The sequence below is a fragment of the Lagenorhynchus albirostris genome, chromosome 15 (assembly GCF_949774975.1).
Source record: "Lagenorhynchus albirostris chromosome 15, mLagAlb1.1, whole genome shotgun sequence".
Classification (NCBI taxonomy): domain Eukaryota; kingdom Metazoa; phylum Chordata; class Mammalia; order Artiodactyla; family Delphinidae; genus Lagenorhynchus; species Lagenorhynchus albirostris.
Window position 1 is genome coordinate 71599543 of NC_083109.1, and position 65053 is coordinate 71664595.

General features: G+C 54.2%; 8 protein-coding genes across 20 annotated transcripts in view; 3 read left to right on the forward strand and 5 right to left on the reverse strand.

The window, feature by feature from the left end:
* Positions 1-509: 509 nt before the first annotated feature.
* Positions 510-4879, forward strand: TBX6 (T-box transcription factor 6). 2 transcript variants are annotated; one of them, XM_060123666.1, is made up of 8 exons: positions 510-795; positions 878-1112; positions 2027-2294; positions 2376-2522; positions 2600-2670; positions 3839-3912; positions 3995-4178; positions 4261-4879. In XM_060123666.1, the coding sequence occupies exons 1-8, from the start codon at positions 678-680 to the stop codon at positions 4472-4474; spliced, it is 1311 nt and encodes a 436-aa protein (XP_059979649.1). In that variant the 5' UTR covers positions 510-677; the 3' UTR covers positions 4475-4879. The 2 variants fall into 2 exon arrangements, with proteins under 2 accessions (XP_059979649.1, XP_059979648.1); XM_060123665.1 differs by having other exon boundaries at positions 2027-2522.
* Positions 4880-5311: 432 nt separating this feature from the next.
* Positions 5312-13162, reverse strand: PPP4C (protein phosphatase 4 catalytic subunit). 5 transcript variants are annotated; one of them, XM_060123673.1, is made up of 9 exons: positions 13138-13162; positions 12281-12442; positions 8734-8785; positions 8153-8203; positions 7828-7929; positions 7040-7213; positions 6821-6947; positions 5840-6029; positions 5312-5754 (listed from the first exon to the last, which is right to left on the reverse strand). In XM_060123673.1, exons 2-9 carry the CDS (start codon positions 12376-12378, stop codon positions 5625-5627), a joined length of 924 nt encoding a protein of 307 aa, XP_059979656.1. In that variant the 5' UTR covers positions 12379-12442; positions 13138-13162; the 3' UTR covers positions 5312-5624. The 5 variants fall into 5 exon arrangements, with proteins under 5 accessions (XP_059979656.1, XP_059979654.1, XP_059979653.1 ...); XM_060123671.1 differs by lacking the exon at positions 13138-13162 and adding an exon at positions 12674-12830; XM_060123670.1 differs by lacking the exon at positions 13138-13162 and having other exon boundaries at positions 7632-7929; positions 8529-8785; positions 12281-12378.
* A 1993-nt stretch (positions 13163-15155) lies between these two features.
* On the reverse strand, positions 15156-20404 carry ALDOA (aldolase, fructose-bisphosphate A). 2 transcript variants are annotated; one of them, XM_060123667.1, is made up of 10 exons: positions 20274-20340; positions 19174-19237; positions 17747-17873; positions 17450-17661; positions 16924-16978; positions 16633-16793; positions 16202-16285; positions 15910-16084; positions 15548-15747; positions 15156-15459 (listed from the first exon to the last, which is right to left on the reverse strand). In XM_060123667.1, the coding sequence occupies exons 3-10, from the start codon at positions 17856-17858 to the stop codon at positions 15364-15366; spliced, it is 1095 nt and encodes a 364-aa protein (XP_059979650.1). In that variant the 5' UTR covers positions 17859-17873; positions 19174-19237; positions 20274-20340; the 3' UTR covers positions 15156-15363. The 2 variants fall into 2 exon arrangements, with proteins under 2 accessions (XP_059979650.1, XP_059979651.1); XM_060123668.1 differs by lacking the exon at positions 19174-19237 and having other exon boundaries at positions 20274-20404.
* Positions 20405-20522: 118 nt separating this feature from the next.
* Positions 20523-27298, reverse strand: LOC132505556 (late cornified envelope-like proline-rich protein 1). Of its 2 annotated transcripts, XM_060123675.1 has the most exons (6): positions 27216-27298; positions 26942-26977; positions 25978-26121; positions 25569-25724; positions 20966-21327; positions 20623-20758 (listed from the first exon to the last, which is right to left on the reverse strand). In XM_060123675.1, the coding sequence occupies exons 2-5, from the start codon at positions 26945-26947 to the stop codon at positions 21214-21216; spliced, it is 420 nt and encodes a 139-aa protein (XP_059979658.1). In that variant the 5' UTR covers positions 26948-26977; positions 27216-27298; the 3' UTR covers positions 20623-20758; positions 20966-21213. The 2 variants fall into 2 exon arrangements, with proteins under 2 accessions (XP_059979659.1, XP_059979658.1); XM_060123676.1 differs by lacking the exon at positions 25978-26121 and having other exon boundaries at positions 20523-20647; positions 27216-27279.
* Positions 27299-44096: 16798 nt separating this feature from the next.
* TLCD3B (TLC domain containing 3B) lies at positions 44097-49150 on the forward strand. Its single transcript, XM_060123967.1, has 5 exons — positions 44097-44221; positions 45072-45155; positions 47795-48029; positions 48461-48556; positions 48863-49150. The coding sequence occupies exons 1-5, from the start codon at positions 44097-44099 to the stop codon at positions 49148-49150; spliced, it is 828 nt and encodes a 275-aa protein (XP_059979950.1).
* A 1052-nt stretch (positions 49151-50202) lies between these two features.
* C15H16orf92 (chromosome 15 C16orf92 homolog) lies at positions 50203-51088 on the reverse strand. The gene is made up of 4 exons (XM_060123968.1): positions 51025-51088; positions 50554-50712; positions 50349-50436; positions 50203-50224 (listed from the first exon to the last, which is right to left on the reverse strand). Exons 1-4 carry the CDS (start codon positions 51086-51088, stop codon positions 50203-50205), a joined length of 333 nt encoding a protein of 110 aa, XP_059979951.1.
* Positions 51089-58525: 7437 nt separating this feature from the next.
* Positions 58526-63844, forward strand: DOC2A (double C2 domain alpha). Of its 3 annotated transcripts, XM_060123294.1 has the most exons (11): positions 58526-58653; positions 59335-59612; positions 59970-60049; positions 60268-60342; positions 60473-60582; positions 61847-61973; positions 62055-62114; positions 62189-62352; positions 62485-62566; positions 62656-62752; positions 62841-63138. In XM_060123294.1, exons 2-11 carry the CDS (start codon positions 59348-59350, stop codon positions 62984-62986), a joined length of 1206 nt encoding a protein of 401 aa, XP_059979277.1. In that variant the 5' UTR covers positions 58526-58653; positions 59335-59347; the 3' UTR covers positions 62987-63138. The 3 variants fall into 3 exon arrangements, with proteins under 3 accessions (XP_059979277.1, XP_059979275.1, XP_059979276.1); XM_060123292.1 differs by having other exon boundaries at positions 62656-63844; XM_060123293.1 differs by having other exon boundaries at positions 61847-62114.
* Positions 63393-65053, reverse strand: part of INO80E (INO80 complex subunit E) — a 9760-nt gene continuing 8099 nt past the window's right edge. For 3 of the 4 annotated variants that reach the window (XM_060123302.1, XM_060123301.1, XM_060123300.1), the window contains one exon: positions 63393-63977. In XM_060123302.1, coding sequence (XP_059979285.1) covers positions 63756-63977 — 222 coding nt within the window. In that variant the 3' untranslated portion in view covers positions 63393-63755. Of the gene's footprint in view, positions 63978-64550; positions 64619-65053 lie in introns of all 4 variants that reach the window. The other variant, XM_060123303.1, reaches the window with a different exon arrangement.

A 65053-nucleotide genomic window follows, 5' to 3' on the forward strand; every position in this document is an offset into this window, starting at 1 on the left:
CAGATCGTCGAGCTGTCGGCGTCTCTAAACTTTTGAGACTTGGCCGAGGCTGGAGGTTTTTCAGAATGGGAACCGGGAAGGACTCCAGAGTTCAGGCCTCGTCTGCGGACTCCTCGAGGTCCCCGGTGCCCCGCATTAACAACAAGCTCTGGTCGCGTCCCTCCAGCCCTGCTCCTTCCCTCCAGTCATGCTTCGTCCCTCCAAGTCTCATCCTCCAAGTGAAGGGGGGGGGTCACCTGCCAGAAAAGTCTGGGGCGCCAGGGTCTGCCCCAGGACTCCAGGCTCCATCCCAGGGTCCAGGCCCCGCCCCTCAGTAGCTTATCCCTAGCCGGGGCTCCCCCCGTGGGAACGGGGACCAGCTGGCCGGAAGCGCCAAACTGCGTCCCTGTCGAGCCCCGGGGATCAATCAGGCCGAGGAGTTAATTATGTAATGAGGGGGCAGGGGGTCGGGGCTAATGAAGCCTGGGGGGGAGGGGAGGGTACCCAGGTATCCGGCCCGCTCTCGGACCCCTTCCAGGCCCCAGGGGTCTCCACCCCAGCCTAACTCCAGGGCCCCAAAGAGGGGAGGGGCTGTGATCCTGGGTCTGGAAGGGGCTGAGCTGTGAGCTATAAAGGGGGCATCTCTCAGCACTGGGGCACTCTAGGCAGCGTGACCTGAGGCCAGACAGAACTACTCCATGTACCATCCACGAGAGTTGTACCCCTCCCTGGGGACCGGCTACCGCCTAGGGGCCCCCCAGCCCGGAGCAGATTCCAGCTTCCCGCCTGCCCTGGCAGAGGGCTACTGCTACCCCGGTGAGCAGTGGGAGCAGCTCCTGGGTAGGAACTGGGGTGGAGGCTGTGGCCCTCGGCTGGCTCATTCTCCTCCCATCTCCAGATCTGGACGCTCCCAAACTGGATTGCTTCCTCTCCGGGATTGAGGCTGCTCCCCGAACTCTGGCCGCTCCCCCACCTCTACCCCCGCTGCCCCCAACCCTGGGCACTGAGGCGCCCCCTCCAGCCCCAGAGAGCCTACATCCACTCCCCGGAGTCAGCCTGAGCCTGGACAACCGGGAGTTGTGGAAAGAGTTCAACTCCGTGGGAACAGAGATGATCATCACCAAAGCTGGGAGGTGAGGGGTCTGGGCCAGGGTCCGAAGACCCAGTATGTTCCTGGTGGGGGTCTCTTGGGAAAGGCAGAGTCCCCGGTGATGGGGCTACGTGTGGGGATTCCTAGGGAGGCTAGAGCTCTGCCTGAGTTCAGAGTGTGACTGTGGCCTGGGTCAGGGGTTCTTCTGTGGCTGGACCAGGGGTCATTCTGTGGCAAGTGTCAAGGGTCAGTCTGTGGAGTCTGTGGCTGGTTTGGGGACTAACCTATGGCAAGGGTCCTAGGTCAGTCTGGGCTGGGGGCAGAAGGTCGGGCTGGGTTATGAGTTAGTACGTGGCCTAGATCAGGGGTCAGTCTGTGCCTAGAGTCAGCATTCAGACTATGACTGGGGTCAAGGGCCAGCCACTGACCAGCATCAGGGAAGTCTGGCCAGGATCTGGGGTCACCTTGGAGGCAGGGATATGGTCAGTGTGCAGTCTTTATCTAGGCCAGGAGCTCAGGCACTAGCGTGGTGAGTCCCCTTTTTATTTTCTCTGAAGCAAGTTTGTCCAGCAGCTGTAGATTCTGGTGCTGGAGATCAAGTGAGGAGACCAGGGTGGGGAGCAGAAGGCTCCTGGCAAGATTTCCAGAAGAAAAGTGTGTCACTCCTGCTTCTGCAAATGGAGTTTGAAGGGCCAGGGGTCAGGAGTCCGGACTCTGCTCCTAACCTGCTGTGTGACTCTGGTCAGATCACCTGACCCCGTTGGTCCTGTTTCTCGTCTGTAAAATGGGATGAGACAAGCTTATAGCTCTAAGATCCTGCCCTCTAAGTTCTGATTCCGCATCCCTCGATTTTCCGTGACAACTGCGTGAGCCAGTGGCTATGCCTTCTTGCGAGTGCTGTGCCCACCGCCGGCCACTGAGTAGCTCCAGGCCTCTCCCGTCCCTTCCCCTGTGCAGGCGCATGTTCCCTGCTTGCCGAGTATCAGTCACTGGCCTGGACCCCGAGGCCCGCTACCTGTTTCTTCTGGATGTGGTTCCGGTGGACGGGGCTCGCTACCGCTGGCAGGGCCGGCGCTGGGAGCCCAGCGGCAAGGCAGAGCCCCGCCTGCCTGACCGCGTTTACATTCATCCTGACTCTCCTGCCACCGGTGCCCACTGGATGCGGCAGCCTGTGTCTTTCCATCGTGTCAAGCTCACCAACAGCACACTGGACCCCCATGGCCACGTGAGGCCCAGGCTGGGACCCCCGGATAAGGGTTGGGGGTGGGACCAGGGTAGGGGGTCACGCCTGTTTCTTCCCTCCCAGCTGATCTTGCACTCCATGCATAAGTATCAGCCCCGCATACACCTGGTGCGGGCCGCCCAGCTTTGCAGCCAACACTGGGGGGGCGTTGCCTCCTTCCGCTTCCCCGAGACCATGTTCATCTCCGTGACAGCCTACCAGAACCCACGGGTGAGTGACCCTGCTTGAGGGGGTGGCCGTGCCCTGCCCAGGCTGTGGGAGTTTTGACTCTGGATGTGCACCCCCAGATCACACAACTGAAGATCGCAGCCAACCCCTTTGCCAAGGGCTTCCGGGAGAATGGCAGAAACTGTAAGAGGTGGGCATCATTCATTCATTCATTCACTCGTTCATTCATCAAATGTTTATTAATCGTCCACTGTGTGCCAGGCACTGTGCTGGATGCCAGGAACACAATGTAAGTAAAAGCATGTATTCACTCACTGATTTGACAAATACTTATTTAGCACCAGCTTATGTGCCAGGCACAGTTCTAGGCAGTGAGGATACAACAGTGAACAAACCAAAGCCCCTGCCCTCATGGAACTGGTGATACTCTAGTGGGCAGAGTAGACAAGAGAAATAAATATATAATATGTTAGGGGTAAGTTCTAAGGAGAAAAGAAAGCAAGCGAGGATCAGAAGGAATGGAGAGAGGTATTTATTAGATAAGAGGCCTGGAAATGCCTCACTAAGCGGACATTTGAGAAAAGACTCGGAGGAAGTATGGGAGGGAGCCAGGTGGATATCTGGGAACATGCCAGGGCCCTGAGGTGGGAGCATGCCTGCGGTATGGCGGGTGTGGAGTGAGAGAGGTGATGGGTAGCCAGGTTATGGTGGGCTGTAAAGGTTTCATTCGTTAGCACACTGGCTTCTAACTAACCCCTTCAGAGCTGGCCCTTGCCCTCAAGACACTTAGAGTCAGGCAGAAGAGATAGATATTCATTCAAGGATCACCCTAACTAATGTAACAGTATCACTCTCGACAAAGGTTATCAGGGAGGGCGTGTGGTGCTGTGGGAAGTCAGGAGGCCTCCTTTGAGGAAGTTATGCTTGAACTGAGACAAGAAGGAGGAGTAAAGCAGGTGAAGAGGGGACAGACGGGGATTCCAGAGTGTGGCTGAAAGGCAGCTGGTGGAGATGGGCAGAGTGAACAAGGTGGCATGAGCTGGGACCAGACCACGCCCTGGCCTTGTTGCTTGGGAAGGAGTCTCCACGGATTCTAAATGCAATAGGAAACCATTAGAAAGTTGTTAAGTGGAGAATAAATCCCAGCTCTGCTATTTCCTAGTCATTTAATTCTCTGGCCTTCCATTTCTTCTTCTGTAAAATGGGTATAAAGTGGCACCTACCTGATAGGGTCCCTGGGTGAAATGCCTGGCACCTGGTAAGTGCTCTTATTACCATCATCACCATCACCATTATCATCATCGTCATCATCATCATCATCAATCATCATCATCAGCATCATCATCACTGTTCCCCAGGGAGCGAGACGCCCGTGTGAAGAGGAAACTGCGGGGCCCAGAGCCAGTAGCCACAGCGACCTATGGGAGTGGAGGTGAGTGTAGGCCCAGTGGTGATGGGGCCAGGCCTGAGATGCTGATCCTCCTTAGCCCACACTGTCCCTTCTGTCTCCCCAGATGCACCGGGTGGTCCCTGTGATTCCACCCTGGGCGGGGACGCTCGTGAGTCAGATCCAGAGCAGGCCCCAGCACCCGGGGAAGCTGCCCCGGCCCCAGCTCCTCCCTGTGGTGGCCCCAGTGCTGAGGCCTACCTTCTGCACCCTGCAGCTTTCCACGGGGCCCCTGGTCACCTTCCGACCAGGTGAGTGGGGCAAGGGCACAGGGCTGGGCTCTTCCAGGCTGGGGATCCCTCTCCCCTGTTCTGATTCCTCTCTGCACTTCAGGAACCCCAGCTTCCCTGAGGCTCCAGACTCTGGGCGCCCAGCCCCCTACTCAGCTGCCTTCCTGGAGCTGCAGCCCGGGCCACCAGGCTCAGGATACCCAGCAGCGGCACCCCCAGCGTCCTTTGCCTCGCACTTCCTCCAAGGGGGCCCCTTCCCTCTGCCCTACCCTGGGCCTGGGGCTTACCTGGATGTGGGCTCCAAACCAATGTACTGAGCCTTTGCTAAGCCCCTCTGCCTCCCTCCCCATCTTCCATCACAAACCTCCAGTTCCCCTCCCCCAGGCCTGTTGCCCCCTCACTTCCACTGGCCCCATCCCCCACGCCAAATGGCTGCCTCGGGCCTCCCCCACCCCACTTCACACTTTGATTTCACTCCTACCCGCCTCTGGCTTCAAAGCTCTGGCTAAGCCGCTGGGAGTCCAGCTGGGGCCAGCTTCCCCTTCCCGGCTCTCACCTCAGTGTGAATGGAGGGAGGCTCTGCCTGGCCAAATGGGACCTGGGACCAGCACTCCCACCTCCCAGCCTCACCCTTGGGCCCGGCAAGTTCTACCCCCTCGCCCCAGTGCAAGCCACGCCGGTCTCTTCTCAGGACTAGAGTATCTTTTGTTAATAAAACTCGGAAGACATCAGTGTTCTGGAAACATTGAGCTAATGGTGTTCGGCCCGGAGTGGGGCTGTGTGAGCACAGGTTCTGTGAGGAGACCCAGGCCCCAGTCTAGACTTGTCATTTCCAGCTGCTTGACCTTGTGCGTGTAAATCAACACTCTGGGCCTGTTTCCTCTTCAGGAAAACGGGGGAATCAGTGTCTTGACACTCAATGTTCTGAGAATTAAATAGGGCTGCCTGAGAACGCGCCCCTCTACCTAGCACTCAGGAAGCCCTCGGGAGCGGTCACTGTCACTGGATGGGGACCAGGAGGCTCTGGGCAAGTTGGCGCCTGAGCCGCACCTTGCTGGCAGGACTGGGGCTCCAGGGCAGTCAATGTCCTGACGTCTACCAGGCTGCGCTGGCACCACTGCTCATCCCCAATCAATTCCGACACAAACCCAAAGTCCATTTTTCTTCTTTTATTAGATTTTTTTCTTTTTTTTTTTCTTCTCAAAATTTTTATCTAAAAACAAACAAAAAAAAAGAAAAAAAAAGAAAAACAAAATTATTGGAAACTTCACGGTTCAAGTGGGGAGACACGGGAGGAGGAACATGGAGCCAAGGCTCCAAGCCTCTCCAGAAAAGTCCTCACCCGCGAAGTGCCCTCTTTTGGGGGGACAGCATAGCCGGGGACAGCCCCCCAGCCTTCGTCTGAAGAGGGCAGAGTCACAGTGGTCCAGGGGCCAGAGGGGCTGGAGGGGGCAGGGGCCAGAGGGGTCACAGGAAGTAGTCAGCCACGGGCTTTTTGGAGGGGATGCCCCGTGTCTCTTGGGGAGCGGCCTCAAAGATGATGAAATCTTTCTGGAGATGCTCGTCCAGCTCCAAGATGGCTGCCACATTCCCACAGCTGGAAGTCGGAGGGCAGCAGTGTTAAAGGAGCGGGTCGGGTCAGCCTAGATCCCCACCTCAACCTCCCAGCCCAGGCAGCTCACCGGTAGCAGTAGTTGGGTGCCGACCACACAGTGAGTACAGTCTCGTTGAAGTGCCATTTGTAACCTTCCATCACCAGTTGGTGGGCGCGGCAGATCATGTCAATGTCGTTGGCTGCATTGAACTGGGCCACCACGTCACTGCCAAATAGGTAGCCAGCCCCACGGGGGCTCACGCCCCAGCCTGTTGTGTCTGAGGCAGATGAGGGTAGGGATGCCGAGAGGGTGTCTTCAGGGCATCAGTGGCTATCCGCGGCCCTCTGCAGCAGAGTGCCCTGTCCCTCCCCCAGTTAGGCCTGTGCAGCAGGAGCACAGGGCCCGAATGCGTTGAGGGAGCCTGGGGGCAGGACAGCAAATGCTGAAGCAGATAAGCTCCAAAGAAGAAAGAATTTCCTGATAGTTGAGCCACCTCACCATCAGGGTGACCATGTAATTTACTGTCCAAACAGGTACACACAAGAGCGAAAGGAGGTGCTGACAGTAACCGCACCAGGACAGCACCTGTGACCCCGGGCTGCCCAGCCGGCGGGGAGGTAGTAACAGGGCAGCGAGGGAGTGGAGGCTGCTGTTACAGCACAAGAGCCCTAGACGGGGATGAGGAGGCTTGGCTTTCATCCCGGCTCTGCTCCATACTAGCTGAGGAGGCCCACAAAGTGAGGGGTCCTCAGGGGGCTACCATTCTGGGAGTCTGACCTCTGCAGAAGCCCCTTCACATTCAGGGAGCCGATGATTCTGTCCTCAACAAGCCCCTGAGCAATGACATACATCCCCACCAATCCCCCAGCTCAAAGCACCCAGCTCCCCATGCTCTCCTCCTCCTCAAGGGTGCCAGCCAGTTGGCCGTCAAGCACGGACGCCAGTGAGGACCAGCCCCGCTCTGCTCTGCCCCAAACTCACCGGCTTGGGCTGTCCCTTCGAGGCACCTGCTTTAACCACAGGACCCCGAGTCACCCACTAAACTAAGAGTAGAGCTCCTGCCCTCACCTTCAGGGTCGGACCAGAGCAGGTCACACATGGGCCCGTCATGAGGCACCTCTTGCTTTCGGTCAATTGTCCGGATCTGGTCCAGTGTCTGGATGGAGGGGGAAAGGCCCCCGTGCACACAGAAGATCTACAGGGGAGAGCGAGACAGGTGGGAAGGGAGGCTGAGGCCCGGTGCCTCTTCCATCTCTCCCATCCCCGGGAGCTGTGTGGCGGGCCTACCTTGCCATCGATGATGGCCGACAGGCTGAGGTAGTCAAAGATCTCAGTGCAGTAGCGCCACACGGTCACCGAGCCGTACTTGCGCAGACACTCGTCATAAAAGCCGTAGACCTGGGTGATCTGACGGCTTTCGTGGTTGCCCCGGATCAGGGTGATGCGGTCAGGATAGCGAACCTGGAGGTAGGCACCATGCCAGGCCTGGGGTCGAGGCTCTGTCTCGTGCTCCTAGATGTCCTCACATCTGCCAGCCCCGCTCCATCCTCATCACTACTGCCGTGGCCCAGATTCATGTCACCTCTGCCTGAACTGTGTTACATCCACCTCACACACTCCCGGTCCCTCCTCCAGAGGATGCAAAGCTGAATCCTCTCCCACCTCCTGCCCCCCTCACATCAACTACAAACCTAATGGCCCCTCCTTCATCCACCAGGTACAGACCAAGCCCTTAGCGAGACACTCAGAGCACTCTGTCATCTGGTCCCTTACAGCCTCTCTCCCGCAATGGATAATGCACCCAGCTGAACTCAACTCCTTGCCACTTTCTGAACTGGATGAGCCTCTATTTCCTCCCCTACAATGCCGTCCCTCTGACCTCATCCTCCAGGGGCCCAATCAGATGTCCCCAAGTCAAGGAAAGCTTCTCTGACCACCCAAGCAGAATGTGTCCGTCACCAGCAGCACAGCTCAAGAGTTGGGGGTGGATGGGCAGGAGATGAGGGTGGAAAGGATGCAGACAGGTCAGGCCTGAGGTGGCCCAGGTCTGGGGTCCAGAAGTCGGGGGGTCCCACCTTAAGTGCCAGCAGCAGGAGGAACGTTTCGACGCTGTAGAAACCACGATCCACAAAGTCCCCCATGAAGAGGTAGTTAGTCTCAGGGACGTCGCCTCCCACCTGGGGAGGGAGGAAGAAGGTTCTGCTTGGTCCTAAACTGTCCCCGACCCACTGTGGTGGCCCATTTCCAGTCAAGTTGAGGCCCTTCTTTCACAATGGGCCCACCTGACTAGGGGCCTCTGGCCTCCACTCCACTCACCTAACTCGAAAGTTTCCACTCTCAGTTAAAGGGGTCTTCCAGTCATCCCCCAGGTCACCTTTCCCATTGTTTCCCCACACTCACTCTGAACAGCTCCTTGAGGTCATAGAATTGTCCATGGATGTCACCGCATACCTGGAAGTGAGAAAGCAGGTCGGAACTCAACAGTCCGAAAGCCTCTGCTACCAGGGGCTGTCCTTCAAAACACCCACTGCTTGAGAAGATCCTTATCTCTCTCGGCTAAGCCTCTGCTTCTCAGGGCCAAGAATCTACTCTCCTACTCCAATCCCCCCATCCCGCACTGAGTGCCAACTATTCTGGGGGCAAGAGCTAGAGCCAATTCTTTCCAGCTAGACCTGCAGCTCCCAGAGGACCTGGCCCCCTCCTCTCCCTACTCCCCACCAGGGACCCAGAATAAAGTCACTAATAACACACAGGAACATATGGAGTCATCACTCACCAAACTGAGTTCTTCTGCCCTGGTCAAGAGCATCCCTCCAACGACTCCAAAGACCCTGCCCATAACAGCCAATTCTTCTAGCAAAGCTCCCCTGAAGATGGGGCTCTCAGGGATGAGGGGTAGACCTCAGAGCCCACAAGATTAACGGGAATGACCACGTGCCTAAAAGACCAAGCCAGGCTGTGGAGGGGCAGCGGGTACTCACTGTGACTGGCGAGTCCACCCTCTGCACGTTGCTCTCCTCCACCAAGATCTCTCTGGAGACAGGAGAAGACCAGGGTCACCAAAGCTGAGCCAGCCCAACCCTATTCCTGACCTTTTCTGCGGGGTAGGGGAGGATATGAGGCTGTCCTTGAACCTCTAGGGGGCAGGTCGGAGGTGTGCAATTTCCCCAGGATAGCCTGACCACAGCCCCACTGCTCGAGACCCTTCTGTGTGTGGCTCCCTGCTGCCAACAGGCCAAAGCCCAAGCTCTCGTTCAGCCTTTGCAAGGAGTCTGGGACTTTCCCGACCTTGACCCTCCATGCTGCTCCCTTTCACACAGCCAGCACTTACTCCCAGAAAACAGATGTCCTCCTCCTCCTCTCCACAGGGCCCTCTGCTCAGAGACCGTGCCCTTGGCTGAGCTCTTACAGCCCTTCTCTCCCCACCACAGGGGCCTCCTCCCGGACTGTCCCAAGTCATAGGGCTGGTGCCCTGGGCAGGCCGGCCGTCGGAGGCACCTTCAAAGTGATACGCTGTTGATGCTTTTCTATTATTTATTTAGAGGAAGTGAGGACTTTGTCCTCCCTTTCTCCTTGCAGTGCAGTCAACTTCTACCTGAGTGAGCTTGACATGACATTGCTTTGTCCATTACAGACACCTAATAGTAAGTAGTGCCGTGTTTCTAGATTTTGTCCTTGATGATCACAGCAGCCGTGAACACTTCAGTTCATACCACGTGCCAGGACGGTAGTAAGAGCTCTGCACAGATGATGCAGGTAATCAAACCACCACCCTCGAAGGCAGGCACTGTGATGATTCCTATGGCTCAGATGAAGAAAGCGGCCAGTCACACAGGCAGAAACTGAACCAAGGCAGCCTGCTCCAGAGTGTGGCCCTTACCAAGCTAGTCTGACGTGGGAGGCACTTGCTCAGCCCTCTCTCTGCCAGTCCCCTCCCACAAGACCAGGAGTTCCCTGGGCTTAGGGTGCTCTGTATGACTAAGGTGGCTCCAGGGAGGTGTGCCTCGGTTTCCAGGAGTGGCAGGAGGCGCTGGCGGTGGCCCAAGGGGCCAAACAGCAGCAAGGCTCTCCCACCTGTACTGCGTCTTGTGCCAAACATCCGCCACGTGACTGCTTATAATGACCTTTCCAACTGACTCGGGAGGTTCCTTCCATCCTCATCTGACAAAGGAACTGAGGCTTTAGAGAAAAAAGGGTCAGAATCGAGGTCACAAAGCTGGAGAGTGGCTGAATTGGAACCTCGGGGACCCAATTTCCTGAGACTTTATACCAGCCCCTTCCACAGACTCTGGGTTGCAACCTACCTCAGTGCCAGCAAGGCCTCAGCACAGCGTGGGAACCAGGCCCCAGCTCTGTCACCTGCAGCACACCACCAGCCCTCTCACGGCTCACACCTGCTCACCTTCACTTCCACAACGAACACTGCCGACCAAAGCGCCAGACCCTGACCCTGGATATGAAGAATCTCATGCAGGCTCCGTAAGGATTTCAAAGACTTGGAGATGTAGAGTGACTTGACCAGGGTCACACTGTTTATAGGTGACAAGGCCATACTTCCTACCGAAGACCACCCCCGATTCAAAACCCTCGGCCGTTCTAATGTGCTGATGTTTTTCACAAGAGCAAATTCAGCTCCCAGGCCTCTGTAGTTCCAAGGTTTTGAGCCTCCATACCCTCTGAGCAAGCAAAAGCTCCTGACACGACCAGCCTCAGCCTGGGCCCCTGGTGGGTCCTCAGGAGGCCATGGCCAGGTGCTAGAGTTGGTCCTCCTCCAGATTGGGCCTGGGATTACAATGGCCACCTCAGGCCTGAGCCTAATACCTCCAAGCTCCATCTTAGGAGCTGGGCAGGACCCTTCCACCCCTCAGTAGCCCCCTGCTGCCTCTCACAGAGTCTAAATGTCTGTCTGCCTGGCTGTCAGTGAGCGTGGAGTATGGCCAAAGACCTGGATCCAAAACCAGGCTCCCCGCCGATCAGCTGTGAGACCAGGGGCAAGACATTATCTTCTCTGAGGCTCAGTGTCCTCTCTGTGAAAAACTCACCCCATGCCCTGCCTATTCCACAGGGCTGCAAAGAGCAATGAAGACTGAATACATGACGAGCCACAGATGAGCATTTAAAAGCAGGCCCTGCCTGTTCACCAAATCCATGCAGGACCTGTCCGGCTGTTACAGGTTTGTGTGGGGCAAAGCCAAGCAAAGAGCCCGACGGCCACTTTCTCTCTGGGTGGCCTTGGTCAAATCACTAGGCTTCAAGGAGTCACAGCTTCCTGTTCTGTAAAATGGGCCTAATAATTCCAACCTCACTGGATGGCTGTGGGAAGGAGATGGATACAAGTTCTTTGGCAGTACAAGGCCAGGCTGGCAGTGGGCCTGTCGTTCCATCAATGTGGGGTGGTTCTGCTGGCACTTTCCCCACAATTCTCCAGCATGGTGGAAGCCATGGAAAGTTCCTCAGGAGGCAGGTAACTGGTCTCCTCACCGCTGCCCACACATCTCAGGGCTCCACTCCTATTCTCACCCTGCTAGGAATGCCCTTCCTCACTGGGCCTGCCCCCATCAGCCATCCAAATTATTTTCACCTTTCAAGGCCACCTTCTCTCATAATCCTTCTCTAATAACTTCTGTCCATATCAGCATTGCCCTCTTCCTACAAAATAATTTCAGTAACACCCAACGTTTGTCCAGCACTTACATTTTACCAAAGCCTATGCTAAGCACATCCCAAGCACCAACCATCTTATTAAGTACTATTATCCCCACATGAAGAAACAGAGTCTCAGAGACCTCAACATCACCAACACAGCGAGGAAGTTGGCAGAGCTGATTCCAACCTAGTGCCATCATATTCCAAAACCTGGTTCTTCATCACTATGTCACCCTACTTGCCACAGAACTGAGTTGGGCCTCCCGCCACACCTTGCTTAATTCTACTCTGGCTTATTGGCTACTATTTCCTAGGCTCCCACAATGAATATGAGAGTGATCCAACTCCACTGTCTTGCATTATGGCCCGAAAAGGGACAGGACATGGAGAACTGGCTTCATGATCCATCCCTTAATTGCTGAATATGAGAGTCCTCACCTGTAAGATGGGATCAATTCCATCCACCTTTTAGGGTTGTTATTGGAATTAAAAGAACACTGTAAACCACAGAGTCTTTAGTTTTTCTGCCTTGAACTCCTGTTCTTGCTGACACTCCCTTTTATCATCTTATTCTTCGAGGTCTATCCCAAAGTTCCTCCAAGAGACGTTCTCTGTTCCCCCCCCCCAGACAGACAGGGTTGTTTCCCTGAGCTTCCTAAGTACTTTCTGTAACTAACTCCACTGAAAACACATCATCTAATACTTCAAGTGACTTCATCCAGGTCTGTCTTCCCCCAACAGGCTGGCTGCTCCTCGAGGGAAGAGGCCCTATTCCGCTCCTCTCCAGGAAAGCTTCCAGGAGGAGCCAGGCCCAAAGTTCTCAGCTGGATTTGCCCGAGGCCGGAACCCCAGGCCTCTCTTCCCCGGAGCCACAGGACTCACCTAGCCTTAGCGCACAGGGCCTTAACTTCGCTCTCCTTGATGAGCTCGCAGCGCCGCAGCTGCTCGATCTGCCGGTCCAGGTCGCTTATCTCCGCCATGGCCCACCCCCCGGCGCGGGTCAGAGCCGGGGCCGCCGCCCCCTCCGCACCGCACAGGGGTCTCCTGGGAAAGGCGAAGACAAGCCCGCGGATCAGAGTGTCCCTAGGGGGCGCCGGGTCGGGGTCGGGGGCAACTCGATTCTGGAGCTGGCCCGGCCTCCCCACTCCCGCCTCTCCTCACATCGGCTCCCGGGCCCCCAGCGTCCCACAGGCCGGGCAGCACCCCCGCTAACTCCCGTCGAGCCCAAAGGGCCCGCGCGGGGGACGGTGGCCTAGAGGGGTCTCAGCCTATTACCGCCGCGGCAACTCCGGCTCCGGCTCCCGGGGGTCCCTGTCTTCCCCCTTCCCTCCGCTTTGGGCCGCCGCCACCACCTCTTCCACTTCCGGCCCCGCCGCGGAAGCGGAGGAAGACTAGTTCCGCCGCGTGCCGGACGTGGCGTCATACACACACTCCCCCTCCCACGCCGCGCCCTTACCCCACCCCCTCAAGCCTGGGAATGGAAATGAGCCCAAGGAACCGGATGTCGGCAACAAGCGGACGGAAGTGATTGTGGGCTAAGCCGATTGGCGCTGTGAGGGGTGTTGGGGAGCCTCAGTCCTGTCCCCCCATCTCAGTGAGGGAAACTGGAGCTGAGCCGGGACTCCACCCTGTAACTTTAAGTTACACGTTTTTGTTTACCTGTTTTAGCAGGCCTCCCCCATTACAATCCCTGAGGGATGGAACTTTGCCCTGTTAACACTTGCAGCCCCAGTGCTTACTTTGAACAAGGCCTGGAACAGTTGGCATACAGAAGTATTCGTTCAATGGTGAAGGAATTCCAGTCCGGATCTCTTTCCAGGGCCCCAGAGAAGTCTCTGCTGTGGAGGACCTCCGAAATTAGAAGTGGAGGAGTCCACCTTCCCCACACCAAGTCTATACCTCAGTTAACATGACCTCCCCGATTCCAGAATGGTCCCTTTGAAACCCCTCAGCTGCTTATTGTCTGCAGTTTTACTTTTTTTTTAGAGGAGGAAACTGGCTTAAAAAGGTTAAGTAACTTGTTCATGGTTGCATAGCTAAGAACTTTGGGTTTGAATCGAAGTTGAAGTTTTTGTTTGTTTGGCTGTGTTGGGTCTTCGTTGCTGCCTGCGGGCTTTCTCTAGTTGCAGTGAGCAGGGGCTACTCTTCATTGCAGTGCGCGGACTTATTGCGCTGGCTTCTCTTGTGGAGCACAGCACGCCGGCTTCAGTAGTTGTGGCTCGCGGGCTCTAGGGTGCATGCAGCCTCAGCAGTTGTGGCGCACGGGCTTAGTTGCTCCGCGGCATGTGGGATCATCCCGGTCCAGGGGTCGAACCCGTGTCCCCTGCATTGGCAGGTGGATTCTTAACCACTGCACCACCAGGGAAGTCCCCAAAGTTGAAATCTGAACCCAGGAAAGCTGTGTCCTCAGTTCTAGTTTCTTCTTCTGTCACTTACTCTTTCTGGCGCTTTGTCATTAGAAACTTTATAAAACATCCCAAACTGACATTTGATGTCCTCTGCTTCCCTAGTCTCTTGCTGCACGCAGAGGAAGTGATTGGTCTTTAAACAAACTTCCTGGTGTCAGAGCCCTTTTGGAATGTCCTTTTTGCTATCTTCTATGGACCCTCAATTTCTAGTTGCTTTACTTCAGACTGTTTCACAGAGAGCTGAGTGAGGCTAGGCACAGAAGTGAGGCCACAGTTTTAAGGGGCACTAGACACCAGTTCTGTTTTGGATGTAGGCAACAGATGCAAATGTGCAGAGAAAGGTAAAGGACTAAGTTCTGAAATTCCTACAAGGTACTAAGTTTCTATGCAGTGACTATAGGGATTCAGTAGGTCCAGAGATCAGAAAGGTGAAGTTTTTTTTCCCCCTCTAGAGGAGAGCTCAGACAGGAAATGGTCCACATCATGAAATTTGGGAAGTGGCAGGACTATGTCGCTGGTTATGACTAAGATCTTTAATACCCAAAAAGATCTGATATAGTTACTATTACACCCCAGCCTGGGTGAACGGAGAAGGGTTCAAAGCACGGTATAGGGAAGTGCAGGGCCCTCATTCTGGCTTCATGGAATGCAGAAGCCACAGAGGTTCAGTTCTTAACCTGGAACCTGAGCTCCACAGTTGTGTGTGTGTGCGTGTCTGTGTTGTTGAAGTGGATGTCAGAGAGCATTCCAGGTTCTTCAAGGGGTTCCACAGCCCAGAGTCTAAGAAGTCAGTTCTAATCCCATCTCCTTTTAAAATGGGAAAACAAACAAGCTTAACAGTGCAGATTAAGAAGACATGCATTAATAATCTTGTTTCAACCAAGAAACAGTGAGGCAAGATCGCCTTAAGGACAAATTGGGAATAACAGTACCTACTCCTGTAGAATACTTATCATGTTGTACGGTCTATAGATTCAGGAAATCTTAGTTTCTGTCAGTGGCTGTTTTTTTTGACAGGGGCCTTCTACACCTGTGAGTTCTGGGCCTAAAACTGAGGCTGAGGCTGCAGCCTCCTAAGACCAGCAGTTACACATGCGCTTCCCCACTGTAAGCCTTATCAGATGCTGCTGGTAGAAGGAACAGAGCACTGGGTGGTTGGAAGAAAATTCACAAGCCCTTCTCTTGAAGCCCTGGGCAAGTATTAAACAAAGTATTAAACTAGTCCACCTCCTTCACCTATTTTTCTGCTCAAGAAGGAAGAACATAATGCAAGGGCGCTTTCTCCTCTGGGCTCTGCCACCTCCCCCAGCCCTCCCCTGCCCTAGACACCACTTACATGGACAACAGACTCCCCCTTAAATAGTTGTTTATTGGCAGTAGGCTGGAAATGGCGGAGTTAGCGTACACAGACAACACCAGGCATCAATGTCACGAGGGAGGCAAGAGTGACGGGAAAGAGCAGCCTGGAGCCCCGGTTGAGGCCCCCTCTCTTCAAGAGTGAGTGTGGGAGGGGGCAGAGCCTGGAGTGTTGAGGGGGCAGCCTTAGAACACCTCCGCTTAGTAGGCATGGTTAGAGATGAAGAGGGACTCACTGGCTGCAGCCCCCGCCTTACCACTTGGGGTGTACTTTCCTTGGCAGGCAAGGCTGTTGGCCTAAAAGGGGAGAGGAGCCAGAGTGAGAAGGTTCCTTCTCAGATCCCATCCACCCCAGCACCCTGCCCACCTCCTGCCCCATCCTCACCAGGGCTCGCTTGACGTATTCTTCCTGGGCAGCCTTCAGGTTCTCCTTCTTTCCACCCCAAGTCTTCAGGGCAGAGGCCTGCAGGGCTCGGCCGTAAGAGAAGGTCAGCGCCCACGGCTTCAGCAGGGGACACTTGTTGATGGCGCTGAGGTTGATGGATGCCTCCTCTTCACTCTGGCCTCCAGATAGGAAGGTGATCCCTGTAGAAGAAGGGGGTGAAATGGGGGTAGGGGCTGTAGTCAGAGACCCGGGGGACTGGTAGGAGGCCCTAGAAGCTGACCTGGAAATTAGAGCACATGGGCACAAGGTTTATGGGTACAGTGTCTACCTCCCAGAGGTCAAGATGAGGGTGTGGGTCTCACCAGGGACAGCGGGGGGCACTGTGCGACGCAGCGCTGTGACAGTTGCCATGGCAATCTCCTCGTGAGAATATTTATGGGTGCAGGCGTGGCCTGGGGTTACCATATTGGGCTTCAGCAAGGTGCCTTCCAGGTAGATGTGGTGGTCACTCAGAGCCTTGTAGACAGCAGCCAGCACCTACGGCAGGGCGGGACCAAAGTGGGGTGGGGTGAAGCAGGGAGGGGTACGGGGGTCAGCCCCAGAGCCCCCAGCCCAGCTCTCTAGCCCACCTCACTGCCCAGGCAGGCAACCTACCTTCTCGGTTACATACTGACAGCGTTTCAAGTCATGGTCCCCATCAGGGAGGATCTCAGGCTCCACGATGGGCACAATGCCATTCTGTGGGGTGAGGGACAGGGCAGCCTTGAGGCCTCCTAACCCAGAGCCCCACCTACGGCTCTCCACAGCCACTGACCAAGATCTTATCTCCATGACGACAGAGACCCCTGGCTTCACAGCCCTTGGCCGATTGCAGGAGATCAGCCATCTCCCCAGATCCACCTGCACAACCCCTATTCTGCTCTTCTGCTTGCAGAGCCCTCCACGGGCCCAAGCCTCGTGCTTGGTGAGGATCCGGGGCAGTTGCCTTGGGGAAGGTAGGTAGCCTGGCACATGGGTGGCAGGCTAGCTGACATGCTGGAATGGAAAGAGGTGGGAAGTGGCCTCTTGGGGACCTACAGGCCCACCTGCTGGCAGATGCTGGCATAACGGGCCAGGACATTGGCGTTTTCCATGATGGCGAGGGTGGAGGGGGTGTGTTCCCCTATCTTCAGCACACAACGCCACTTGGCAAAGTCAGCTCCGTCCTTCTTGTACTGGGCACAGCGCTCCGACAGCCCATCCAGCCCTGTAGAGGGGACGGAGGAATCAAAGCATGGCAGAGGAGGGGGCACGTGGCTCCCACACACCCTGGGCACCCAGAGGGGTACCGAGCTGGGTGGGCTGGTGGGTAGGGCTGGGAGCTAAACGGTTCTCACCTTGGGTGGTTGTCTCGCCGTTTGTTCCTGCCAGGGGTACCACACCCTTGTCTACCTGTTGGAGTGGGGCAACAACACAGGACAGGGAAGTGATCTCTAGTGCCCTTTTCTCCTCTGTAGCCCCGCCCTGTCCCCCGCTTTACTTCCTCTCTCAAGTATCTTTCCTGATTTGCAAATGTTTCACATAGTCACGTTATCTGATCCTATAGAGCAGGACACACACAGAGAGCCAGAGCTCCTACCACTTACTAACCCTATGAGCAAAACGCTTCATGGCCTTGAGCGTCTAGTTTTTCAATTGTATAATAAGTGTTAACACCTGCCTCTCACAATTGCAAGGATTAAAAATGCCAAGCAGGTCCTATATGTCTCTAGCTTTTTTACACGCGATTTGGAGGTGATCTGGGGCAGACTCCACCCAAGTCTCCAGGCTTCCGACCCGAAGTTCATCCCCCAGCCTGCTACTCTGGATTTCTTTCCCCCAGATCCATCTTACATCTCACACCCTGAGGCCTAGCCCCCTCACCTTGATGCCCACAACACCGCCCTTGGCTTTGATAACTTGGGGGAAGGGACGCCCATCATCTGTCTTCTGGTAGAGCGTCTCATGAAAGAGGATGACGCCCCCAATGCAGGGATTCACGCGGTCGTCGGCAGTCAGCAGCAGTTGGCGGTAGAAGCGCCGGTTCTCCTCGGTGTTCTCGGTGCCAATGGACTGCAGTCGCTTGGCAATGCTCCCTGGAGGGAAGCATCACATGGGAATAAGGGGATCAGCCTATCACCCCCAACCTGGGGCCCTCCTCCCACTGTGTCCTGCCCGCACCGGTGGACTCATCTGCAGCCAGGATGCCCTTGCCCGGAGCCACGATCCGGTGAGCAATGTCAGAGAGCTCCTTCTTCTGCTCCGGGGTCAGTGCTGGGTATTGGTGGGGCATGGTGCCTGTCGGTTCCTGGGCAGGAGACAGACCAGGGAGGGCTAGTTAGCAGGGTCTTCCCGTGGTCTCCCAACAAGCAAGGCCCCTTGCCTGGAGGTCAGGGCAAGGGACACTTGCTGTCCCCAGCTCTCCCCTACACCTGACTTCCCTATACTAGGCCTGCCTCCTGTACCTTTCCTAACTCTGTTGCTGGGTGTTGCCCAGCTGAGGGTGGGGCTGTATACTGGCATCTGGAGTAAAGGGAATAGGCCAGAGCCATGGACAGGCAAGTCACGTGGAAGCCGGACCCTCCTGGCTTGCGCTCTGCCATGGGGTCACCTTGCCTGGAAGCAAAACCGAACCAGAGTATTTTAGAATTAGAGGTTGTGCAGAAGGCAGAAGGCCCAACCTCCTCATCTGAAAGGAGCCTGAAAAGGGAAAAGGTCTGTGTTTCAAGCCACACAGCAACCCTAGAGCCAGATGTGAGCACAGCACCCAGATCTTCTGACTGTTACAGGAGTGTTCCTTGCAGAGATCCCAGGGCTGGCTCAGGCTCCATGGCCTCAAGGACACCCCAAGGTCAGGCTTCTCCCCCCACGGTGGGGGGAGGTTGTTAGAAAAAGGGTGTTAGGAAAAAGGCAGGAGGGTCATCAGAAGCCCAGAAAAGGGCCGCAGAGGAAGCCTAGCCCGAGGTGGAGGAAAGGGGTGGTTTGTCGCTCTCACTGGTCATACAGGGTGAGAGAAGGTGGAGGAAAGGCAAGCGCCCACCCCCTCCCCTGAAAAATGCTCATGTCTGCTCTGCGGCTGCAGCTGTTCCAGGCTCAGAATCAAGGTCACCCGATAAGGAAAAATAGGGAAAAGTGTTCATGGGGCATCAGAAGCTGCCGAGGGGTTTCCCCTGCTCGGCGGGGGCACCCGTCTCCCAGGACAGGGACCAACCACCCGCTTTCGGGAACCCTGAGGCAGTATATGAGCTGGCCCCCACCCCTCGGGGCCTCCTAGGATCCCTGCAGAGGCAAAGGGGCCATAATACTTGCACCAAGAGTCCTAACAAGAAAAGGGGAGGGGGAAATGGTACTTCATCTCGCCCTGCTTCCTTCCTCCCTGCCGTGACTCAGCGCGGAGCGGCCCTTGGACTGCGCAGCAAACCGCGGGAGCTCAAGCTGGAAGAGTTGGGGAGTCTGGGCTAGGAGCACAGGTGTGGGTGGTGGTGGAGAGGGGAGATGCTGGGCCCGGGTGGGGGGGCTCCGCGCGGACGCCCGACCCGCCACTACATCCCGGATCCTTCCCCACGACCCTCTCTCCCTGACCTTCGCACGTGGCGAGGGGCGCTCACCTGGCACAGGAGAGGGGCGGACCGGCGGGGTGCAGCGGTGGAGAGCCGCGGGCTGGCGAGTGGACTGAGGGAGCGAACACGGCAGTCGTCACCGGGACTCTGGTTCTGAGGCGCGTTCCAAGGGGAACGCAGCCTACTCAGCTCCCGAGGGGGGGGGCGCGCGGGGGCGGGCGGGAAGGAGGTGGTGCCGCGCCTTATAAAGGCACCGCTCCACCCTCCGCGGAGATTTTTCCCTTTGCAGGGGGCCGGAGGCGCCCCGGCGTCCAATTGCAGGCGAGGGACTGTGCGAGAGACCGCCCCCCGAAAGGCGAAGCCCGGAGGCGGCGCTTGGGCGAGGACAGTGCGGCGAGAACACGATCCCTTCCCCCACCCCGTCCCCCTCGGACGTGACTCGGGCCACATCCCGCGGGTCGCGGGCGCCCTCCCCTCCCTCTCCCTTCTCCTCCCCCCACCCCCCCCCCCGCTTGGCGTGCTTTGGGGCGCTGTGACTCAGCCGATTTGGGGCACCGGCAGAGATGGGGATGCGGTGGGGGTCGGGTCGGAGAAAAGCGGGTGGCACAGCCCGAGAAGACTGAGGCTCAGCTTCCCCCGCCAGGGGCCCAGTCCAGCGGCCCGGGGCAGCCCCAGCTTCCGGCTGCGCTGAGGCAGCGTGCGTCGCGTTGTAACCGAATCCAGAGGTCAAGCGACTGCGAGCCCCGGCGGAAGAGAGGGCGGCGAGGGCACGCACGGGGAGCGCGAGGAGACGGCAGGGGTTGGCAAGGGGCGGAGGCGAGGCGGCAGCGTTTCCGGGTGTCCCGCGGGGAGACATCTGCGCCCCATTCCGGCGGGTCTGTCCCGCCGCCCGGGCCGCCCCCCGAAAGCCAGACCCAGCGGAAACCCGCCGGCTACTGCTCTGCCCAAGCAAGTCTGGGGATGCGGGGCCAGAGTCCCTGCGAAACTTCTCCCTGGCACTGACTTCCTTCTCCAAAATAAAATCCGTCCGCCCGCTGTCAGCCTCCCAGATATTTTTCTAGCCTCCCCATCCTACCCGCCAGGTCTCCCCTCTTAATCCCGACGCCTTCAGCCCAGCCCCACCCCCGCTCCGTCCTGCTGGCGCCCACCTGCGAGGAGGAGGCCGAAGGAGCGGGCAGAGCCTGGTCAGCAGCGAGTGAGTCAGGCCACACCCGGGCTGGGTTATAAGGCAGCTCCTGCCCTACCCCCAACCAATGTCCCCGACCTTCTCCGGTGACCCTTGCCCTTTCCTCACCACAGATCCCCTGGCAGGGGATCTATATTTAGGGAAACCTGAAGCTCCTGACATTCATGCCAGCTGGGGGCCTAAAGTGAAGGATGGGGAGGAAGCTGTGGGCCTGCCTCTTTGGGGGTGGGGGGAGGGTCCCCTGTCCACTCACCAGTACTTCAGAGGAAATTTCTTCCTTGGAAATCCAGACTGATGCCCTCAAAAGGTTGTCAGGAGAAATCTTTGGACAGGGATCTGTGCGGAGGAAAGGAGGGTAGGGGACTCAGATCCGCGGCCTTCCCTGTCTCCTCTGCTCCCCTGACTCCGGGCCTCTCGCTGGCTGCTGTGATTCTCCGGAGCCTGTTTCTTTAGAGGGAGAGCAGATGCAGGCACTACACTCACACCTCAGAATAACCAAGAGTCCATGGACAGGGTGTGCCTGGGGTACCCCTACACCCTGATATTCAAGGCCCAAGTTTGTCCCATAATGCTCACTGTGGTGAGCAGTGTCCCCCACCCTCACCTTCAAATACGATCATTTACTTGGGGAGGGGGAGAGGAGGGCAGGGGCACCTGGCAGAGCACCAGCCACTCTCTCTTCCGGCCCTCCAAAGGGGCCGCCATGCAGCTGGCGGAGGGCTCCTTCAGTCCCACTCTGCAGGGAGGCAGGCTGTCCACTGCTGGTTCCCAGGCTGGTGAGCTGGGTAGTCCATTTGTGGTTCCAATAGCCTGGAGAGAAGTGTCCTGAGGCCCCTCAGGGAACAGGGCCTGTGGGCCCTGGGAGCTGGCCGCTCCCCAAAGGGCAGGGACCCTGCGTCTTGTCATCGGAGCTTGATCTCAAAGCAGAGACAGTTGAGGCTCTGGCAGTCAGGAGGCTGGCACGCACAGGCACAGTCACAGAGCGGGCAGCAGCAAGGGCAGCGAGGGGCCCAATCCTGAGGGAGAGGAGAACGGGGTGAGGGAGTTGGGCAGGAGGAAGGGGGACCAGAGCCTGAAGCTGTTTCCTTCTCAGGGGAGAAGGGAACAGAGTGGCCTGCAAGGTCCCATTTGCCCAGTGGATCAGAGGGTGCCATTCACCATTCTTGGGAACAAATCAATTCTTTCTGCTGTTGAGAAATCAGCAAGGAGGCAATGTTCCTAACAGCTGGGTTCAGGAGCTGGAAGAAATCATTCGGTGGGCGGTGGGGGGTCCTTTCTTTCTTCCCATCTTATGGATGAGGAGACTGAGGACCAGAGGACAGCTGGCCCTGGACCCACGCTTAGGTCACAATGTTCAGCTCAGAGATGTTTCTCTTATAACACGCAATTGAAAGTCGTTAGACTGGGAAAGCACACACACACTGTCTATGATAAAAACAACTTGTTGGTTTTGTGGATTTCTTCCTTGGCCTGAGACGAAGCTGGATCTCATTCATCCTCTATTTCTGAGCACCTACTCTGTGCCAGGCACAGACTATGTTCATGAATGATTTTTAAAATCTAGTTTTCCTTAAAAATGGTAATTTGCAGATTTAATTTTTTAATGTTTAAAAGGAGTTACATCTCTTTTATTTATCAGAACCTTGAGTAGAGGGCCTCTTTACAAAGAGGAAACGGAGGTTCAGAGAGGGGAGTGATCGTGCAAAGGAATACAACGAAGGAGTGGGGCTGGGATGGGTCTGGGCCTGCCTGCTCCCAGTCCTGAGATGCCCCCTGACCAACTGCTTCCCAGGGGCATGAATAGCAGCTTCTTTCAGGGTCTGCTAAGGCAGGGACAGTTCCTCTCCCGTCTCCACTGAGCTACCAGGGGACTCACGCTCAGCAGGTGTCTGAGATACAGATGAATGTTGAATGAATGGATCAATCAAAGCATATCATTTTCCCCTCTTTAGGCAAAGAAGGAAGAAGAGGGCTTCTCATCTCCCAGGGGAGACAGAAGGTCTGCCTCTTGGGGAATAGGAACAGCAAGTCCTTAGGAAGGGAGAACCGGTCTACTCCGACCCACTCCTCTTCTGCCCTGGGACACGGATGATCTGTCACCGCTGCAGGCAGGGACTGGAGTCAGGCCAAGTGGCTGGAATAGGACCCACCCAGGATGTGTGACAAGGCTGGCTCCTTGAGGCCTAAGGCAGAGTTAGTGACAGTCACAGTTGCACAGCTCAATCAGACACCGGGCCAAGCCAGGAATAGGGGAATGACCTTTAGAAGAGCTGAGGTTTCGGGGTGCAGTGTCCGATGACTGGTGAGATCAGATATCACCAGGGGCTCCGGTGAGGGGAGGGCATCTGCTCCTGCTAAAAGAATTGTCTCTCTAGAAAGAGGTAGAAGTATATCATGGTGGAGGGGAGAGAGCGAGGTGGCTTCCTTGTGTTTGATGGGGGTGTGGTTTGGGGTGTCTCTGGGGAGTCCCAGTCTGGGCTGAAGTCAACTCTGTGGGTTTTTGGAGGACTTGCAGCGTCATTCTGTGCGCAGAATTGGGGGCTGAGAGAGGTCCCACTGCTCTCGCTTCAGAGAAGAGGGTATTAAAAGCATTTTTTGGCTCTGCCCCCTGGAAGGGTTTGGCTCTAGTTGTTAATAACTAGCTAATGGATATCTCGACTCTCACAGGCAGCCTTGTGGCTTCTGGAAGGAATCTGCTTTTTAAGTACATTAAACAAGGGCTCCACATGACTGTTAAGCCCTGTGTTTCTCTAGGCCTGTAGTTTTTCACTCTGATTTCTTTCACTTTGAGGTTGTGAAGGCCAGCCATCGTTACTGTTTGGAGCTCAGGGTTTGAATCTAGTTCAGGCCCAGGTGTGGCTAATTCATGACTTGTGCCTCAGTTTCCTCATCTCTGAAATATATTTTAAATATAACACCTACTTCACAGGGTCACTGTGGGGAATCAGTGGAAGGCACGAAGCACGGTGCCTGGTAGGGAGGGAGCTCTCAGCAAAAGGGAGCTCCTCTGTCACAGCGCTTTTCCCTCAGCAATAGCTCTTAACCCTGGTGGTATGTGTCAGTCGTGTAAGAACTTGTTAAAGATTCGCAAATTCCGATCCCATTCCAGATCTGCTGGGCATGGGGCCTGGATGCCTGGCTTCCCATTTAAGCCTCGTTCCAGCTTCTGATCACACAAGAGGCTGAGAACCAACCACTGCCCTGGATTGCATCATTTCTCACCCTCGATTCAGAATGTGAGGCAATTTCTCACATTGCCTACTTATTTCTCTGTCCTTTGCGGGAATGTAAGCCCCGTGGTGGCCGTGTCTACCTTGTTTCCACTGCGCCCCCAAGGCTCAGCACAGTGCCTCAACAGTGACTCCATAAATCTTCCATAAGTGAATAAATAAATGAATGAATGAATTAGGTCCTCATGACATACCTGTGAAAGAAGTAACATAGGCAGGTTTCTCCCTGCGAGAAAGAGAAGCCTGGGTTTGTGTCTCCACCCAGGCTTTAGGCCTCTGTAAGCCTCAGTTTCTACAGCTGTGAAGAAGCCAAGAGATTTGGAATATTTGTGGTGGCTATTGTTACTATAAGGAAACTGAAGAACACAGAGGCCTTACTGTGCTTTGTGGAAAGACAGCTCAAGGAAAGAATGACCATTCGTCATTCTAGAATCCTTCCTGGCTCTGGCAGAAGCCAGGTAGGATCAGGACCTGAGGTCTCCAGCTTGGACGCCCTGCAGCCCTGGAGGCGGCAGTGGGAGGAGCCAGTCCCTCCTGACAGCGCACCTCACTTTCAAGGAGGAAGAGAGGCCTCTGACTCTTCCCTCCCCGCGGACAGAAGGTGAAGGGAGTGGTGTCCCCAGGAGAGGGGGCCAGAAATCATTGTGCAATTGAGCATTTCTTATAGAATAGGAGGTTTGAGGACCCAGGGTCTTCTCCTTTTGCCCCTTTGTCCCCCTAGCCCCAGCCCTGGGCCCCATCTCCAGGCTATCCCTGGGAAACCAGACGCAGATTACCTGAAAGAGGAGAACTCCTTGCCCCATAATTTATTTTGAAACTCAAAACATCTTGCAGGGATTTGCAACTGCAGTCTGCCCAAGTTACGAATTTGCTTGGTCTTTTCCCCTCACTCTTCCCTCCCTGGGGAAGGTCCCCACTTCAAGGGCAGGAGCTTTGCTGTCTACATCTCTGAGCCCAAAATCATCAGAGCCTAGGAAGGTGGTCAATTACACTTAACATGTGGCTTTAAAGCCACAAATGCAAAATTGGCCTGTCCTCTGTGAGCCAGGCTTCTCCCTGAGGGTTCTGTTTCAACACATGAAGGAGCAATTTGCTGTGCAAGACTCTACTGTGGAATGCTGGAAAAGTGACTAAATTTCCCCGAGCCAATTTATTCCCCTGCAAAAGGAGGATAAAAACATGGATAGGTAACCAAGGTGTGATGCCACGTTAAAAAGGGCAAGTGGCAGATGTGAGGAAATAGTCTGTGTGGTATATGTGGTATGACTACATTTTTACCAATAGTAAAATACAACAGTGATAGTACTGTATGTGTATTAGTATATGAGGGACATACACCAAATGTAGCAACCTTGGTTAGAGAGCTAGTTTATAAAGTGACTTGTACTTTCTATGTATTTCTACATGCACACTTGGTAATTAAAAAAATACATATAGATAGGTTTTTAAAAATATCCAGCTCTCGGGGTTGTTAATCAGGTAGCACAGTATCTAGAACATCGTATTTACTCTGCAAACAGAAGGAGCTCTGTGAGGGGCTGTCTTTTCTTTTAACTACCATTTTCAGAAGTAGAAATGTGCCCTACATGTTACATACATTACCTTTCTCCAGATGCTGCCCTATTTTCCTTTCTCCAAGTAGCTTTCATTACCAGAAAATATCTGATATGTTGTTTTTGGCTGTCTCCACCTGACCCAGTACCTGGAACTGTGCCTGGCCTAGAATAGGTACTCAGTAATAAATTTTGTTGAACCAAAAAATGAATGCAGGGCTTTCCTGGTGGTGCAGTGATTGAGAGTCCGGCTGCCGACGCAGGGGACGCGGGTTCGTGCCCCGGTCCGGAGGATCCCGCATGCCGCGGAGCGGCTGGGCCCGTGAGCCATGGCGGCTAAGCCTGCGCGTGCGGAGCCTGTGCTCCGCAATAGTAGAAGCCACGGCAGTGAGAGGCCCGCGTACCGAAAAAAAAATAATAATAATGCACAGAGAGTACCAAGATCAGGACTCACGGGCCAGAACGAGAACTCACAGATTCGGCGGGCTGGGGGCAGCAGGCATCCAGGTAGTGGGCTGGGCTGGGCAGAGGAAAGTCACAGGCTTCTGCGCAGGTCCAGCAACAGTCTTGGGGCCTGGAGGCGCCTTGCTTCCTGCAGGGGGAGCTGCAGTCTGTGCAGCAGCCCCGGGCCTAAGAGAAGGCAGGGCTCAAGCTCTGGGCCAGGCGGCAGGTAGGGAGGTACAGCCAAGACTCAGTTTTGGGGAGAGGGGCAGCAGAAGGTTCAGCTGAGGACGAGAAGAGGATCTCCTGGTCCCACGAAAGGGACAGATGCGGGGACTAAATGGCAAAGGTGTCTCAGGGTAAGGGCCTACAAATGAGGGGAAAAATTGACCAGGTTCCTCCTCCCCCAGGCCCACCCTTCAGCCCCCACCAGGCCCCTCACCAGCAGACAGTGCCTAGTCAGCAGCACTAGGCCCAGCAGCAACAAATAGATGCCCACAGCGAGGACGACAATGGCAGGGATGGGGAGCAGCAGGGAGGGGCTGCTGACGGGAGCCGGGGTTGGATTCCACGGGCTAGAGGAGGCCTGGACAGCACAGGAGGAAGGGGTGATGAGGAGATGCGGAGGGGCTGCAGGGACACAGAAATACCAGGAGGGACACGGGAGGTGGCTGGGAAAAGGGGAGGAACAGCCACCAGGTGGTGGGGAGAGAGTGAATAGGACTACACTGTCTTGTCCCCAAACCTGCCTTTTCTTTTGTCATCCCCATTTCAGCACCATCGAGGACCTGTTGGTCATTCTAGACTTTTCCAAGATTTATTGCCTTTCCTTTCAGAATGCCTCTCCAAACAGATCTATTGTCTCTGCTTCCACTGCACTACTTTACCATCCCTCAGCCCACAGTACTGGCCTCTAACTGTCTTGCAACCTGCAGTTGTGACCCTTTCCACACCAGCTGTCCTGCGTATCCCTCCCTCCCTTGCGGTCCATCAATGGCTCCCACCGACTCAGTCCAAACTTCTTATCTCAGCGACAAAGGCCTCAATCTGGCCCTGCCTACCTCTCCCTCTCCCCCATTACACTCCAGCCATACTGAAGTCCTAGCAGTTCCCCAAATGCCCTGGCCTCTCTCTCACGCCCACCTCTCTGCCCATGCTGTTCCTTCTGCCTGGGATGCCTTTTCTTCTCTGTTGCTTGGCTAGCTCCTCATCTTGCCAGAGTGGGATGTGCCCTTCCATGGGAAGGCCGTCCCTGCAACTCTCTTTCTGTCTCACAGCTCTTGTCCTGAGCTGGAAGGGTCTATGTTGGGTAAAGAGCCCCCTCTCCAGTCCAGGCTCCAAGGCAGGCAAAGTCAGGGTGAGTGGAGGGCGCTGAGGGGGCCGCTCCAGAGAGGGGTAGGACTCACGTCCATTGGGCAGGACAGCGCCAGTCAGTCCAGGAGCTGCAGAGGAGAGAAAGTCCTGGGCCTCAGACACTGAGAGGGGCCATTAGCCGGGGATGCCCGTTCTCCTCCTCCCATTTCCCGTTTGGGGAAACTGAGGCCCAACGACGGTCCCTGGTCCGGACAGCGATGATGGGGACTCGGGGCAGCGCCTCCTTCGAAGGCCCCAGCCCGACCCTGGCCACATCCTACCGTTGTCCCCAAACCCCGGGCTCCCTCCATCGACTATCCCCATCACCTGCGCCCTCGGGGCCGCGGGCAGTTCACGGATTCCGCTCCTTGTTTGCTCCAATCGGCCGCAGCTACTGCACCGCCCAGAAGCCTCCCGCAGCTTCTTCCTGTTGTCATGGGGATCAGAGCGCCGCTACTACGGTGGCCGCTCAGACCCAAAATTCCTTCTACGCGCCCCTCGTTTCCCTTTTCCAGTCTGTGGACGCCCGCTCTTCTTTCTAGTCGATGTCCGCTGGGCTTTGCGGCAGTTACCGAGTAGAAATGGCGAGAGTTCCCGCCGCTACCCGCCTGGCTCGGATCCTCATCGTGTGCTGGGTCCTGCGGCGCTGCAAAAGCAAGCCTGAACCCCCGGGCTACACCGCCAACTGGCTGTGTGACTTCGGCCAAATCACTGCGCCTCACTGAGTCCATTTTCCCCTCTGTAAAACGGGGAAACGCCTGCCTCCCAGGGATATTGTAAAACTCAGAGACACTTCTTAATTGTATAGAATTATCCTCAGTAATTTTTCAACCTGACCCCCCACTCATTTTTATTGACAGTGCCCAAATTTAAGAGCCATCATCTGGTCTCTTCAACCTTCACATCATTATCAAAGTGATTTCCTCCCACCCACGTCAGATCTTGTGCCTTTTTTCTTTTTAAAAAAATAAATTTATTAATTTAATTTATTTATTTTTGGCTGCATTGGGTCTTCGTTGATGCGCGTGGGTTTCCTCTGGTTGGAGTGAGCGGGGGCTACTCTTCGTTGCGGTGCGCGGGCTTCTCACTGCGGTGGCTTCTCTTGTTGCGGAGCATGGGCTCTAGACACGCAGGCTTCAGTAGTTGTGGCACCCAGGGTCAGTAGTTGTGGCTCTTGGGCTCTAGAGCGCAGGCTCAGTAGTTGTGGTTCACGGGCTTAGTTGCTCCGCGGCATGTGGGTTCTTCCCGGACCAGGGCTCAAACCCGTGTCCCATGCATTGGCAGGCGGATTCTTTTTTTTTTTTTGAATTTTATTTTATTTATTTTTTTATACAGCAGGTTCTTATCAGTCATCAATTTTATACACATCAGTGTATACATGTCAATCCCAATCGCCCAATTCAGCACACCACCATCCCCACCCCCCCCACCCCTGCCGTGGCTTTCCCCCCTTGGTGTCCATACGTTTGTTCTCTACATCTATGTCTCAACTTCTGCCCTGCAAACCGGTTCATCTGTACCATTTTTCTAGGTTCCACATACATGCGTTAATATACGATATTTGTTTTTCTCTTTCTGACTTACTTCACTCCGTATGACAGTCTCTAGATCCATCCACGTCTCAACAAATGACTCAATTTCATTCCTTTTTATGGCTGAGTAATATTCCATTGTATACATGTACCACATCTTCTTCATCCATTCGTCTGTCGATGGGCATTTAGGTTTCTTCCATGACCTGGATATTGTAAATAGTGCTGCCATGAACATTGGGGTGCATGTGTCTTTTTGAATTATGGTTTTCTCTGGGTATATGCCCAGTAGTGGGATTGCTGAGTCATGTGGTAATTCTATTTTTAGTTTTTTAAGGAACCTCCATACTGTTCTCCATAGTGGCTGTATCAATTTACATTCCCACCAAGAATGCAAGAGGGTTCCCTTTTCTCCACACCCTCTCCAGCATTTATTGTTTGTAGATTTTCTGATGATGCCCATTCTAACTGGTGTGAGGTGATACCTCACTGTAGTTTTGATTTGCATTTCTCTAATAGTGATGTTGAGCAGCTTTTCATGTGCTTCTTGGCCATCTGTATGTCTTCTTTGGAGAAATGTCTATTTAGGTCTTCTGCCCATTTTTGGATTGGGTTGTTTCTTTCTTTACTATTGAGCTGCATGAGTTGTTTATATATTTTGGAGATTAATCCTTTGTCCGTTGATTCGTTTGCAAATATTTTCTCCCATTCTGAGGGTTGTCTTTTCGTCTTGTTTATGGCTTCCTTTGCTGTGCAAAAGCTTTTAAGTTTCATTAGGTCCCATTTGTTTATTTTTGGTTTTATTTCCATCACTCCAGGAGGTGGATCAAAAAAGATCTTGCTGCGATTTATGTCAAAGAGTGTTCTTCCTATATTTTCCTCTAAAAGTTTTATAGTGTCCGGTCTTACATCTAGGTCTCCAATCCATTTTGAGTTTATTTTTATGTATGGTGTTAGGGAGTGTTCTGATTTCCTTCTTTTACATGTAGCTGTCCAGTTTTCCCAGCACCACTTATTGAAGAGACTGTCTTTTCTCCATTGTATATCCTTGCCTCCTTTGTCATAGATTAGTTGACCATAGGTGTGTGGGTTTATCTCTGGGCTTTCTATCTTGTTCCATTGATCTATCTTTCTGTTTTTGTGCCAGTACCATATTGTCTTGATTACTGTAGCTTTGTAGTATAGTCTGAAGTCAGGGAGTCTGATTCCTCCAGCTCCGTTTTTTTCCTTCAAGACTGCTTTGGCTATTTGGGGTCTTTTGTGTCTCCATACAAATTTTAAAATTTCTTGTTCTAGTTCTGTAAAAAGTGCCATTAGTAATTTGATAGGGATTGCATTGAATCTGTAGATTGCTTTGGTTAGTATAGTCATTTTCACAATATTAATTCTTCCAATCCAAGAACATGGTATATCTCTCCATCTGTTGGTTTCATCTTTAATTTCTTTCATCAGTGGCTTATAGTTTTCTGCATACAGTTCTTTTGTCTCCCTAGGTAGGTTTATTCCTAGGTATTTTATTCTTTTTGTTGCAATGGTAAATGGGAGTGTTTCCTTTATTTCTCTTTCTGATCTTTTGTTGTTAGTGTATAGGAATGCAAGAGATTTCTGTGCATTAATTTTGTATCCTGCAACTTTACCAAATTCATTGATTAGCTCTAGTAGTTTTCTGGTGGCATTTTTAGGATTCTCTATGTATAGTATCATGTCATCTGCAAAGAGTGACAGTTTTACTTCTTCTTTTCCAATTTGCATTCCTTTTATTTCTTTTTCTTCTCTGATTGCCATGGCTAGGACTTCCAAAACTATGTTGAATAATAGTGGTGAGAGTGGACATCCTTGTCTTGTTCCTGATCTTAGAGGAAATGCTTTCAGTTTTTCACCATTGAGAATGATGTTTGCTGTGGGCTTGTCGTATATGGCCTTTATTATGTTGAGGTAGGTTCCCTCTATGCCCACTTTCTGGAGAGTTTTTATCATAAATGGGTGTTGAATTTTGTCAAAAGCTTTTTCTGCATCTATTAAGATGATCATATGGTTTTTATTCTTCAGTTTGTTAATATGGTGTATCACATTGATTGATTTGCGTATATTGAAGAATCCTTGCATCCCTGGGATAAATCCCACTTGATCATGGTGTATGATCCTTTTACTGTGTTGTTGGATTCTGTCTGCTAGTATTTTGTTGAGGATTTTTGCATCTATATTCGTCAGTGATATTGATCTGTAATTTTCTTTTTTTGTAGTATCTTTGTCTGGTTTTGGTATCGGGGTGATGGTGGCCTCACATAGAATGAGTTTGGGAGTGTTTCTTCCTCTGCAATTATTTTTTTCTTTTTCTTGCGGTACGCGGGCCTCTCACTGTCGCGGCCTCTCCCATTGCGGAGCACAGGCTCCGGACACGCAGGCTCAGCGGCCGTGGCTCAGGGGCCCAGCCGCTCCGTGGCATGTGGGATTCTCCCGGACCGGGGCACGAACCCGTGTCCCCTGCATCGGCAGGCGGACTCTCAATCACTGTGCCACCAGGGAAGCCCCTTCCTCTGCAATTTTTTGGACGAGTTTGAGAAGGATGGGCAGGCGGATTCTTAACTACTGCGCCACCAGGGAAGCCCAGATCTTGTGCTCTTTCAATTTTTCACCCCCACGCCAAAGGGCTCGCCACTGACTCCAGGATAAAGCCCAAATGCTTTAGCTGACTGTCCACACCATCCACCCTGGGCCTATCTTCGGTTTATTCATTCACAATGTATCCCACAGCGTGTCAAGCACTGCTCTAGGCTCTGGGACTCTAGCAGAGACTAAGGCAGACAAATTTCCTGCCCTCGTGTTGCTTATATTCCACTGGGGAAAGAGGATCAGATAATATGTATACAGATAAGATCGTTTTGTGCCCCCCCCCATCAACTCATTCAAGTTTCCACTGTAGGATCTGTTCAAGGTTCCTGAACCAGTGCATAGGGTTTCACAACTGCTGTTCCCTCTGCGTAGAACACCCTTCCCCTATCTCTCCCCACTGCCTCCACCCCAACCAACACGTTCCTTGTCCTTTGAGCCACTGCTCAGTTTTGCTCAGTCACCTGCCTGCCTTAGGCAGAGGTGACTGCTTTGGTCATCATATACGTACAGCTGTTCTAGCACTTCTCACAAGGTAGTTAAATTCTCCATTTCACTGCCTGGCTCCTCAATTAGACCACAAGTGCCTGCGTCTAAATCGTCTCCATATCCCAAGCCCTAGCAATTAGCCTGGCCTTGAGGGGGCCTCCACTAAGTACTTACTGATTCTGTGAATGAATAGAATCCAACCAATGCAGTAATGTTATCTAGATCCCCTGGTTCCCTTGGCTCTTAAGGCACTCCTACCTCCCACTTTCATTCCTGACCTGTGTGGTTCTCCACACCCACGCTTGTACACAAGATCGCGCACACGCGCGCGCGCACACGCACACTCAAGTAAGCACACCTCCCCCACAGAGGCCTCAGACTTCATCCATGATTTCTGCATTCTGGCATGTTCCCCTGAAAGCAGCACTGTACACCTGCTTCTGTCCACATTCTCCACCCCAATGTACCTCGCCACAGCTGCTGCCCCAGGGATTTTCTGCACCATGAGGCAGCCACAGAAATTGCCAAGGTCTGTGTTCCTGGTTCCCAAATCTCTCCTCTCCCCTTCAGCCACACTGAGAGGGTCCCAGGCACCTTCTCTGCCACCCCAGCCCTCTCAGAGGGGGATTCAAGCCCAGAAAACAGGAGTCTAGCTGTCCCCAGTGACACCTCTGTTGAGTCGAAGTCCGGGTCAGACTGCGTGCTTAGGGCTGTCCTGTTGTCTGCCCCTATCTTCGCAGAATGCTGAGACCCAAGATGAAACCAGTTCCCACCTCAGCCCCAGGAAAGGCTTCAAGTGACACACGGCCCCTCCCTCTCTTCAGCTCCTGCCAACAGAGAGACATCAGCCTTGGCAAGACCTCTGGACACGTCCAGGGCCTGCAGTGGCCAGACTCACCACGGGTGGTATTCTGTTCCTGCCACGGGTGCATACATTATGCAGGAGGGTGGACAGGGCACCAGGTCTGCTCACTGCAAGGCAAGCCAGTAGGAGGGGTGATGTATGCGCCCCACTTTGCCAGGGCCCCACTTCTACCCACATCACACCAATTGTTGGAGGCAGGGAGAAACTGACTTCACAATAGCTGAATAGCCATAAAATCTCCCTTTTTCTAAAGTTCAAAGCCGGCGATGTTAGATATTCTCACCTGTAGTTTTACACTGCCCCTGAGACAGAGAGTAAAAGATGATGTCCTAATCGCCATGGGGTGGGTGGGAGGCCTGAGACGCAGAGAAAACCAAGAAGATGAAAGACACCTCTGCAGACCTGGGCTTGGATATGGGAAGGCAACCTGGCAGTTCTGATTTTGATCTGATACTTTCCACCCCCTCCTATGGACATCAGATAATATTGCCTCCCAGAGACAATGAGGGGTTCACCAGCCTCCTTATTATGAAAATGAAAGGCCTAGGCTTAGATAATTACTCCTTATCCCCGGGGGAGTAAGAAGCTGAGCTGAGCTGAGCATCAGTAGAAGCCTCTTCACAGATTTTATCTTTTTTTTTTTAAACATCTTTATTGGAGTATAATTGCTCTACAATGTTGTGTTAGCTTTTGCTTTATAACAAAGTGAATCAGCTATACATATACATGTATCCCCATATCTCCTCCCACTTGCGTCTCCCTCTTACCCTCCCTATCCCATCCCTCTAGTTGGTCACAAAGCACCGAGCTGATCTCCCTGTGCCACGCAGCTGCTTCCCACTAGCTATCTATTTTACATTTGGTAGTGTATACATGTCCATGCCACTCTCTCACTTCGTCCCAGCTTCCCCTTCCCCCTCCCTGTGTCCTCAAGTCCATTCTCTACATCTTTATTCCTGTCCTGCCCCTAGGTTCTTCAGAACTTTTTTTTTTTTTTTTTTTGGATTCCATATATATGTGTTAGCATACGGTATTTGTTTTTCTCTTTCTGACTTACTTCACTCTGTATGACAGACTCTAGGTCCATCTACTTCACTACAAATAACTCAGTTTCGTTTCCTTTTATGACTGAGTAATAGTCCGTTGTATATATGTGCCACATCTTCTTTATCCATTCATCTGTCGATGGACACTTAGGTTGCTTCCTTGTCCTGGCTATTGTAAATAGTGTTACAATGAGCATTGTGGTACATGACTCTTTTTGAATTATGGTTTTCTCAGGGTACATGCCCAGTAGTAGGATTGTTGGGTTGTATGGTAGTTCTATTTTTAGTTTTTTAAGGAACCTCCATACTGTTCTCCATAGTGGCTGTATCAATTTACATTCTCACCAACAGGGCAAGAGGGTTCCCTTTTCTCCACACCCTCTCCAGCATTTATGGCTTGTAGATTTTTTGATGATAGCCATTCTGACCAGTGTGAGGTGATAGCTCATTGTAGTTTTGATTTGCATTTCTCTAATGATTAGTGATGTTGAGCATCCTTTCATGTGTTTGTTGGCAATCTGTATATCTTCTTTGGAGCAATGTCTGTTTAGGTCTTCTGCCCATTTTTGGATTGGGTAGTTTGTTTTTTTGATATTGAGCTGCATGAGCTGCTTGCATATTTTGGAGATTAATCCTTTGTCAGTTGCTTCATTTGCAAATATTTTCTCCCATTCTGAGGGTTGTCTTTTCGTCTTATCGTTTCCTTTGCTGTGCAAAAGCTTTTAAGTTTCATTAGGTCCCATTTATTTTTGCTTTTATTTCCATTTCTCTAGGAGGTGGGTCAAAAAAGGGCCTTGCTGTGATTTATGTCATAGAGTGGTCTGCCTGTGTTTTCCTCTAAGGGTTTTATAGTGTCTGGCCTTACATTTAGGTCTTTAATCCATTTTGAGTTTATTTTTGTGTATGGTGTTAGGGAGTGTTCTAGCTTCCTTCTTTTACATGTAGCTGTCCAGTTTTCCCAGCACCACTTATTGAAAAGGCTGTCTTTTCTCTATTGTATATTCTTGCCTCCTTATCAAAGATAAGGTGACCATATGTGCATGGCTTTATCTCTGGGCTTTCTATCTTGTTCCATTGATCTACATTTCTCTTTTTGTGCCAGTGCCATACTGTCTTGATTACTGTAGCTTTGTAGTATAGTCTGAAGTCAGGGAGCCTGATTCCTCCGGCTCCGTTTTTCTTTCTCAAGATTGCTTTGGCTATTTGGGGTCCTTTGTGTTTCCATACAAATTGTGAATTTTTTTGTTCTAGCTCTGTGAAAAATGCCATTGGTAGTTTGATAAGGATTGCATTGAATCTGTAGATTGCTTTGGGTAGTATAGTCATTTTCACAATGTTGACTCTTCCAATCCAAGAACATGGTATATCTCTCCATTTGTTTGTATCATCTTTAATTTCTTTCATCAGTGCACAGACTTTATCTTATTTCATCCTAACAGTAGACCTCAGTGGCAGAAGCCACCATTTTCACTTTACAGATAGAAATGAATTAGGACCTAGTTGAGAAGGAATTTTAGAACCAGGCAAGATCTAGGTTTGAATTCTAGTTCTGCCACCATGTGTCTGTGTGACCTTGGGCGAGTCAGTTGACCTCCCTGACCCTCAGTCTTCACCTGGAAAGTAGGGATTACATAAGAGACTGGCAGGGCTCATTGTGATGATTAGAGGAAATGTATGCAGAGCTGCTGGCACAGAACGGGGGTCATTAAAAAACAGAACAACATGGGACGTCCCTGGTGGTCCAGTGGCTGACTCCACTCTCCCAATGCAGGGGGTCCGGGTTTGATCCCTGGTCAGGAAACTAGATGCCATATGCCACAACTAAGAGTTTGCATACTGCAGCTAAAGATCCTGCATGCTGCAGCTAAAGAACCCACATGCCACAATGAAGATCCCATGAGCTGCAACTAAGACCCAGTGCAGACAAATAAATAAATATTTAAAAAAAATAAAAAATAGAACAACAAGAACCATTAATGACTGTCACAATGAATACTTACAATGTGCCACATAGGAACTGTGTTCACATACATCTCATTCAGTCATCCCACAGTCCTATGTAGAGGTACTGCTCTTGTCCCTATTTTATAGGTAAGTAGCCTGAGGCTCAGAGGAGTTAAATCACTAGCACAAATTCTTCTGGCTAATGAGTAACGGAACTAAGATTTAAGTCCAGGCAATGGGACTTTGTGTGTATTCAGCTGAAGCTCAGAGAGGTTCTGACACTTGATCAAGGTCACACAGACAACGTATGGGAGAAGAAGGGTCTGGACGCTTAGTTTTCTCACTCCAACTCACCTGCTGTGCCCCCTCGGCGGCCTTTTCTATTGTAGAGATGAAGGGTGCGACTGAACTTGCCTGGAACCTAACACTAAATAATAAATGATCTGGCGCACTGTCCAGGACACACCCCAGAGCACGGGGAGGGGGAATTGGACCCTTCCCTGGGTATCATGTGGGAAACAGGCCACTTCTGGCTGTTTATCGTTTACTTATTCACAGGCTTCGATGATATCACACCTGCACACCTCCGCAGGGCCGCGGCGGCACGGCACACAGGTAAAGAGGATGCGCAAGATAGCATTTGGACCTAACGGAGGCTGAAGGAGCAGGAAACGGTAAACTCCAGGCCCGGGGTGAATTGTGTGACAGGTCTGTGAGGTCCACTTGGGGGTGAGAGACCCACCTGGGAAGCCAGGCTGGAGCGGGAAAGCGGCGGCCGAAGTCGTGGGAGCTTGGACGGGCACTGGGGCAGCGCCACCCCACGCTGCCCGTCTCCACGCGGGCGCTGCCGGCTGCCTTCCAGAGGCGCGTGTAGCCAGGGGCTGCACCCACACGCCAGAACTGGCTGGCATCTCCCTTCCTCCGCGGGATGTTCAGACCCTCCTGGAACGCCCAGACAAGGGACCACGGTGTGTGGAATGCATCCCATTTTGGGTTTATTTCAGGTGGTACAGCCATTAAGCAAGAAAGCGCTGCGCCCGCGCGCCCCTGGGCGCACACACACACACACACACACACACACCTCTGAAAGCCATTCTCTTTCCAATTCCCTTTCAACGCTTCTGATTATTCCAGGACAAAGTCTCATTGCGCTGCCAGAAGCCCTTTGACACCTCTCTATCCATGCTTCTCTTGTCTTTAACAAAGAGAGAGAGGGCGGCCTCCAGCTCAGAATTCTGAGCAGGTGCTAATATCTAGTGAGAATGTAAGAACAAGTTTTTTTTTTTCATTTTATTTTTTGTTACCTTCTATTTACAACAAATAATACTGGTTTTCTATTTTCCGTTTACTGATAAAAAGTTTCCTTTTAACGTACATGGTTAAAAGCAGGTACTCTGGAACTCATATTATTAGGTTCAAATCCCAGCTCTGCTACTTACTACCCGTATGACCTTGGGCAAGTCACACAACCTCTCTGTGCCTCAATTCCCTCAACCGGAAAGAGAAAGTAATAATAGCATCTCCCTCTTGGGTTATTGTGAGGCTTACATTAATTAATGTATGTGAAAAGGGTAGATTGGTGCCTGACACCTAGTATATGCTGTAAAAATGTCTCTTATTATTAGCTCAAATAGGGGGGAAAAAACCCCTGAGGTTTAGAGAACACTTCTTTGGACCAATTCCGCCATTTTCCATGTGAGGGAACGAAACTTTGGAGAAGATAATTAAGCAGCTGAGCTAGGATCTGGTAGGTCTCTGGATTCCCAATCCATTTACCAGCCATTTCAATCTTCAGAATTAATATAACCTCTCAGCCTCCGCTTATTCATTGCAGAATGGGACTAATACTATTTCATTGGATGTTGGGATGCTGTGTGTAAAGGTGGCTCAGGAAATGAGTTGGTATGATGTCTCCGGTGCGTTCTCAACAGGGGTAATAGCACCCCCCAAGAGGGCAGAAATTGGTTCTTGGCGGGTGAAAAATATCTTTCAGATATACAAAGCACAGACATATAGTATATAAGTTCATGAGAAATGGTGATTAGGAAACAAAATGTCTAAAAAAGGCTTGGGGAGCAATAGTTAAAAAGAAGTTGAGAGTTGAGAAATACTGCTCTTAACCAAGATTTTTCCAACTTGGGTTGTTACTCATAAGTGGATTATGAAATCGGCTTAATGGGTCATGATAAGCATTTGGGGAGGAAACATGATAAAGGGGAACAATGATATAGTACGGCGTGCGCTACACATAATCAGGATCAGAAAGTATCCTGAGAAAGTTTCAGTTCAGTTTGGCATGTGCCTGCCGGTGCTGAGTCATGAAATAAAAGTCTCTCTTGAGGCTCACTGTAAAAAAAATGGTGCAAGCCATTCCTCTAAACCACAATTTTCCTTTTCTCCCCTCATTATTTATCTCTCAGACAAGCCCATGCAGCCTCGAACTATTTTACTCTGAACAGGAAGAACCTGATAAGGAAATAAAGAAATGTAGAAGACAGTGTCCAGATTCCAGTAAAACTAGGGCCTGACCTTTACCAGCTCATGGCCAAGGACTCTTCCCTTCCTCATTCTCTGTTCCAGGGTAAGCCACAGCTACGGAGGAAAATGACTGGCCCTCAGCACCAGAGGGACCTCCCCTCTTAGATTCCTCCCTCTTCCTCCCTCTTCCTCCCCTCCTCTGCTCCCGATGTGAAAGGCAGCAGTCATGTTGACGGAGTCTGAGTCCTAGCTCTGCCATTTACTCTGCAATCCCAGGACAAGTCATTTAATTTCTCTGATCCTCAGTCTTCTCAGCTATAAATGAGGAACTTATTTGTAAGGTTGTTGTGGTGCTTAAATGAGAGAAGGTAGAGAAAGTATATTAGTATTTTAGTGCCTTGTATACTGCAGGTGCTCATGATAATAGCAGCTAACAGGCCCTGAACGCTGTGTGAAGAAGTTTATCCATGTTATCTCTATTTCATCCTCTAAATGAGCTTACACAGGAGTAGAGAAGGTAACAGGGCAGACTCCAGTCAGGCTGCCTAGTTTCAAACCTCAGTTCAGTATCTTTTCACATGTTTAAGGGCTGCCTATAGTTCTTTCTTTCTGACTGCATTGTCTGCCTTTTAAAAAGGTGCTTTCCTCATAACCCCACATAATGTCTTCGGCTTACATCACATTGGCCAGACCTCTAACTACCAGGGAGGCTGGGAAATATAGTTTTTTAAGTAGGCACATTTCAGTCTCCACCAAAATAAAGAAGGTGATAAGGATGATACCGGTTAGGCAACCAGAGTCCTCATCTTCAACAGTCTTATCTCGCTCTTGATTTAACCTTGAATTTAATTTTCAAAGGCCTATCCAGAGGGGAGAAAATGGAGGAAACAAGTAAAACAGTTAACAGAGATAAGCTCTGAAAATGTCACTGACGTGTCTAAATTGTAGTCAATAATGTTTTGTTTCTTTTTTTTTCTTAACCATTCAGTTTCTTTAGGAAATGAGTTTACGAGTTTTCTATATCTGTTTAATATTAGAGAGACCAATACAGTCAGAAAATAGGGTTGAAAAAAATCCCACCTCATTAACTCCCTGACTGTGTAACCTTGGACAAGGTACCAAACCTCTCCGTGCCTCTGTTTTCTCATCTGTAAAATGGGTACAATAATAATCCCCATTAACAAAGTTGTTGTGAGGAAATGACTTGATATTTTTAAGCACTCGTATCAGTGTCTGGCCCATAGTAAATGCTATATAGTTAGCATTTAATGAGCTGGCATTATTATTATCCCAACTTCACAGATGAAAGAATTGAGGCCCACAGAGACTGGCCAACTATCGCTCAGGGAATGGAAGAGCCTAAGATGGTTTAGCATTTTAAAAATTCCAGGGCATTCCCTAGCGGTCCAGTGGTTAAGACTCCGCACTTCCACACATTAGAAGAGTATGCCTTGAGGATGCGTACCTGTGTAAATGCCCACGATCCATATAAGGGCATTCCCAACCCCTCAGAAGGCTCCCTGGGGTGTCCTCTCCGTCAATACCTCCCCCAAGTTAAATGCTGTTCCGATTTTTCACAGGAGATATTTTGCCTGTTTTGAACGTCGTCCAAATGGAGCCATACAGTATGTTTCTTTTATTATCCGTGGAGTCTGAATTTGAAGTCCAGATGGTCCCACCCTAGGAACTGCCATCTTAACTATTACCCTGTACTGCCTTTTAAAGCAATGACTGCTTAGGCTGCTCTCATTTCCCCCACCTCCTCATCCGGTCCCCTCTTTCAGCTCCACCCCTGAATCCTAGCTGTGCTTCAAGCCATCAACGAAAGCTAATTAGTCAATTCTGTGTTAGAAGGTTACCCCCCAATGCCCCCCCCGCCCCCCACCCCAGCAGGCACTCTCCAGGAAGCATATGATAGAGCACATGTTGTCAAGAAGTGGGCCAATGGGAAGACGGCATATTCCAAACCGTCCACCATTCCACCAATAGGAAGGTGATGTTCCTGCCCCCTCCAACTGCCTCTGTAGAGCTGCCTCCGCCTCATGCCCTTGCAGTTTGACGCTTTCCTTGTATCCTGAGAAGGTCCCCTCAAAGCTGCTTAAGGGGTGCAGGATGGCAGGCCCTGACTCCCTGCATCTCTCCTGGGCTTTCCTCACACCTCCCCTCCCTGGAGTGGATGGGAGGGGAGGCTTTTCCAGACAAAAATAACATATATGTAAATATATATGTTTTCAAAGGTTTTCCCATGTTTTGTTTGTTTCTTTAATGGGATAATGCCTTGAGTTTTCTTTTTCTTTTTAAAGAAATATTATTTTTAAAATTTCAGTTATCTTTACAATTTGAACACCCCTCCTTCCTTTTTTTTCTGAGTTCTGGGCACTGATGAGAACCACCAGCCTCCCTCTCTAGCCTCCACCTTGCCCCTCCGAGGTGAGGACCTAGGAGAGGGGAGAGGTGACACAAAGAGCTTGGGGTGGGGGGACAGAGGATGGGATGGGGTGAGTTAAGAAAGAGCAGGCACATACTTAAGAGCTGAAAGAGAAAGAGGGAATTTTAAGGTGTGAGATGGACTGGGAGGTGTAGGCCAGCTTCAGGAATTACAGAGGAAGTGAATAAAAGTGTAGGAAATGGATTGATAACCAAAAATTAGGATGTCCAATTGCTCTGGATGAGGCATATTTAAAGTGCATTAAGGATCTCGAAGAGATTGGGGAAGAGCTACGCCTGATGGCTTTTGATAGTTATGAAAGATGGATCCCATAGGCCTTGAGTTTTTGGGGTGAAGGGAGGGTCTGAGGGACACTGTGTTGAGGTGTTCTCACAGCCATCTTTTCTCACCTTCTCTACCCCAGACAGGCATGACCCTGCTCTTTGTACTGGGCTGCATCTTCTTCCCGCTGAGCTTTGCTCTCCTCTGCTGGGGTCTGCAGAATCACTCCAACCTGCGGATGGAGAGACCAGAGGCCGTTCTGGTGGCATCCAAGTAAGAGGACAGGGTGAGGGCATCCTTCCTGGGGCCAGGGCTGGTGGAGTTGATCTCCTACTTTCAGGAAGAGCTAGTGATAAGAGCAGAAGCAGACTATGTGTGTATGTGAGCGTGGGTGGGTGGGAGATATAGAATCAAAAGACACTGGCTGTGGGATCTCTTGCAAGTCATTTAACCTCTCTGAACTTCAGAGCCCCCATGTAAACCCCATGGGTTTAATAAGAATACTCACCTTCCATTCTTCGTGGAGATGTTGTGTGAGGGTCAGGTGAATTCACGTCTGTAGAATAGGGGTAGGGAATTCCTTGGCAGTCCAGCGGTTAGGACTCCGTGCTCTCACTGCCAGGGGCCCGGGTTCAATCCCTGGTCGGAGAACTAAGATCCCACAAGCCATGTGGCCAAAATAAAATAAAATAAAATAGGGGTTGCAAACTCCCGCAAGTGACACAAGAGATGTTGGCTCTGTGGGGACTGTGTGAGCTGGAAGACTACTTTCATGCCATCCAGTGGGGGCAGCAGCTGCTCGGCTCCAGCCAAACATCATGGAGTTAAGAGTGTGGGCCCAATGTTGTCTGACCTTCTGATTTTTTTCTTAAAAGAAGTTGAGCTTTTATGTGAAATCTAATTTTTAAACACTGACACATAACTTAGAATTTAAGAAAATACTATACTGGCAACACCATACTGGCCAAACGAAACATGTTTATGGACTGGCCTGGGCCCTCGTGCTGCAAATCTATGGCCTATTTGACAACAATTAGTAACATAACTGTGAACCTTAGGGAGGAGAGGGAGCCGGCAGAAGGCAGAACTTACTTGGGTGTCTGGAAGACAAAAAACCCATCTCTATCTGCTTTAATGCCCACTATCCAAAATGAAGCCACAGCTCCTTCACCAGGTCTGTGGCCCTCCCCACAGCTCAGCACCACCCTGCGGCCTTCCTCACCTTTGGCTCTGGAGCTATGCAAACATGGGTTTGAAAGCCAGCTTTGCCAATTCTCATAGCTAGGTTATCTTGGGCAGGTTTTTTGTCTATTTTTTTTTTTTTTTGAATCTCTAAGCCTCGGGTTCCTGTCTATAAAACAAAGATACTACCATCTGGGAAGATTAAATAAGAATGAGATAAACCACTGCACCCCGTCCCCAGCACATAGTAAACACTCAGGAAGTTGGGTCCCTTTTCCCCTTAAGTGAAGCGCTGAGGTCAGGAAGCTAGGTCCACTATTGTCTCTAAAATTGTCCCTCACTCTTGCTGCCTAAGGCCAGGGTCTGTTCCCGCAGTACGACACTAGAGGGCAGCACAAAATTGCAAATCCCAGTCCTTTGGGGAGGTGATGGCATGGGCTTTGGACAGGCAAAGGCAAACCGTAGCGTTACTATTGAGGCGTATCTTAAGACAGGCTTGAAAAGCAAAGTATGGTTTGGGTAGCAGGGCCCCACGTCATGCAGAAGTCTACAGGGCAGTTGGTTTCAGGACGAGAAGGCCAAATTCCAGGGAGGCAGCATGAAAGGGTGAGAAGCAGCTCAGAGGCCAGTGTGGTTCTGGTGGGGCTTCTGACCTGCAGTGGGACTCTGGTCAAGTCACTGGGCCTTGGTTTCCTTGCAGTGGAATGAGGGGCTTGAATCAGCCAATCCCCAGGGTCCTTTCCCACATGGAAACTGGGCTGTGAAGTTGCAGAGGAAGGGGAGCCAGGAGCATAATAAACCTGAAGAAAAAGAGAGTGACCAGGGCTTAGGGGAGGCCTGAAGGACACGGGCAGGGGCGTCATCGGGCTTGAAGTGGGTTTTCAGAGAAGCAGCACTTCCCCACCCTCTTCAAACCCTGCCGCCTAGTATGAGTGGTCTCTCGCGTTTTCTGAATTATGTGACCTTGGGGAGGGTCACTGAAGGCCTCAGGACCATTTCTTGACCTGTAAAAAGGGGACACATGTCGTTACCTCAGTGCTGTTACAATAGTTAGAGGAGATCATAGGACAGTCTTGCGGCGGCGTTGGGACCAGAGGCACCTCATGTATATATACCTCAGAGTTTCCCTCCCTCCCATTGGGGTGAGGGACGTGGGGGTCTCTGAGCCCAAAGGATACTGTGTTGAGGTGTTTTTATTCCCATCTGTTCCTTAAACTCATCCTTCAGAGACAGCAAGATGCACCAACTTCTCCCGCTCCCCCCCCCAGGGAATCCTCTTTCTCTCTGCCGGGGTGGGTGCCCCTAAGCTGGGACCCCAAGGCCGCTGAGGGACACATGTTGAGATGCCTCGGCAGAGGAGGAAATGGCAGGCATTTGCAAAGTACTGGTGGGAAACGGGGTCAGGCCCATCTGGGGGCCCAGGGCCTCCTCCCAGCTGGCCAAGGAGCCCCAGGCCACCTCCCTCCCCAAGAGGAGAGACGACCCTCCCCTGGCCCTCCCAGGCCGACCCTCCCAGGCAGGCCCCTGTGCCTGCCGCAGCGGCTGTCTCTTTAAGGGCCTCCCCCTCCCTCTTTCTCCGCTTCCCCCCACCTCTGTCGCAGCCGCCGCTGTGGTTCAGAGCTGCATGGGGAGATGCTGCTGCAGGTCCGGTTTCTTGGTGTCTGGTCGGTGCCATCATTTCCCTCCCCCTCCCCCGCCCTCCCCGAGCCGGCGACTTCCCGTCCCCCTCCCCCTCCCCACCGAGGGGGCAGGGGGCTGGGCACGAACTCTCCATAATGCCCCGTACAGCCTCCCGGCCGGGCCGCGGGGACTGTGGCGGCAGCGAGAGGCGGGAGAGCCGTGCTGACCGCTGACCACTTGCCCGGCTGCTCCTCTGTCTCCCCTCCCTCCCTTTCAGAGCTGGCACCACAGTCCCACCCCCCACCTCCCACCCCGCCTCCTCGGGCCCTCCCAGCCTCTCCACGTAAGCCCCCCCCCACCTGCCTCTCTCCCTCCCCTCCCCCATCCGCATCCTCCTCGTCCTGTACCCCCTCCCTCTGTCCTCTCACCCGGTCCTCCCCTCCTCGGCTCTCTCCCAACCCTCTGGCTGGCTTTCTCCTGCTCCCTTTCTCGGGTCCTCCCTGTCCCCGGTCTCTCCCCATTTCCCCAGTCTCATCTAACTCCCTTTCTCGGGTCCTCTGGTCTGACTCGACAGCCCCATCCCGTCCCTGCCCTGTCCCCTTTGTGCCCCTTTCTCTTTCTCTCTCTCCTTCCCCGGCTTGGCGTCCCTTCTCCACCTCTAACTCCCTTCAGCTCGGCCTCCCTGTCCCTTCTCGGCCGCTCGCTCGGCTCCCTGCCCGAGGCCTGAGCACCATGCTGACCCCAATGGTGGCTGGAGGGGTGGTGTTCCCCGGACTCTTCCTGCTCTCCAAGAACACGCTCCAGCGGCTGCCCCAGCTGCGCTGGGGGGAGGCCGACGCGGTCATTGTCTCAGCCAGGTAAACTGCATCCCTTCCCCGCCGCCCCAGGCTCTATGGGGATGGAATGGACCCTTGGCCCGGTGGGGACTGGGGGCTCCTGAAGTGGTCGGTGGGCTCTACCTCCAAGCTTCCCTCTCTCCTCGCTGCCTTACTCGCTGTCCCGGGAGACCGCATCCAAGCCCAGCCATCTGGTCTACTAGTATTCAGACTGCTCTCCCTCCCTTTCCCATTCACCCTCCCACCCTCCAAAACAGGTCCGGCCTGTGACTAAAACATCCCTATAGGATATTAGAGAGCAAGGCAAGGGGCACAGAGCTGTGTATTATTTGGGGCATGTGTTTGGGGGAATGAGGGACAGAGGAGTGAACAGTGGAACTCTGCACACCCTGGAATCCGGGCCAGAGTTGGGGAGGGGAGCGTGGTGGCACGCAATGAGAGCGCGGGAAAGTGACCGGGGGAATCAGAGGCAACCGAGGGGCCGTGGGATAACCGGCACCATGACTGGGCAGCTGGCAGTGCCAGAACAGGCCCGTGGGCTTCCCCGTGCCATCGTGCGCTGTGCCCCCCACTTCCCTGGAAGGGACACCTTGTCATCAGCCACTCGTGCTCAGCAGCTTCTCACCTCACGATGACCTCCCTCGTGTCCTCCTGGAGGAAGGCAACTCAGTGTCCTGTGAGGAATGGGTGAGCCGAGGAGTAGCAGCCGGGCCAGTCCAGGAGCCTGAGGTGGTGTGGCTGAGTCCCGGGCAAGGCAGCCTTGGGGAAAGACGGGCAGGGAGCACCCAAGAAGTGCAGAAACCGGTCAGTAAGGAGGAGGAACCGAGGGGCGCGTCTCCTGCCTCTACTGCTGCTCCCTCTTCCTCCCTAGGCTAGTGTCCTCTGTCCAAGCCGTCATGGCCTCCACAGCTGGCTACATCGTCTCCACCTCCTGCAAGCACATCATAGATGACCAGTAAGTGCCATGAGACCACCTTAGCCCCCGTTCCAGCAGCCTGTGTGTGTGTGTGACCCCTGAGTACCCCAGGTCATCTAGGGGGCTCCTTCAGTGGTCCCCAAGCCCTTAACTTGAGCCTGAGCAAGTCAACTGCAGTAGCTGCAACTCAACACCCAGGGATAAATTTATCCACATCCTGTCCTTAAAGGTCAGAACCAGGAGGAGAGGGAGCGGGGAGCAAAAAGGATTCTCAAAGCAGCTCCTAGGCTTCCCGGCCTCTCGGATCATAGTAGGTTCTGAAGGTTGTTTCCTCCCGTACCTCCTCCCACCCTTTCACCCCTCGGACCCCATTTCCAATCAGCACCCAACTGGGGTGCTTCTCTACTCATGTCGGGCTCACCCCTCCCCTCCCCCCAGAATCCAGGTGTCCAGCTCCAGCTCTATGCATGAGAGGGACAGATGACACAAACAAGGCCACCAGTGGTTAGGCAGTGGGGTGGGGAGTGGAGGGTGAAGAGGCCAAAATTTGGCACTGGGAGCTGCTGCAGTGCCTGGCGCTTGCCAAAACCCCAGGCCTGAGAGGTAGAGCAGGAGGAGGGAGGAGAGGGGCCCTGTCCGTGGTGCTGACGGGCAGCTCTAGTTGACCCACGGGCCGCCGCCGCAGAGTTGCCGGTGAGGGTGCTGATGACGCCCCACGCTTAACTTCTGGTCCTGTTCCCTCCTCTGGTGACGCTGAGCCCCAGGGACATTGTCTGGATGCCCCAACCTAGAGACATTCCCTGTCTCCCTCGAGTTCCTTCATCTGTGGACTGAGGTCCATCCCTCCCTGGAAGGGCTGCTGCGAGGAGGAATTGACTTGTGTGTGTCTAACGCCTAGAGCAGTTCTGGCCACACAGAGTGGATGCTAAACTCTTTCTTCAGACCCCCACCCCGGGGACTTGGCTTCCTCTTGTCCTCTCCCCCCATTCCCACCCCTGGGTCCAAGATGAGCCTGGATCCCCACACATTCCCTTCTCTCGCCTTCTTACAGAGGTCACTTTTCAGTTCTTACATTTTCTCCCCCGCCCCACCCAGTCTGTTCTTGTCCCTCCCCGCTTAATCCTCAGGTGGGTGGGAAGGATCAGGGTTAATCCAGGGGCAACAGCTGTTCCTACCTCTGAGCACCTAATTGCTGAAGAGGGTGGGAATGGGTTTAACCCTGCACACTGGAGCCCAGGGCCTGGAGGTCCTGGAGCCCCACAAGCTAGTGGTGTCACCGTGTCTGCTGTGGCTGACTCTCCAGGCCACTCTCTGCTCTAACTTCTCTTGGGCCAGTGGGACCCCTTTCCACCTTCCTGCCCTTCGTCTCTAACCTGGGCCACTGCTTCCTCTCCTCTCTCTCTCCCTCTTGGTCACACACTCCAGCATGGGTCTCTGCTTCTCTTTTCCTGAAATCATCCCTGCTAGAGTGGGCTGCCTGTCCCCTTCCAGGCCAGCCTTCCCCAGGGTTCACCTTCTGTTTCCATCTCACCCCTGGTCCTCAGCTGCCCTGCCCTCAGGTCTCACTCCACTTCTCCCTTCAGCAGCTGCTCTTATTTTGTCCTCATATTTGCGTCCCTTCTGGCTGACTTTGCTTTCATCCCTCCACCGAGCTGGGCGAGTTCCCCTGGGCCTGCCTCTTCGACCTCCCACCCCACCTCGGACCTGTCACAGGACTACAGATTTAAGAGAAGGTGCTTCAAGTGCTGACTCGAGAAGAAAAATGCAATGTTGCGTATTCATGCACTTTTCATTTTTGTTTACTCACTAAGTGCATGGAACTTTCTCTGCTCTTGACTCCTTTTGCTCAGCGTTTTCTCCATAATGCTTGGCTGTACCTGAAAAAACAAGAGATGGGGCCACATTCAAGCAGAGCAAACACCGCTGACAGCACCACCAACTCCCCAGTGCGGCCTGTCTGGGACCCCTGTCTCGAATCTTCTAGGGGACAGCAGGGCTGAGAGGGAGAGCTGTGGAGCCAGACTTCTCATGTTGATCCCTTGGTCAGGTTACCTAGCCTCTCTCACCTGTAAAATGGGGTGACAACCATACCTACTTTTTATAGGCTTTCTGTGGGGAGTAAATACGTTTGTGCATGTAAAAGATTTAGAATATTAGAATAGTGCCCGCATGTAATAAGCAGTCAATTGTTGTCAGCCAATATGCTCTCTCCCCACCACTCCCAGAATTACTCTTCTGCTGTAATTCGTCCTGATCTCAGCTGTTTCTCAGATCTGGTCTGGCTTGTTTTCTCACTCTATCTCGGCCCTCAGGTCTGTGGCTGTCTTCTGGTCTCTCTTCCTTTTTCTCCCACCATATTGCAGAGAGAGAGAGAGAGAGAGAGAGAGAGAGAGAGAGAGGGAGAATGTGAATGAATGAATATGAATCCTGGGTGGGTCCTCAGGTCAGTCGGTGTTTGAATCCCAGCCCTACTACTTACCAGCTGTGTGATAGTGTGACCTTGGGCAAGTTTTTCACCCTCTACCCTTGTAACTTGAGAGTCCACTTCCGTCTCAGGGTTGTTACGAATATCACCTGAGATCTGATTCCCGTGATGCGTCCAGCATGGACCCCGGCACCTGGCAACTGCCCTGCCCATCCCCTTCCCTCCTTGACCCCCCTTTCTCTCTGCCCGACAGACACTGGCTTTCCTCTGCCTACACGCAATTTGCGGTGCCCTACTTCATCTATGACATCTACGCCATGTTCCTCTGTCACTGGCACAAGCACCAGGTCAAGGGGCACGGAGGGGATGAAGCGGGGACCAGAGCCCCGGGCAGCACCTGGGCCGCGGCACGTGGCTACCTGCACAAGGAGTTCCTCATGGTGCTCCACCATGCTGTCATGGTGCTCGTGTGCTTCCCACTGTCCGTGGTGAGTGGGGCCGCTGAGAGCCAGGGCCCCGTGTCCTGCTCATGCCAGCACTGCAGGAGCCTAGGAAGCCCTGGGTCCAGGTCCCAGCAGCAGGGCAGGCCCAGGGTGGAGGGCCCCATGGAGGGGTTAATGAGCTCCAGCCCAGCCCCAAACAGCAAGAGGGTGGATCGCACCCAGCTGTGGTGCTTTGGAGCTGTGGTTACACACCACTGCCTCTGAGACTCAGTTTCCTCATCTGTAGTATCAGGAATACCATCTCACCTGCAGGATGGTTGGAGGAATACGGTGAGTTAGTGCTCCCAGCTCAGCTACTGTTCACCTGTGCTCAGACTTTCAGAGTGAAGCATCCCCAAAAGTGACGGGGTTGGGGGGGGCAGGTGCTGCCCAGGAACCCAGGCTCAGGGCAGGCTGTTTCCTTCCTCTCCTCTCAGGTGTGGCGTCAAGGCAAGGGAGATTTCTTTCTAGGCTGCTTGCTGATGGCAGAGGTCAGCACCCCCTTCGTCTGCCTTGGCAAGATCCTCATCCAGGTGAGAGGGGCGCTGAGGGTTCTGAGCGTGACAGGAGGACCGGGGAAGGGCGGGCACTTTTAGGGACCGATTGGAGATGCTTTAAAGGACAGGTGAAGAGTCGGGGCTATAAGGCGGGGTATAGGGGAGGCGTCAGGGCGGAGGGGGGCGGGTGGAGGAGAGTGGAGCCCCTAACCTGGCCCCTGTCCGAGGAAGGCGAGGCAGGGAGGTGGGCCGAGGGGGGAGGTGGCCCGGGGGCTGAGCCGGGGGCGTGGCCGGAGGCGCCCCGCCCCTCACCCCGCCCCTGTCTGCCCGCCCCGCCCGCAGTACAAGCAGCAGCACACGCTGCTGCACAAGGTGAACGGGGCCCTGATGCTGCTCAGCTTCCTCTGCTGCCGGGTGCTGCTCTTCCCCTACCTGTACTGGGCCTACGGGCGGCACGCGGGCCTGCCCCTGCTCGCCGTGCCGCTCGCCATCCCGGCCCACGTCAACCTGGGCGCCGCGCTGCTCCTAGCCCCGCAGCTCTACTGGTTCTTCCTCATCTGCCGCGGGGCCTGCCGCCTCTTCCGGCCCCGGGGCTCCCGGCCGCCCTCCCCCTGTCAGACCCAGGACTGAGGGTGGGGCCGGGGGCCGGGGGCCCTCCCCACCCCACCCCTACGCCGTGGGGACAGGGCTCTGGGGCTGCTGGGTGGGGGGAGGAGCCAGTGGCCTCTTGCCCTGACAGCCCCCGGGAACTGACACATGGACTCCGAAGGGGTGGGGACATGTCCCCTCAGGGGCTGAGGGCTGGGACCAGGTGAGTTGGAAGGCAGGGAGAGGGGACCTCTCCCTACAGTGCCTGAACCGAGCGAGGGTCGACCCCCTCCTGCCTAGCCCCTGTCTCCATCACCTCCCCTGGGCCCTGGAGAAGCGAAGGAAGAGGAAGAAGACGCACCCCTTCCCAACCGCTTAGGGCTCAAGGCTGTGGGGAGCCTGAGGGGACCAGGACTCACAGAATTGTCGGGGAGGCCCTGCTGCCAAGGCCATGCCAGCCCCCCTGCTGCAAACTCCTCTCAACTCCCTGTCACCTGGGAGGGAGGGGACACCCTATCTAATGCCCGTGGGCTCGCTCAGGGCTGGCTGTCCCCACTGCTCCTCTCCAGGGGAGGCCAGCCTGAGGAATCTTATTTATTTTATTAATTCGTCCAAATGCAAACTCGTTTGTGGGTGTCGGGGGAGGGAGGTGGTTGCTACCCCGCAGCCTTCCCAGTGCTGAGCAACCCCGGGGGCAGGTGGGGGGCCGCCTGGTCCCTTCCCCATTAGGCTGCACATCTTGCCCTCGGGCCCTGGCATGTCCCTGGTGCTACAGACCTCTCAAGGCTTCCTCCAGTCTGGGGTCGGGGGACCCTGGGAGGTGCTTTACAGACCGCTAATAAAGACGATCTGCGTGAACGCCACCAAGGCCCTCTTCACCCAGTTCTTTGGGGCTGGGAAGGGAGCAGGCGCCTGGGGATAGAAAGCACGATGACTGGTTGATTGACTGGTTGACCGCAGGACGGGGCAGGACCCCCGGGCTGGGTCGCTGAGCAGTCAGGGAGAAAGAAGCAAGGACTTTTATTCATCAGCAGGAGAGGAGGGCGGGTATGGGCACTCAGGGCAGAGTCCAGGGCCCTCGTCCGTCCGGCTTTTTAGGCCCCTTTCTCACAGCTCCTATTGGGTGTGGAGATCAGAGGTGGGAGGTCACGCCACCGCCGCCTCCCTGGGCTTTGGGTCCTTCAGCCTCTCCCAAGGAAGGTTGAGGTGGGCGGGGCTTGGGGAGGGGGACAGGCCTTACATGTGTGTGCAGAACTGGAAAAGCAGGAAGATGAAGGCCACCACCAGAGCGCCCACCAGGATGTGATGGAAGAGCCTGGAGTCGGAACCTGCTAGACAGTGAGGTTGAGACAGGGGCCCTGGACTCACCTCCAACCGAAGGGCCAAGGGCAGCTGTCCTCCAGGCCCCGTCAAGGAGGGCAGCCCCTTCTCAAGCTGGGTCATACCTGAGTTAACAAAGATGACAGGTCTCTCTCCAATGAACTGGGCCAGGGCCAGGAGCCTGGCTTGGTCCGAGTCTGGGTAATCAAAGAAGTCAGGTCTGTCTAGGAAGAGTGGAGACTCTGCTCCCTGGGCCAAGGCCTTGGCATTCTCCAGGATGGGTGCTGGGGACCCAGAGCAAAGTCTATGAAAGAGCCAAACAGACCCGTGCCCCCCACCCAAGAGGCTGAGGCAGACCCAGGGCCTGGCCAGGCCACAGAGCCCTAGTACAGCTGTGGAGGGCCTTGATTTTGTTCCAGGAACTTCTTGAGGGTCAGCTGAGCTCTCCATGAGAGGACCCACGCCAAGCAGGGAGGATGGGAGAGAAGCATGGAGAGCAAAGAGAAAAGCCCAGGCTTGGCCTCCCAGCCTCTCAGGGGCAGGAACCCCACACCCCAGCCTTCCTCCTTCCCACTGTTCCCAGGACAGCTTCCCACCTGATTCTACGGTCCCCAGCCCAGCCAGCCACATCCACACCTGCGCCCACTGCCACGGCCTCATCACCCTTCCACTCCAGTGATGGGGTGAGGGCTCTGTGATGTCACCGCCCAGAGCCATTCTGATCACACACTCTAGGGTGAGGGGAGAGAGAAAGTGCTAGGATCTGGAATCCTTCCCCCCAAGCCTCCGAATCCAAAGGGAAGGGATTGGGACCCACAGAGCCTTTGGGCTGATGCTGATGATAGAACAATAACAGTGGAAGCCCCAGGATTTACAGATAGGGGGACTTGGTTGGGCAATCTTGCTGAAAGCCGGGACTAAGGAAAGCTGCATTCGTATAGCAGGCATAGTGGATTTGCGGGGGGAGGGGGGACAGGCCTAAACATCTCCACTTACCCCTTGGATTGACCACAGATAGCATTTATTGAGCACTTGCTACTATGCCAAGTACTTTAAATGGACTGACTCATTTAACCATCATAAAATCCTATGAGGTAGGTACTGCTGCCCTCATCTTATAGAAGAGGGAGACAAGGCATATAGATGGGCAAAGTGATGTGGGCAACACACACTTCCCAATGGCATGTATCCTCCTCCCTGAGCCTACCCCCTGCCTCGTGTCCTCAAATGCAGGGGCACAGGGGTCTCCCCCATGCCCAAACTCTGTCTCGTAGTGCTCAGCTGAGGACAACCCTGGGGTTAGCAACCTAGACAAATAACAGGCATTTCCACTAGGTGGCAGCAGTGTCTATGCCTGCCTGCTTGTTTCCCTGTTCTTGCCCAAGGAAGGCACAGCTCCCAGACTCCAGGCCCTCCCGCCTCATCCCATCAGGTTGTATCAGGTGCTGCAGGGAAAGATATTGCAGGCATGGGGGTTGTCAGAGGAAGTCCCCCGGCCCATCTCGGGGCAGGTCTCTTGGTCATGCACAGAGCCTTCACAGGCTACCCCTCTCTGGGTGGGCTCCCCCAAGGGCCATCCCATTTACCCTTTCTAGTTTCTGCTTTTCCCTTATTTGTCACTTCCCAACAGCCACTTTCACTCCTCTTGCCCCCCCCAACCAGGGGCTAAGAATTAGCTCCCTTCTGATTGGAAGGTGGGCCTGTCTGTCACACATGTGTCCCGCCCCACCCAAGCCCAAGGACACTTCAGAGTCTCCTTGGTTTTATTACACAGTTGCCTATTCAGCAGCCTCTGACAGTCCCAGTTCCATGACATGCCCCACACCAGGCATGTGTCTGTGGCGTGTATGAGGTCCTCTGTCCTGTGGAAGGAGGCTCCTTCCTCCACTGGATTCGTACCCCTCATCTTTCTGATCCTCAGGGACTACCCAACCATTCTCCTCACAGCAACCCTGGGAGGTACTTGTCAGGGTCAGCTTCTGCTTCCTAAACAAGGAAAAGGCGCAAAAAGAAAAAAAGGGGGGAAAAGAGGAGACAGACTAACATCTATGGGGCCTCCTGCAGGACTGGCTCCTGTGGGCCTCTTTTCCCTACACTTATCTCTTCTAAGAAAGAGGAAGTGATTTACCCAATGACGCAGGCATGTGAAGGGCAGCAGGGACTCAACCTGGTTCCTGGCTCTGGCCCAGGGCCCTCTCCCCAAGTCTGCATGCAGCTGCCCTTGGGGGCTTAGCTGGGAGACGGGGTCCTGGGAGAAGGGGTCCAGAGCCTTTAGCCTTTGGAGTAGATTTGGTAGTTTCCTCTGTTGCCTCAAAAGAACACTGCTGTCCTCTCTACCAGAAAAGGCCCTTTGCGACAGCCCTCTGTTTCAGGCCATCCTGGATAACCCCGTGGTGCAGCTGGGCCTGACCAACCCTAAAATCTTACTGACATTTGAAGACATGCTCGAGAACCCGCTGAACAGCACCCAGTGGATGAACGATGCCAAGACGGGCCCAGTCATGCTGCAGATCTCCCGCATTTTCCAGACCCTGAACTGCACGTAGGCCGCGTGCTCCAGCCGCGGGGTCCAGGAGGGCGGCCTCTTACTTCCCAGCCGAGGGCTGGGAAGAGCGGGCAGACCCCGGGGTGCCCTGGGCTGGGGAGCGGAGAAGGGCGGGCCGGAGGGGGCCCCACCCTGGGTGTTGGGCACCCAGGCCACACTCGCGCTTGGATCTTCCTGCTGAAAAACCTCTGTGGCGGCAGCGCGCTCAGCCGTGCCTCTAGCCTCTGACAGTGTTTACAGACAAGGTCGTCACCCCGGGAAGGGGTCACCTTCCTCCAGTGTCCCTCTGGGCTCTTGAAACGCTACTTGGATTGACCTGTAAGCGCTGCTTGTAGAGTCCATTTGTTATTTGAAAGATGGCATGTTTCAATCCAAAGTGTTAACGTCAAGGGTACTAACTTAAGTAGAACTTGCAGATGACTTTTCTTTAATAAATAAATTCCCCTTTTCCAAAAAAAAGAAAAGGCCCTTTGGACACAAGCAGTGAATTATCCATTCATTTATTCATCCAACCATTAAATAAATGTATTGAGCTCCTGTTATGTGCTGGGCTCCATTTATGGCTTAGATAGAAATCACCAGGGCCTGGTCTCTGCCTGCGGGGACCACAGGGGAGAGAACTCAGGGATGCACATCGTTCAGAGTATAGACAGACAATCCCTAAGGGGCTGTCTACACTTGCTGTCATCGCTCCCTCACCTTTAGTGTATTCTTCAAACCCTTCAGACCTGGCTTTGTCCCTCCCACTGCACTGAAGCCACTTTGGCCAGGTCTGCCAATGACCCCATAACTTGCCACATCTAAAGATCACTTCTGTCTTTTTACTTCTGTCATCTAATGGTTGGTTCTGTCTGTCAGCATCCTGCCTCCAGGCATGGGGGCCACACTCATCAGTTTTCTCGACTCCTCCTCCTCTGAGCTGCTCAGGCTTGGACCTTCTCTTTTCTATCTATACCCTCTCTCCCTAGGTGATCTCATCCAGTCGCATGGCTTTAAATACCATCTATACGCTGATGACTCACAAATGTATATTTCCAGCCCAGCCCTCTCCTCTCCTCCAGACTCCCCTACCCAACTTCCTGCTTCATGGCTCTGTATGTCCAAAAACATCTCAAACTCAATAGATCCCAAATGGAGCTCTTGATTCTCCTATCTCAAACCTGCGCCTTTTTTCCATCGCAGCAAATGGGCTCACTATTCCTCTAGATGCTCTGCTCAACACAAAAACCTAGGAATCGTTTCAAACCCCTCCCTATTTCTCTCCTGACAAACCCATAATCAAGACCTGTTGTCTAGGACCTCCCTGGAGGTCCAGTGGTTAACACTCCATGCCTCCATTGCAGGGGGCGCGGGTTCGATCCCTGGCCAGGGAACTAAGATCCCTCATGGCACGTGCGGTCAAAAAAAAAAAAAAAAAAAAAAAAGACCTGTTGGCTCATCTCCAACCTAAATCTCAAATCCATCCACTTCCCTTCCCCTCCAGTGCCGCCCTGCCCCCCTTCATTCAAGCCAGCCCTATGTCTCACCTGGCTTATTGCAACGACCTATGGACTGCTTGATCTCTATTCCCTCTTCCCCCAGCGAGAACAGACCAGAACACGTGGATCCACTACTTAAAACCCTCCAGTGGCTTCCCTTGCCTCCTGTGTTATTTTGAACTTCTTACCCTGATCTGCGACACTCTTGTCTACCTACCCACCTCGGGTTTTCCTGAGCTTCCCTTCCTCAGCACACCCCAGCCTTTGCACACACCTCTGCCTAGGACACTCTTGCCCCAACTTGACCCAGTAATTCCTCCTCATCTTCCAGGTCACAGCTGAGACGACACTTCCCCTGGGAAGTGAACCTGAGTTTTCTGACCATCCCCTGTCACCACATCAGTCTGACTGCACTGGAGTTGTCTGTGTATTTGTCTGTCTCCCCTACAAGCCTGTAAAGCCAGAGATCATTGACCTTGGTCATAGCCCTAGCACCAGAGTATAGAATAAGTATTCAATAAATACTTATTGGCTTAATGGATGGATGAAAAGCCTTTCCACCTCTGGACAAACCAGGGCTCAGAACTGTCTGTATTTTCCCCCGCGACTGGCTGGAACTCCAGCCTCATCCTTGCCTTCGTGCAACAAGGCTTTCTAGAGGTGAGCTGCTGGGCCTGAGCTAAACCCCAGGAGAAGAAAGCAGTGCAGGAAGCAGGGCTGGGCTTCTTGCCCAGCTCGCCCCTCCTTTTACTGCAGGCCCAGGTCTGCCTCTCCCCAAACCCACCCGCTCCTGGACGGTGTCTCCCTTCGTCCTGCCTCCTCCTTTCTTATCCTGGAGAACCTCAGAGGAAACCTAATGGTTGCCTTTATCTAAAAAAAGATATTATTTTAGTGTATTCTTTTGAGTAGGTAACATATGCACATGGTACAAAATAAATCCTCTTCCTGCCCTCCCCTGCCTCACAGCAGCCTCCTCAGAGGTCACCATAGTTACCACTTTCTTGTGCAGCCTTCCAGGAATAATTTATGCGCAAATAAACAAACATATATAAACGCTTTTTTTTTTTTCCTCAAATGGCAGCATTCCATTCATGCGCCTCCTTACCTTAGCTTTTTCAGTTACCATGAGATTGTGAAGATGATTCTGTACAAGCATATAAAGGGCCTCTTTCTTGTCATGGCTGCATGTTATTTCACTGTGTGAAATTCTCATAACTGATTGAACCAGTCGTGGACATTTAGGTTGTTTCCAGTCTTTTGCCATTGAAGACATGCTGCCGTTAATAGCCTTGAACTTCTATTATTTTGCTCATGGGCCAAATCCTAGAAGTGGATTTTTTGGATCAAAGAGTCTGACAGTGGCTATGTAACTGAAAGTGGGGTCCGGCTGCTTGCTGCGCAAAAGCCAATAAAGGAGCAAGGTTGGTGCAGAGGAACGTTTGCTTTATTTTGGGTGCTGGCAACCAGTGGGGAGGGTGGACTCCTGTCCAAAGGGCAACTCCCCCCCACTGACAATCAGTGGGCAAGAGCTTTTATAGATGGAGGGAGGGGGCTACATGCAGGAACAGCACAGTCAGCTCTGACAGTCATGTTGAAATTGGTCCTGCGGTGGTCTGATCAGTGTCATCTTGATTGTTTTAAGTACAGTTAGTCTTTAGTTCCAGGGTTGATTTGTTCCCATTTCTTGGAGGCCAGTTCTTGGAATTGTGGGAGCTTATGTCATGGCTACAGTCCGGTCATCATGTAGTTAACTTCTTCCACCTGGTGCGGGTTTCAGTATCTACAAGACAGCTCACGGGAGATGGCTCAGAATATTATCTATAGCCCTTGAGAAGGAACTAAGGGTCCTTAACTATGCTTAATGACTAAACTATTATTATTTAGTCCTGCTGGGCTGTTTTCCTTTGTTTCTGCATTTTCTCTGATCAAACGTATTCTTTTTTTAAAAAAATATTTATTTACTTAATTTTTAATGTATTTTTGGTTGTATTGGGTCTTTGTTGCTGCACCGTGGGCTTTTCTCTAGTTGTGGCTAGCGGGGGCTACTCTTCGTTGCGGAGCACGGGCTTCTCATTGCGGTGGCTTCTCATTGAGGAGCACAGGCTCTAGGCACGAGGACTTTAGTAGTTGCGGCACGCGGGCTCAGTAATTGTGGCTCGCGGGCTCTAGAGCGCAGGCTCAGTAGTTGCGGTGCACGGGCTTAGTTACTCCGCGGCACGTGGGACCAGGGCTCGAACCTGTGTCCCCTGCATTGGCAGGTGGATTCTTAACCACTGCGCCACCAGGAAAGCCCTAAACTTATTGTTTGGCTAAAGTTTTCCCACAGACAAAAGGCAGGCTGAGGACACGGAGGGGCAAAGACCTAGGGTCCTGCTCCGTTTCAGCTACAGAGGTGGTGCCCATTTACTCACAGCCTCACCAACACTGTGTGTTAACATTTGCTTTGAATTTCACCATTTGATGGGTGACAAGTGGTATCTCAGCATAGTTTGGTTTTACATTTCTATTACTTTAAAAAAATTGGGGTAAAAATACACATATGAATGAATAGTTGTATCTTAGCTGTTTTCAGGCACAAAGTTCAGCAATGTTAAGTATATTCACATTGCTATGCAACCTAAAATCACAATATTTAGTGACGCCAAACTAGTGCCAGGCCTAGCATGTGGCAGCCTCTGCTCCCCAGTAGTGGGGGAGACAGAAATGGAAACAGACATGACAAACCAGAGACAGCACTGGAAGCTGGGGGCTGGGCTGGGGGTGGGGAGATGTTCCAGTAAGTCTCTTAGGAAGAGGGGGTCCAGGATGACCTCTGAAGAAAGGAAAGATCTTCCAGGCTGAGGAACTTGTATGAGCAAAGGTCCACAGGTCTGAGAGATCCAGGTGTGTTCTGGGAACCGCAAGTAATGGTCCTGAGAGCCAGCAAGATGAGCACGGGGGATGAGATTAGAGAAGTCAGGGTCTTGGGCTTAAGGGCCTTGAATCAGGTCACTGTGAGGACTTTGTCATTGGGGGCTGGCAAGTTTTGGACAAATGAGAGCCAAGATCAAAGGCTGGAGTTAGACTGACAGGCAGGTGACAGGGCTCAGGTGAGAGACAGCAGAGAGCGGAGGAAGGCCTGCAGGGCTCTGAGGCATTCAGAGCGAAACCCCACGCTCCGCTCCACCTGAGGGACAACTGGAGATGGGAGGGTGAGGGAAGGCGGATTCGCAAAGGAGATGCCATCCCTGAGAAGGGGACTTGGACCCTCGGGGGCTGGGTTGGGTCACAGGAGAGAATCCTGAACAACTAATGGAAGGAGGCGTGGGGGGAAGCCACAGCCTCAGGCCTCAGACTCTCAGGTTTCCCAGCCAGGGTCCGAGACCCCGAGATTTCAAACCTGGGACCGTAGGCGGATCAGACCCCCTTCCCCAGCCCGTTCCTGGGTCACTGCGGATCTCTAAGCCCCGCCCCCACAGGCCCCGCCCCTACGGATATTTGGTAGGGGAGGGCCAGACACCCTCCCCCCCTCCTCCAAACGCTCTCTGCGGAGGAGGGGCATAAGGACGCGCGAGGTAGGGGGCGGGGAGGGAGGAGGAGCCGGCGTCGCCATGGCAACCAGGCCGGTGGTCTGCCCTGGAGACCCGGGAGGGAAGCTAGGAGAGAGGGGCGGAGGGAGGCTCCGCCGGCTCGGCGCGGGGGCGGCGCGGGGAGGAGTTGGGGAACACCGGGCAGTTCTCACTGTGGGTTCCTGGCGGCGCAGGGAGCCCGTGTGTCTGCGAGCGTGTGTGTGCGAAGTTCTCCTGGGTGAGTGTGCCAGCGCGTGTCTGGGTTTGTGCATGACTGTGGTGTGCGCACGTGGGCACAGGCGTGTGCGCGGGAGTGTCCGTGCAAGATGCGTGTGTCAGCCTGCCCGTGAATGTGTGTGCACCCGTGTGCGCTCCTAAGTGTGCCCGGGCGGGCGCCGGCGGGAGAGTCCCGCCCCCTCCCCAGCCTCCGTCCGCCCCTCCCCGCCCCGCGCCGCCTGCGCCGGCTGCATCCTCGCCTCCACCTCGCTCACCCCCTCCTCCCCGCACTTTCTCCTGCTCTCCCTCCCTCTCGGCTCAGACTGCCGGACTCGGCGCTCTTCTCGCCGGCCGCCTTGGGAATCGCCGGCTGCCACCGCCCAGCTCGCACCCGCTGGCCCCCCAGTGCTTGGGCACCTGTTGGAGGCGCAGAGACAGGTGCAGGGGGCTGGGCTGCCGGGGGCGAGAGGGTGAGGGTGAGTGTGTGTTAGCCTGTGTGTGCCCCTGGGGGTGTTTAGCTCTCCGGAGGCTGTAATTTCTGGCTCCTCTGGAGAGCCAGTTTCAGGAGGAAGCATCTGAGGCAGGGGTCCTCACCTTGGATGGCAGCGGATGGGGGCCCAGGCAGGCGGGCAGATCCTGGGGCTGAACGAAGGGACAGTGGGAAGTGAAAACCTAAGAGGTGGGTGACCCCCAGACCAGACAGGCGCCTGGTGCAGAAGGATAGTCAGAGCCTCAGAAAGACAGAGGAGGGGGCCTAGGGGGCAGCTTCAGAGGTAGAGGACCCAGGGCAGACAGAAGCCCAGAATGAGGGCCTGGCGCTGGGAAGAGGACAGAGGGACAATCTAGAGGAAAGTGGGCAAGGCTGAGGTGGAGCCAGGACCTATCTGGGGGGAGTGGGCTGGCAGCCCAGCCCCATGGAGCACAGCTTGGGGTCTGGAGGGCCCAGGCCTTCTGCCTGCCCGTCAGCGGGCACAGGCTGCCCTCTCCCTCAGCACCTAGGAAGGGAGGCCAGTGAGGGCCCACAGACCCTGGCGGGTGCCGCCTGGCCCTCAGCCAGCAGACGGGTAGGTTTGAGAAGTCAGCCCCGGGCTCAAGCTCTCTCGAACCTCCCTCCCCCAGCCAGGGGTGCTGCATGAGGGGCCGCAGGGGCGACCGCATGACCATCAACATCCAGGAGCACATGGCCATCAACGTGTGCCCGGGGCCCATCCGGCCCATCCGCCAGATCTCTGACTACTTCCCCCGCCGGGGACCAGGACCTGAAGGGGGTGGCGGGGGCTTCGGAGAGGCTCCTGCTCATCTGGGCCCCCTGGCCCTGGCACCCCCTGCAGCCCTCCTTGGGGCCACCACGCCCGAGGATGGAGCTGAGGTGGACAGCTATGACTCGGATGATACCAGTGAGTCTGCGGGCTTGAAGGGCCCAGGGTGCTAATGGGGGCCTCCAGGCTTGTGGGAAGGGGATGGGGCCCTGCTGGGGGTGGGGAGGCGGCGGGCACCGCCACCACAGCTGCAGTCAGTGGAGATTACAGGTTCAGCTAGGCTCAATATTCAATATTTCTGCTGAGACACTCAACCACCCACAGAGCACCAGTTGCAGCCCAGCCAGGGACCCAGACGTGCACACACAAGCAGGCTGACAGGCACAGACACGCACCAACCTTCCCAGCCGGCACACGTAGCAGGCCTGCCCACCTGTCTCTCACACACACCTGTCTTTACGCACGGACTCAGGTTACCTCTTCCCTCTTCTCCAGCCGCCCTGGGCACGCTGGAGTTTGACCTTCTCTACGACCAGGCTTCCTGCACTCTGCACTGTAGTATCCTCAGGGCCAAGGTGGGTACTCCCTGCCCCCCGAGAGCCCTGGCCCTGTTTGCCTCCTACCCTGAGAGGGGTGCGTTTCCATTCTCCTTTCCCTTCCCCAGGCCTGACTCCTGCTCCTCTCCCAGCACCCATCTTGGCTCTCCCGCCCCCAAGGGTCCACACTACAGAGAGAGGGAGGGAGGGTGGGCAGGCTGGGACCTCACAGCCCTCTTCCCTCCCCTCCTCCCCAGGGCCTCAAGCCCATGGATTTCAATGGCCTGGCCGACCCCTACGTCAAACTGCACCTGCTGCCTGGAGCCTGCAAGGTAACGGCCTCCCCCTACCCTCGCCCCCCAGCCTGACCCAGCTTGTGGGTGTGCCCCCAACCTTCGTCTGCCTCCAGCCTCTGTGGGTCTGGGGGACATGTACTGTGAACGCTTCGTCCCCACACCTAAGGCCAATAAGCTAAAAACTAAGACTCAGAGGAACACGCTGAATCCCGTGTGGAATGAGGACCTGACGTACAGCGGAATCACAGATGATGACATCACCCACAAGGTGCTCAGGTGAGGGGTCTGTCCTCCCGGTTACCAACGAGTCCAGCTCAGCACCTCCTTGGGGACAACTGTCATTGGAACTTTCTTTGGTTGGTCGACCCACCTCCCATTAAGCCCTCGGATGCTCTAGAACCATCAGTGGCTCCCTGTCCCCTTCGGGAGCAGGCCAGAATGTTCCCCTGGGTTCCTGCCCTCCAAATAGCTCCTACTGCTCCTCCAACAGAGGACCGCCCTCTTGCGACTGGTCGGGTTCCTATCTCCTGACCTTTGCCTGTCGTGTCTCTTCCTGCTTCCTCTCTCTGCCGGCCTAAATCCCACTCATCATTTGAGGCTCTGCCTCCTCCTGCAATCTTTCCCTGCTCACTGAGACCCCTTCTCAGAGCCCCTGTCTTAAGTCAGACCTATGCAGCAGAGGTCTGCCCATTCTGCTGCCCTTGTCTCCCTAACATCTCTAAGGAGTGAAGTCTCAAGCGACAGAAACGGGAATGAGGCTTAGGGAGGTTAAGTGACTTGCTCAAGGTCATGTGGTTGCTAGGTGGCAGAGCTGGGAATTGAACACCTCTGCATGACACAGCTGCTCGAGAGTGTCATAGCAGAAGGCAGGGAAAGGGGCTGCAGACCGAGACGGATGGAAGTAAAAGCAATAATCTCTTACTTGCTGGGTTCATGAGTCTCTCCCAGGCTGGCTCCCTGCTCCACACAGGAAAGGACAGGGGCTCTAGGGGGAGGTATGCGCTCCTGGTCCAACTGCTCAAGGCTCCTTCAGGCCCTTCTAGCTCTTACATCCTGGACCCGTGACCCACATCCACCAGTGCACACCCTGTGCATGTTCAGTTGGATCCTGTCCCCAGGCCCTGAATGAAGGCTGTGTGTGTGTGTGTGTGTGTGTGTGTGTGTGTGTGTGTGTGTGTGTGTGTGTGTGTGTGTGTGTGTGTGTGTGTGTGTGTGTGTGTGTGTGTGTGTGGTCGCGTTCCCAAGGTTTGTGAGGGCTTCCTCAAGGAGCCGAGCAGGTCCTGATGGGCCGGGGACAGCCTGGGCAGCTGGAAAGGGAGGCGCAGAGGAACAGGGCAAATCAAAACATCCTCCCCCAGCTCCAGGCCTGGTGCTCCCCACACAGCCCTGAGACAGCCCATTTTACAAGTGAGGTGTAGAGTATTTAGGGCAGAGCTGGGACCAGCCTCGAGTGTTCAGAGTTCAGTCGGAGGACCTTTCTCCCAAACTGGAGTGGGGCTCAAGTACCCCAGGGGGCCTTGACCCTGCAGTTCCCTACCAGGATCTCCGTCTGTGATGAAGACAAGCTGAGCCACAACGAGTTCATCGGGGAGATCCGTGTACCCCTCCGCCGCCTCAAGCCTTCACAGAAGAAGCATTTTAACATCTGCCTTGAGCGCCAGGTCCCGGTCTGTGCCAGGCTGCGGGGTACCACGGGAAGGGGGCCCTGGGGAGATCAGGTTTCCAGAACTTTCTCTTTGCCCCCTCAGCTGGCTTCACCCTCTTCCATGTCTGTGGCGCTGAGGGGCATCTCCTGTTACCTGAAGGAGGTGAGCCACCCACAGGGACCGCATCTGGGCGGGAGGTGGTGAGGGTGCCGGCTGACGCCCGCGTCTGCTGGCAGCTGGAGCAGGTGGAGCAGGGGCCTGGGCTGCTGGAAGAGCGCGGGCGCATCCTGCTGAGCCTCAGCTATAGTTCTCGGCGCCGCGGGCTGCTGGTGGGCATCGTGCGCTGCGCCCACCTGGCTGCCATGGACGTCAACGGCTACTCTGACCCCTACGTCAAGACGTGAGCCCTCGCCCTGCCCCGAGGCCCACCCTCCCCTCCCCAGGGACTTGCCACCAGCCCCGTCCTCTTCTGGGCCTGGCCTGTCCCTGACTGACCTGCTGCCCCACCCCTGTCCCTCCTCCCCCTCGGCAGGTACCTGAGGCCAGACGTGGATAAGAAATCCAAGCACAAAACACGTGTGAAGAAGAAGACTCTAAACCCGGAATTTAATGAGGTAAATGGGGCAGAGGCCAGAAATCGAGCGGGGCTGGGGCTGGGAGTGGGGGCAGAGCCTCATGGAAGGTGTCGCTTGCCCTGTCCCAGGAGTTCTTCTACGAGATGGAGCTCTCCACTCTGGCCAGCAAGACTCTGGAAGTCACAGTCTGGGACTATGACATTGGCAAATCCAACGACTTCATCGGTGAGGGAGGAGCCTGCTGGGTGGTGCTGATGGAGGGCAGCCCGGCAGGGAGCCCGGCCCTGATCTTGCCTGCCTCTACTGCCCGCAGGTGGCGTGGCCCTGGGGCCAGGCGCCCGGAGAGAGGCCCGGAAGCACTGGAGCGACTGTCTGCAGCAGCCGGACGCAGCTCTGGAGCGCTGGCACACCCTGACCAGCCAGTTGCCCCCGGCGGCCGGAGCCCTGCCCTCAGCCTGAGCAGGACAGCGGCCGCCCAGCACAGGGCCCTCAGGGCTGGGCCCAGTAGGCAGCCTTCGCACGAGTGTGTTGCACGTTTACACGGGGTGGAGGCCCCACCCCGCACTACTTGTCTTGTTTCGTGTCTCCGTGACCGTGGGTCTGTCTTCTTGTGAGGGACTGTGGAGATCTATATTCACATATGCAAACTTCCTCCTGCCTGACTCGCTACAACAGACAAATATGCAAACCACCCATCCAGAGCACACCTGCAGGGGGGATCCCACAGTGCCCCTGCCCCAAGGACCCGGCTGCTGCTCCTCTCTCCTGCCTCTCCAGGCTGCCCGGCCCCCTCCCCTCCAGGGAGGAGGTCGGATTGGGGGGGGTTTGGAGGAGGAGGTTTCCAAAAATGAAAATGACACACACAAAAAGAGGCACTCCTTTAATGCAGAATCTTCATTAAAAAAACCACCACCACCGAGCCCTGTACAGCTGCCCTTTTAAGTGGGGGGCCACCGCAGGGTCTCTGCCTCTCTGAGAGGTGGCAGATGCTCCTGGCCCACTCATTTAAATAACTGTCCCCTGGATTGGGCTGGGATGTGAAGGCAGGGCCCTTGCCCTCCCTGGAGAGGGCCCACGTTCTGGGGGACATTCATGCATGTTTACGCCTTTTCTGATTGTGTCAGTGGCCACAGCATGGCAACCAGGCGTCAATAAACGTCTCTGCGGAAGCTGGGGGCTCATGTGTGCTGACACAGAGGGCGCTGGGCAGGGGGTCAGGCAGAGGGGTTCACTCCGGGATGTCGATCACCAGGTCATCATCCCCGTCCAGGGCGTCGTCCCCGCTGCCTGCATCGCTGAACATCTGCCGAGGGACGGCGCTCAGGATCGTAGGGGGAGGCATCTTGGGTGGGGGCAGTGGGGCCAGGGCTGCCCCCACGCCGGCTCCAGAACCCCGGCCTGGGAAGGTCAGCGGCCCTCCCACGGGGCAGTCGGGGGGTCCTACCGCCATCTGAAGCAGCGGGGAGAAACACAGGGAGGGCCTGTCAGGGAGGCACTGGGACCTCCAGGAGGCTGGCACTGCCCCTTAAGACAGTTCCAGGGGATGGGCAAGGGGGCAAAGGCTCATTCAAGGGGTAATGGACACAGCCAGGCCAGCCACGGCTGGAATCAGGGAGCCTGCCCCACCTCAGCCCTGCAGAGTCTCACACCAGCAAGTGCGTGGGGGTGAGGGTTGGTGATGGAAGTGCTGATGAGGGTGGCGGTGGAGAGAGTCTCATGGGAAACCAGGAGGGAAAGGCCGGGCCCTGCCCTTGCCAGTCAGGCACTGTGGCTGCCCCTGGGATAGCAGCCAGAGCCAGAGCCAGCCTGGAGTGCCTGCCTGCCCGCCTCTGGGCACCTCCAGTACCACCTGCCACACTGGCCTCCTCTCCCTCCTCCTCCTGCAGGGCTCACTGGTTTGGTGGAGGGTGTCAAAGGTCTTCACCCCCGGCCGTGCGAGGCTTCTACCTCTTGTGTCTGGGAGGGGCCCCTCTTTGGGATCCCCAGAGCCACCGGCCTAGGCCAGGCCCTCCTCTCAGCTCACCTGGACTCCCTGCCTTCAGCCTCTCCCAGATCCAGCTCCTCCTCCGCACTGCAGCCAGAGTAAGCTCTCTAGAACACAGACCTGAGCGCGTCACTCCTGTACTCGGGGGCCTCCGGCTCCTCGCTGCCCTCAGGACAGGCAGTGCCTGAGAACAGGCCAGTCCTTCCACCTGGACTGTCCTTTTCTATTTGTCAAAGGTCCTGCTTTGTGCTCTGAGGCTGGGAAGTGGCCTCTGTCCTGCCCAACCCTCCAGTCCCACCCCTGCCAGGTCCTTCTGAATCCTTCCCAGAGATCTGTGGGCCTCCTGCTTTGCCTGTAGGCACAAACTGAGCACCTAGTATGTGCCAGGTGACTTCCATTAATGATCTCTCACCATTCCGACCACCCTGGAAGGGAGGAGAGGTCATCAGCCAGAGGAGGAAACGGAGGCTTGGAAATGGAGGTTTGAAGGCACAGGCCTGCCAGGTCCCCACCAGGCAGTGTCCAGTCTGGCCCCGGGTGCG

Excerpts from the sequence above, each read along its gene's own strand:
- DOC2A (XM_060123292.1), top strand. The coding sequence starts at position 59,348 with ATGAGGGGCCGCAGGGGCGACCGCATGACCATCAACATCCAGGAGCAC. Across the intron at positions 60,583-61,846 it reads ATCACCCACAAGGTGCTCAG|GATCTCCGTCTGTGATGAAG; the intron begins GTGAGGGGTCTG and ends GTTCCCTACCAG. Across the intron at positions 62,353-62,484 it reads TCTGACCCCTACGTCAAGAC|GTACCTGAGGCCAGACGTGG; the intron begins GTGAGCCCTCGC and ends CCCCCTCGGCAG.
- C15H16orf92 (XM_060123968.1), bottom strand. The coding sequence starts at position 51,088 with ATGAGGCCGTGGCAGTGGGCGCAGGTGTGGATGTGGCTGGCTGGGCTG. Across the intron at positions 50,713-51,024 it reads GCTGGGGACCGTAGAATCAG|CACCCATCCTGGAGAATGCC; the intron begins GTGGGAAGCTGT and ends CTGGGTCCCCAG. Across the intron at positions 50,437-50,553 it reads TGTCATCTTTGTTAACTCAG|GTTCCGACTCCAGGCTCTTC; the intron begins GTATGACCCAGC and ends ACTGTCTAGCAG.
- ALDOA (XM_060123668.1), bottom strand. The coding sequence starts at position 17,858 with ATGCCCCACCAATACCCAGCACTGACCCCGGAGCAGAAGAAGGAGCTC. Across the intron at positions 17,662-17,746 it reads GGCTGCAGATGAGTCCACCG|GGAGCATTGCCAAGCGACTG; the intron begins GTGCGGGCAGGA and ends GCTTCCCTCCAG. Across the intron at positions 16,794-16,923 it reads CGGCGAGACAACCACCCAAG|GGCTGGATGGGCTGTCGGAG; the intron begins GTGAGAACCGTT and ends TCCCCTCTACAG.
- TLCD3B (XM_060123967.1), top strand. The coding sequence starts at position 44,097 with ATGCTGACCCCAATGGTGGCTGGAGGGGTGGTGTTCCCCGGACTCTTC. Across the intron at positions 45,156-47,794 it reads AAGCACATCATAGATGACCA|ACACTGGCTTTCCTCTGCCT; the intron begins GTAAGTGCCATG and ends TCTGCCCGACAG. Across the intron at positions 48,557-48,862 it reads TTGGCAAGATCCTCATCCAG|TACAAGCAGCAGCACACGCT; the intron begins GTGAGAGGGGCG and ends CCCCGCCCGCAG.
- LOC132505556 (XM_060123675.1), bottom strand. Across the intron at positions 25,725-25,977 it reads TGACTAGGCACTGTCTGCTG|GCCCGGGGCTGCTGCACAGA; the intron begins GTGAGGGGCCTG and ends GCCTTCTCTTAG. Across the intron at positions 21,328-25,568 it reads GCCCCCAGCCCGCCGAATCT|GATTGGGCCCCTCGCTGCCC; the intron begins GTGAGTTCTCGT and ends CCTCTCCCTCAG.
- PPP4C (XM_060123670.1), bottom strand. The coding sequence starts at position 8,187 with ATGGACAATTCTATGACCTCAAGGAGCTGTTCAGA. Across the intron at positions 7,214-7,631 it reads TTGGGCCCCTGGAGGATGAG|GTTCGCTATCCTGACCGCAT; the intron begins GTCAGAGGGACG and ends GCCTACCTCCAG. Across the intron at positions 6,030-6,820 it reads GCTCTGGTCCGACCCTGAAG|ACACAACAGGCTGGGGCGTG; the intron begins GTGAGGGCAGGA and ends CATCTGCCTCAG.
- TBX6 (XM_060123665.1), top strand. The coding sequence starts at position 678 with ATGTACCATCCACGAGAGTTGTACCCCTCCCTGGGGACCGGCTACCGC. Across the intron at positions 2,523-2,599 it reads CAGCCTACCAGAACCCACGG|ATCACACAACTGAAGATCGC; the intron begins GTGAGTGACCCT and ends GTGCACCCCCAG. Across the intron at positions 2,671-3,838 it reads AATGGCAGAAACTGTAAGAG|GGAGCGAGACGCCCGTGTGA; the intron begins GTGGGCATCATT and ends ACTGTTCCCCAG.